General features: G+C 43.6%; 1 protein-coding gene across 2 annotated transcripts; it reads right to left on the minus strand.

The window, feature by feature from the left end:
- Positions 1 to 6,282: 6,282 nt before the first annotated feature.
- Positions 6,283 to 52,938, minus strand: LOC126101097 (protein AF-9-like). 2 transcript variants are annotated; one of them, XM_049911774.1, is made up of 8 exons: positions 52,871 to 52,938; positions 50,423 to 50,511; positions 20,567 to 20,842; positions 13,859 to 13,986; positions 10,376 to 10,465; positions 9,269 to 9,388; positions 8,218 to 8,343; positions 6,283 to 6,634 (listed from the first exon to the last, which is right to left on the minus strand). In XM_049911774.1, the coding sequence occupies exons 2-8, from the start codon at positions 50,505 to 50,507 to the stop codon at positions 6,416 to 6,418; spliced, it is 1,044 nt and encodes a 347-aa protein (XP_049767731.1). In that variant the 5' UTR covers positions 50,508 to 50,511; positions 52,871 to 52,938; the 3' UTR covers positions 6,283 to 6,415. The 2 variants fall into 2 exon arrangements, with proteins under 2 accessions (XP_049767731.1, XP_049767730.1); XM_049911773.1 differs by having other exon boundaries at positions 6,283 to 6,637.
- Between the last annotated feature and the right edge of the window lie 19,151 nt (positions 52,939 to 72,089).

The raw sequence follows: 72,089 nt of genomic DNA on the forward strand, positions 1-72,089 counted from the left end.
GGTCCAAGCACAGGGAAGAGCTTTCACGTCCCGCAATTTATTATGGGGAAGTGTCGACCAATGTGCATGCCATAAAAGAAAAACACGACGACATAAAACACTCGGTAGATCGTCGAAGGGAATCGTGCGAATAGCTGGCCGAAGAAGAGAGACTGCAGCCTTGGCCGCTATATCGGCCGCCTCATTTCCACAGATACCAACGTGTCCTGGGATCCAGAGGAACGTTACCGAGACGCCCCCCCCCCCCCCAAGTAGAGCAAGTGGAGGCAGTCCTGAATCCGATGGACCAGTGGGTGGACAGGGTAGAGAGCTTGGAGACTGAGGAGAGAGCTGAGAGAATCTGAGCAGATAAACTGTATCCACTGATGGCGACGGATCTATTGGACAGCCTGGAGAACAGCGTAAAGCTCCGCAGTATAAACCGAACACTGGTCGGGAAGCCGAAATCGATTTGGGGTTTCGCCAACAATATAGGTACTCCCTACACCAAACGATGTTTTTGAGCCACCAGTGTAAATAAATATGGCTTCCTTCATTTGTGCACATAGAGCAGCAAATGCCCAACGATAAACATGTGAAGGGGTACCATCCTTGGGAAACACAAAGGTCACGGAGCAGGCAGGTCCGGGGACGGAGCCAAGGCGGTGCTGTACCCCAAGTTGTCAAAGTTATAGGAAAGCGGAAGGAAAGAGAATGGAGCAGTTGACGGAAGCGGACTCCTGGTGGTAGTATGGAGGAGGGGCGGCCTGCATACACTAAATCCAAGGAGGCGTCGAAACAAATGCAGGCATGGAAGACAAATGGCAAGCATAACGACATAGGACAGCTCGAGGATTGGACAACGGAGGTTCAGCAGTCTCAGCATAAAGGCTTTCCACAGGGCTGGTGTAAAAAGCTCCAGACACTAAAAGTAATCCACGGTGGTGGATAGAGTCGAGACGCCGAAGAATAGACGGCCGAGCAGAGGAGTGAACTTTGCCTCCATAGTCCAATTTAGAGCGCACTAAGGCGCGATAGAGGCAGAGAAGGAACACTCGGTCCTCTCCACAGGAGGTACCATTCAGGACACGGAGGGTGTTGAGGGATCGCAGATAGCGAGCCGAACGATAGGAAACGTGGGAGGACCAGCACAGTTTTCTGTCAAACATAAGACCCAACAATTTAGCGACGTCTGAAAACGGAAGGTTGACAGGTCCTAGATGTAAGGAGGGTGGAATAAACTCCTTACGTCGCCAAAAATTAACACAAACGGTCTTACTGGGAGAAAAACGGAAGCCGGTTTCGATGCTCCAAGAGTGGAGGCGATCGAGACATCCTTGAAGACGTCGTTCAAGAAGGCTGGTCCGTTGAGAGCTGTAGTAGATCGCAAAATCGTCCACAAAGACGGAGCCCGAGACATCAGGAAGCAGACAATCCATAATCGGATTTATGGCAATGGCAAACAGTGCAACACTCAGCACGGAGCCCTGCGGTACCCCGTTTTCTTGGGAGAAAGTACGGGAGAGAGTAGTGTTTACCCGCACCCTAAATGTGCGCTCTGCCATAAATCCGCGAAGAAAAAGGGGCAGCCGACCTCGAAAGCCCCAAGGGAACAGTGTGCGGAGGATGCCTGTCCTCCAACAGGTATCGTATGCTCTCTCCAGATCAAAAAACATTGCTACTGTTTGGCGTTTCCGGAGATAATTGTTCATGATATAAGTGGAGAGAGCAACAAGATGATCAACTGCAGAACGATGCTTTCGGAATCCGCATTGGGCAGGTGTTAAAAAGACTGCGGGATTCCAGCCACCAAGCTAAACGGTAATTCACCATACGCTCCAAAACCTTACAGACACTACTCGTGAGAGAAATGGGGCGATAGCTAGAGGGGAGATGTTTGTCCTTTCCAAGTTTCGGAACAGGAAAGACGATAGCTTCCGCAATCGTCTGGGAAAAGTGCTGTCGGTCCAAATTCGATTATAAAGACGAAGGAGGTAACGCAGACTATGGTATGACAAATGCAGCAACATTTGGATGTGGATACCATCCGGTCCTGGGGCGGAGGAGCGAGAAGGAGAGAGTGCATGTTGGAGTTCCCGCATGGAAAAAACAGTATTGTAGATTTCGCGATTTTGAGAGGAGAAAGCAAGAGGTCGCACATCCGCTGTACGTTTCTTCGTGAGAAACGCTGGCGGGTAATTTTAAGAGCTCAAAATCTCAGCAAAGTGTTGACCCAATGAGTTAGAAATTGCGACGGGGTCCACTAATGTATCATGCGCGACAGTGAGCCCAGAGAAACTAGGCGCGCCTGATAACCGTCGAATGCGACTCCAACCTTCCGAGGAGGGAGTGAAAGTGTTAAATGAGCTAGTAAAGAAGTTCCAGCTTGCCTTCTTGCTATCGCGGATGACGCGACGACACCGCGCACGGAACTGCTTATAGCGGATACAGCTGGCCAATGTGAGATGGTGTCTGAAAACGCGAAGAGCACGTTGCCGCTCACGTATTGCGTCACGGCATGCCTCGTTCCATCAAGGAACTGGGGGGGGGGGGGGGGGGGGGGGGCGCCGGGGCAATTCGGAGGTGCTTGGTATTGAACGTTCCGCAGCTGTAAGAATAACGTCTGTAATATGAGTGACCTCATCGTCGACGCTAGGAAAGTGACGGTCATCGAATGTCACTAGAGACGAAAAAAAGTGTCCAATCGGCTTGGGCAAACTTCCAGCGTCTCGGGCGCATATATGGCATTTGTTGCTGCAATCTAAGGACACATGGAAAGTGGTCACTCGAGTGTATCATCAAGGGCGAACCATTCGAAACGCCGAGCTAGCGGAACAGTACCGACCGAGAGATCCAAAAGAGAAATTTGTCGTGAAGGCAGACAAAAATGTAGGGTCCCCAGTGTTGAGGCAAATAAGATCCGCTTGGTGGAACACGTCTAGCAATAATGAGCCACGCGGACAAGGATGTGGAGATCCCAAAAGCGGGTGGTGGGCATTTAAGTCCCCAACCAGCAAATAGGGGGTGGAAGCTGACGAAGGAGATCAGCTCGTACCATTGATGTGGACGATGGAATGGATACAGTACAAAGAGAGAAGGTGTATCCAAAAAGAAAAAGACGGACAGCGACTGCTTGGAAGGAAGTGTTTAAGTGAATTGGGTGATAATGGAGAGTATTATGGAGAAGAATCATGAGTCCTCCATGTGCTGGACTGCCTTCAACAGAGGGGGGATCAAATCTGACGGACTGAAACCGGGGAGAACAAAATGGTCATGGGGACGCAGCTTTGTTTCCTGAAGACAGAAGATGACCGGCAAGTAGGATCGTAAGAGGATCGTCAATTCATCCCGATTGGCTCGAATGCCGCGGATATTCCAATGGATAATGGACATAGGGTGGACAGAAAATGGAAGAATGTCAGCAAGGTTGCCGTCAACTCAATGACTGCTCAGAGCTTGCGACCGACAGCGTGGAACGGCACTCAGCCGAAGGCAGAAGATCCTTTTCCATAGGTTGTTCAGGAGCAGCTCCTGCCACCAGCGATCGGCCGGTTGATCGGCCGCCAGCAGTGCGCCTCGGCGACACAGAAGACGAATAAGGACGGTTACCGCCAGGTGGTGCTGTAGATGACACGCCGTGGCGGAGAAGGAGAGGAACTGGGTTTCTTATTAGTCATCTTGGAAACATGATGTTTAGATGAAGGAGGAACAGATGGTTGTGAAGTTGGGGTACGTAAAAAATCTTCACGAGTATGCTCTTTTTTCGAAGTAAGGGTGTCTGACTTTTGGGATCGAGATTTAGCAGAACCCAATGAAAAGTGAGCCATAGATTGAGCAGGCGAAAGTGGGGAAGTTGAACGGGCGATCTTTGCACTGGTCGATCTGACAACCCTGTCACTAAAGGTGAGATCACAAGTCTGCGTGGTCGCTCCCTTTGTTGGCCGAGGAGATGCAAGGACAGTGCTGTATTTTCCTGTCGGAGACACAGTGGGCTTTCGACTGGCGAATAATTTTCGAGCTGCAAAGGTCGACACCTTTTCCTTCACTCTGATTCCCTGAATGAGCTTTTCGTCTTTAAAAGTGGGGCAATCTCGAGAGGAAGTAGAGTGGTCACCCATACAGTTGGTGCAACGAGGGGATGGAGGTGGACAAGCACCCTCATGGGCATCCTTGCCACACGTAACTCGGGTTGGAACAGGACTGGCTGGTATGATTGAACCGCTGCCACCGATATCAACGCGTAGGGTTTGGGACTTATGGGCGAACTGAAATTACCTCATAGCCCGCTTTTACTTTCGATGGGAGTTGAACTTTGTCAAATATCATGAAGACAGTACGAGTTGGAATGTTGTTCGTGTCAACCCTTTTCATAACTCTATGAACAGCCGTTACACCCTGGTCAGACAGGGAGTGCTGAATTTCTTCGTCAGACAATCCATCAAGGGAGCGTGTATAAACGACTCCATGCGAGGAATTTAAAGTGCGGTGCACTTCAACCCGGACAGAGAAGGTGTGGAGCAGTGAAGTACGTAGCAATTTTTGTGCCTGGAGGGCACTGACTGTTTGTAACAACAAGGTACCATCCCGTAATGTGGAACGAGACTTTACAGGACCTGGAACTGCGTCGACACTTTTCTGAATAATGAAAGGGTTGTCCGTGGAGAAGTCGTGACCTTCGTCAGACCGAGAAACAAGGAACTGTGGCAACTATGGAAGAACTGTGTGGCTGAGACTCAGTGAACTTACGCTTGTGAGCAGACATAGTGGAAGATGAGGAAACCATTGCGGAAGATTCCCCATGATTACTGGCGTCTCCGATGGCGCGCTCCTCCCTTGTGTGGGCCCTCTCTGAGGGCACTCCCGCCTTTGGTGATAGGTCACACCTCAGGTCACACCTCAGGTCACACCTCAGGTCACACCTCAGGTCACACCTCAGGTCACACCTCAGGTCACACCTCAGGTCACACCTCAGGTCACACCTCAGGTCACACCTCAGGTCACACCTCAGGTCACACCTCAGGTCACACCTCAGGTCACACCTCCCGAGAAACAGACGGAGGGACCAATCGGCACTTACGGAAGGTATGAGCTCGGGTAATCACCCCTCCCTGGACCTCACCATTACCAGGGGGTACGTACGTGTCCAACCCGTCTACCCAGAGCGGGGAATTACGCGTTACCCAGTCACCGGCTACACATGAAAATGCGTGGGTCGGCCTTCAGACATGCACAGGGAGGAAGGAAGAGAAAGGGAAAAACAAAGAAAGGGAAAGGAAACGTCTCAAACGCCGCAGCAGAGAAAAGGGTAAAGAGAAGAGGTAAGGAAATGAGGACAAAGGAAGGATGAAGACATGCAAGCAGAGAGGGTGAAGAATGTGTTACATTTACGAGCATCCGTCTCCGGACATAGGCACAAACCATACCCCCAGAGGGGGAGAAAGAGAAGGAAAGAGCTAGAGGTGAAGGGAGGGGGGGGGGCGAAGATGGGGGTTAGGGAAGGATGTGGAAAAGGAAGGTATGCAGCCGGGAAAGGAAGGAGGGTCACATTAGTTCGGTGTCCCGTGCTCGCTACGCACGTATCCACATATCCACAACGGAGTTTTGGACCCCCAGGGGGGGGGGGGGGGTTGTGGAGATTGTGAACTACGTTGGTGGAGGAAGGGAAAGCTGTACCCCAGTAACTCCTTACCTTCCTTGTGGCCAGCACGGGAATACGTTGCACGGGATACATTGCCATTTGCTGCTCTCTCACTGTGAAGAACCATCCTCTGGCGTTTTTTTAAATTCATTTCCTGGGCGCCATCATACACCGCTGTGACCTCAGTGATTATAGCCTTTGACCGTGTTATTTCTGCTCATCTCTGCTCATTTCTATGGGGTACGTTTTTTACTGTGCATATAGTTCTATGTATGGCCCAAGTTTGATTGAGCTGTGTTATTTGATAGTGACGTATCATGGAAAGTGACTGTTTTGCGTATCCATGTTGGTAGCAAGTAGACTCAGTGAAAATACTGTAGCTCGCTCTCAAGTCTTAATTTAAGCTTTTTATCTCTCAAGCATCTGAGGATTAAGATGATAGGAACAAGTTTGTCGAATTATAAAAAAAATGAATTTCACATGGATGTGAGAGGCTCTTCATAAATATGGCATACTATTTAAATTTTGGCCACTGCGACTTAGGTCAGGTATATGTATTGCATATTGTTCAAGTTGTCAGAGATATCCACAAATCATTTTTAAAAAGCGCTTTATTGGAAGTATGGTACATGCAACACAACACTTAAAACAATTTTGCCTCATATCTCCGAAGGCCAAGCTTAAGACTAATATATATTTTAAGATATTAAAAGCAGGAAGGTACTGAAGGAAACAAGTTTTAATTAATTGACTTTGCTAGCGAATTATTGTAAGTGCGTAAGCGAGGATGCTGATAATTCAGGCTATCTTTACACCCAATAAATTCATGAACAGCGAAGGTTTTGGGAATTTTGTGGACGGCCTCCGAGCGCCGCTAGCCTCTGGCTGAGGACCACCTTCGTCATTAGCCAATGACGATTCTGAAGGTGGTGATGACGATGACGTAGACGGCTGACCGACGCTTAGGACTTCCCCCTCCGCTTTCTCTGCCGTCGTCGCCTGCCGCTGAGGGTCATCCTGCTAGAACAATTACCAGCCGTCAGTCTCTGCAGCAGTACACATTACTACATGCCGACATTTTGATGAACTACCGGAACTGCTGAGCGCGTATTTTTTTCAACTTCAGTTCGAAGATTAAAATTTGATGTAGTGTATTTGTGTGTACATGCAGGAAAGGTAGTTGCCCAGTCGGTAGAAAGAAGGAGATGGTCACCCTTTAACACTGCTAAATAGATCTGCACCGACTACGCTTTCTTATGATCGCGTACTCTATTACAGCCATGCTTTGTTTAGTACTTGTCAGAAACGAACTTGCAAAGTCTTAGTAGGAAGAAACAGAGCTCTAGCAGTGGGAGCAGGAAGTGTTCTATTTCAGTCCATACAATCGGTATGGAGCTGACGGTAATTCTTAGGGTAGACAGACTAATAAGGTAATTCGAAACGTTTTAGCCGCGAATTTCTCTTCAGACCCTCGTCCTCCTGTGAAAAAAGCTCCGTGAACGAGATATTCAACTGCATCTTTGGCTCCGGAACGCGGGACAGCGGGTGGCTATGAAATTTAATTTTACTGTACTAACAACCGTCGTTTTGGTGTTTTGTCAAGCAACCAATTTAGACGTTCCAAACGTTATTTTCAGGCTCTCGTGTGAAAATGTACCACTCGTGTATCTGTAAGGTAAGGCACCAATATTTGTATCTGGATTCTTAGATATCCGAACTTTGATCACGTGTGCTGTTCAGGGTGGGAAGTGAGAGCATACATTCTCATTATGCTCATCTCTGCGGAGCAACATACTAATATTGGTGCCTTGTCTCAGACAGGCATGCGTGGTAGTTTGTGTCATTCATGTGAAATACCTGAAGATATATGGAACGTCTATATTGGTTTCTTAATAATATCAAAATAAGGGCTGTTGGTACAGTATTATTACATTTCAGTACATGAGGTCCGTTTCCTGATGCGTTCAGAACGAATGCTGATATTTGAGATGCAGAAATTTTTGCTACAGAATTCCACTATGATAGAGAAATCCTACATTAAGATCCCCACGAATCTCTAGGAAACACGCTCCATACGAGACAAAGTACGTGGCAAAAATAAAGCTTACTGCTTCGAAATGTAAAATGGACATTTTCGAATCTAAATATTTCTCTGAATGACATGTTGCATCACCGAAAACCACGCGTATCTTATTTGCTCTGTATGGACGTGGTAGCCAACAAATGGCGTAAATGGATCAGTTTGTACGTTTCTCATTTCCCCCAAAACCAAACCTAATAACTTTATAGGCTTAGACCTCACATCTTTCTTTAATTACTACTATTTGGTTTTAACCTGTCACAAACTACTTAAGTAACTCGCTGAGCTCGTTTACGATTACTTTATTTCTAGATGGTCAAGACTGAATAGGTGTTTCAGTGTATAGTTCTGTCAAATACTGTATGCCGTGATGAGAATTAACAACTAGATCTAAAGGAATATTTACGTATTATGTTTAAATACGATGGTAACTATCACTACGATGCGGAAAATGATAGCTTCACCGAGCTGGTTATGGTACTTTATAGCATAATGGTTGCAACTAGTAGCCTAATATTACCTGTGTTTCACTGTCTTTCCGTTCGTCGTCCTTCAGATGTTTTTCCTCCTCTCCGTCGCCCTTTTCTTTCTCTCTCTTTGTCGAAACTGTACTGAAGTGAGGCGGGCTGAAGTATCGTTGAACCATCTGTATTCAAAATTGTCTGTTAAACATTTTCACCATTAATTGTCCTACATTTAGTGCGATATAGTTACAACTTTAAGTACATCAATTGTTCACTTACTACTTGTCTGTGCTTTCAACATTCGCCTTTCTTTGCGGGCAACGAGAGAGATTCCGATTTATTTAAAGTATGAAGCCATGTCCAGCTTTGACGTCAGACACGCTTTGAGAAAATTCTTTCCCGATTGTCAACGGTGAAAAAATATCTCGGTCTATTACTTTCAAATATACAAATATTTGATTAGTTACCAATTATGAAAGACGTCTTCACTTTATTTGTTAACTTACGCTTCGCAACTGGAGGCTATTATTCAATGGCCTGGACGGAGTGCATAGGAATTTTAAACATACATCTATGCTTGATCTTTAGGCGATTTTTCTTTTGCCAACGTCTCGTCGTTCAGTATGGAGGACTCTACCTGAAGCTAAATCGAGTTCTCTCTTCACGTCTTCGTATGAGATGTTTATTGTTACGAGTGGTACGTAAATGCTACAGTAAATGAAATTTAAGTATAGCCTTCAATAATTAGAACTGAACAACATACTTTAAAATCACACTGCTGCAACATAGTCCCATTACCAAATGTTTAGGCCTGGACGTTTGCTCATCAGAATGTTTAATCCTTAAATTCCTATTACAGATGAAACTAGCTGTCCCATCGAAGAAGCTGTGAATGTGATGGCAATTCTAAATTTCATATTTTCTCGTTCAATACTTATTGTTTGACAGTAAAATGGAGGGTAAACTTCCAGTGTATGACCGAAACATGTGGGGCTCAAGAGGATTTGTTTTCTCGTAGATATAATTGTCAATTATTGAGCTAGTATGAGACTAAGTCCCTCTTTAGGAACCTCTACTTCCTTGCTCTGCCGGGTGAGGCGTACTTACCTCTTCCGTGATAGGTGCTGTACTTCCTGAGCTAGAGCTCGTTGAAGAGGACTCTGATGGTGTGGCAGTTCTGGGCTGTGGTATAGCGGAAGAGTTTGATCCAGCCAGTGCAGTGGATCTCTGAAACAAAAGTGAAGGACACTCCATAAAAGTCTTATCACACTTATTTGTGCAGACGCTTTCTGTACGTTACTGATATCTTGTCAGAGTGAAGGAACAGTCTGCTGTGTAACTCAAAAGATTGACGTCAAAGAGAAAGGATCCTAATAAAACATTTCAATGACAGTTACTATTACGCTCGATTACATCATTTTCGGATCTTATGCTCTACAAATTCGTACATGGAGTGGATTGCGTGACCTTTTAGAGCACATATACCAAGGTACGACTTGTTATCGAAATAAATGCTTTCTAGTGATCTTTGCTTTATAAGCAGTTTCTGAGTTTTTTAAATGTTTTCGTGACATTCAGAAAATCTGATATATATGTGCGCGTGATTTTTTTTTTTGGGGGGGGGGGGGGAGAGGAGCAGTCTTTTCTGCCTGTTGCGCCAAGGTCACTGTTCAATGGCTGTTCATCTGGTGTTGCTTTCAACAGCATCACGAAATTTCTTAGCAGATTAAAACACACTACCTGATCGTAACTCCTAGACAACAGTTACCATTCGCTGCCGATTGCTCTACCGATAGGTGAGCACGAGTCACTACCCACCCTTACAACTTTACTTCAGTCTTACTTTTGCCACTTTTGGCGTAAGCAGACATGCGAGGGCAGAGCGAGCTTAGGTAGCTGTCGGTGCAATCGCCTAAGGAAAGCAGAGGTTCCAGGTTGGAATCCCTATCCAGCACAGTTTCAACCTGTACGGAAGTCTCGGAAGAAAATACAATACCATTCACCGTAGAGTGAAATTCACTGTAGGAATACTCTTTCTCGAAAAGGCTTGAGAAATTCATTATGCTGAAGCAGCATTCATGCGAGAACCGTTTTTACAATCAGTATCTGTTACCCGTTTGATGCAACTTCTGTTAGATTAATAATACTCTAAACACATTTGCACAACAAACAGGATGTTAGTTCAGCTAAATAAGTCTAAATATGGAGACTCACCTGCACCTCAGGAGACTGGGCGCGAGGGGGCCTGCCCGGAACCATTCGAAGCTCCTCCAGTTCGCGTCGGTAACTCATCAGCTGGCCCATCTGTGGACAACGGGATATGTTTTAAGCTGCCATGTCAAGCATGTGGTACTGCTTATGCGCAGAACATCTAGCCTAGGGGACTTCGCGACTATTCACTTCCTGAAAATTAAAGTCACAAATAGCGATTTACGGACCCATGATCATTTTTATACCTCTAGCAGCATCCCTGAACGTAGCTATCTGCTCGGTAGGAACTTCAAAAGAATAAACATCGCAATAGGCAGTAAGATAGGAGCGACCCTTATGTTGCGAGCAAGTCCTTTAGCAGAGAAAATTTGCAGTTATGACTATCAGACTTCCGCAAAAAGTGCGGCAATTGAACAGGTGGCTTTCAGTCTTAAGATGCTTATATTCCGCCAAACGATTAAGACGACGATGGGAGTTTTCAATGGTAGATAGCCCACGGTACATCAAACAGGCCGGTACATCCCAGTGAACGTCGGCTATCCAAAAATCCGCGCCATTGTAACCGCGCCACAGTAGTGCTTACCCAATTACGTGGCAAAAACAGCTGACACTGAAAAGGCCAGGGGGTGTTGCAGCTAGCTTAGCCCCGTGTAGAGGCGGCGACTGTAGTGTTTTAGGGAACAGCAAACATAGCGCGACACTCATCAGCGTTACGTGGAAGACGACTGGCGGCGTAGTGGGAGGACTATCGCCAAGACAATCGACTGGTTTTAACGACTCATTCGCCAGTCTATAGTTTTTTTTTACACAGCCAGCTCTAACAAGTCTTTGCAATCGTGTCAGCTGCATTGTTTTCACTCAGTGTAGGGGTTTGAGTAATCTCATTTAGTTAGTGAATTCAAAGCGGTCAACCAGTTGCAACAAAAGATTTTACTCGATCTTTCACAATAGTTTCGACTGAATGACGGCTACACTGATAAATCAATAACTACTGCCATTGCCCACCCCCAAGGTTGACTGCTCCATGATGGGGTTGTGGGCACGTGGCGCAGTAAGGAAACAATGTTTGCAGGAGACGACGTGCAAGTGTCGTCAGCACCTACGGGAAGTCGAAGGATGGCGAAATAAGTAGACTGTATGGTATTGGACGACACGTCTCACAAAACGCCAAGGTCGGAGGAGGCCCCTTGTGTAAACTAATATAGGCAGCGATGTTTGTCAGACGTGAAGATAGTGCAATGCTGGTGCAGTGTGTTTCGGAGCAACCGTTCGAAAAGCCATTGTTTAACATGTAACTCCGTATCACACGACCCCTACGAGTTCCTGTGTTGACCCAACGATATCGTCAGTTATGATTGCAGCAGGCACAGCATCACTAAGTTTTCACTATGGATCAATAGCATCGTGTCGCCAGTCTAGTGAGTCGCTTTTCTTAATACGCCAGGCCGATGGGCGGGTTCTTACATGCGTTCATCCAGGCTGCAAGAAACACGCACCGCGCTACATATGCGGGCCAGTTGGAGCAGAATTACCTATGCTATGGGGTGCATTGGACTGGGCTTTGATGGGATCTGCGGTGGTAATCTAAGACGGCATGACGGCAGCCAACTAAGTGAATATTATTGGCGATCACGTGCATCGCTTCGTGCAGGAAGTCTCCCCTTACAGAGATGTCAACTAGCAGGAAAACTGACCCCGTTGGGTCAGAATCTTGCTACAGTGGTTTCAGGGGTATTATGGTGGACTCACATTGACATTTTGGCCAGCAAACACACATGGGACACCAGCTGAGCTGCATGTCCGTGGAACACCATCCCGTAATTTGCGGGAACTGCCTGATCTGTGTGCAGACATCTGGTGCCACATATTCTCGCAATCCTGTCTAGGACTTTTAGAATGTTTCGCAAGCACAATTTCTTTTTACTCTGAAAAATGGAACAGCGCTATTGAATACTTGGTCAATGTTTTTGGCTGATCATTGTAAACCCGTCCTGAGAGAGATGTAACAAAATTTCACATTGTAAACACACATACTGAAGCGATGCAACATTTGTCCAATGAGAATATGCTCTCAACGCGTATCATTGTATTCATTTTAAAACATGCTTGGTCCTATGATCATGGCAAGTTAAAATCCACCTTCACAAAAATAGAAATTTTATAACATTTAATTTTCTTGAAGAGGACGTAGTGCAGAGCTGACCTGTGTGTCCATGTTCTGCAATTGTCTGCTGTTTTACACGGGAACCTATGTAAGGCAAATTCCTTGCACCACCATGTTGACTATTTTATGACCAAGTTCTTTGTCTTACGTGCAAAAGACAAATACTGATTATGTTACAAGGCTGTTTTAACGATTGTTCGTAAAATAACTTTTGCATAAATGAACACAAAACTGATTTGACAACATTCAGACTATTGCATCGCATCTGCCTCCAATGAAGCCTTACGGAAACATTCAGTTGTTTTTATTTATCTGACTGTACATTGCGTTCTGACAACTGTATAGTTGAAGACGCCGTATCTACAATTCCAATCGAGAACATGGACTTCTATTAGACCGATCCCACACGAGCAACACTATGTTCATCGACAAGCGTGGAAGAATTCTATGTTGATTGTGCTAGCAGTCTATAGAAACGTTACTTAACTCGTGGCAAATTATGAACCCTGCGACACTGTTAGATTGTTATTTAGAGCCACTGAATGATTCATCGAAGAGAATTGACATTTCTAAACGTCATCTGGCCTTCAGCGGGAAAATTGAACAAATCGCTTGTTACTTTGTGTATTCCATTGTACACATTCACAGGCGAATTGACTCTTGCAGATTGCATGTAGGACAATCAACATGAGTATCTGGAGAAACGAGAAACTGACTGTATTGTTCCTTCATTCTGGTCGATGTTTCTAACGTGACGCCATTCAGAAGTATTCCGACTAGTATTTATACGGAAAGATACGAATGTAAGTAATACCCATACTAGCAAAAATACTGCAATTATAGATAAGCAAAAATGAAATCTGCAAAGAAATTCGGTAGAATAAGGTAGAACTGTAAATCCACTAGGGCTCGGTGAAAACTTCACACACACACACACACACACACACACACACACACACACACACACACCTGCTCAGGGTACCTCAATGGTAACATCTCCAGACATTCAACGAGAATGTTTGGGTGAACATTATTAAGAAGGTGGTATTTGATATGTATGTAGTAGTCTTAACGTACCCTGTCATTACGGTCGAGTGACTTTCCTTTTCATCGTTTTTCATTTAGAGGGCGGTACTACAATGGAAGTAGAACAGTTGTCTTCTTACTCTTGTTTCACGACCACCTCTAAAAAATAACTGAACACTAAAAACACTGAATTGCTGAAAATGAGCACATGATAGGAAGAGGTGGAAAGAACCTAAGTTACACAGAGTGCGAAAAAATATTCTTACATTTATAGAGTAAAATATTTTTCCTCTTACCAGTTCCTCATTTTCTGGAATATGGAGACGCAGAAACATCGCAGCCATGCGTACCGCCGACCCTATCATGTGCAGGAGAGTCTCAATCGGTTCACGGAGAGACAACCCGAGGGGTTCCGGTGGAAGCACTGGAACAAACGACTAGCCTCAGTTGGCGCGATAGGAAATTAATGAACTCACATTTGCAGCAATACGATAAACATGCTATGTTGGTACTGCACTGTAGTACCAGTTTAAATCTAGTCTTTGAAGTCCAATATTCTGTAGCCTACATTAGCAGCTCAGCTGGAAATCCAGTTTATTGATTTCTGCAATGGTCATTATATGAACTCACGTGATGCCCGTAAGAGTATACGTGGCCTGTAGTTACAACTCTCTTCGCGAAATAATGGCTTTCCTAATAAATATCCTACTCTATTGACACTTTACTAAGCACCTAGTCTGCTGTACTATGGGTGTCCCAGGAGGGCTGAACGGTCGCACTGTGTCATTTCCATCATCACATCCTCAAGCTCAACCATTAGTTATTTATATCATAAAGAAAGCGGAGCAGCATCTAGTAGTTTTCTTCTGTCCGAAAGAAGTATGTTAGCAAGAGGCCTTAGGTGCCTGTAATCAAGCACATTGTTCAGTTTTAGCTGGCAAATAAAAAACCTACTCCTGCGGGATTTATGGATGCTAATTACATAGTAAAAATGGAATTCTAAGTAATTTCCCCTGTAATTGGAAAACAAGTCTTCTCTGCTTTCGTGTCACAGTGCTATTGCGCGCTCGCACAACCCTGTCCCCTGCCGCCTCATCCAATAGAAACATTCCTACCCCCTCCCCCCCCACCCCCACTTAAACATCGACTGGTTAGTGTCTACCGCAAAAACTCTTGAGCCCACTTCGTCTTACTTCCAAACTACCTCCGTAAGTATTTGTTGGTTGTATTCTAATTTGTTTCCCCACAGTTTTTACCCTCCACAGGTCTTATTACGATGCAAGTTACTCCTTCGTTAGCGTTTTTCGTATGTCCTTTTCTCCGTCGATTCTGCAGAGAATAATCAAGTTTTTGTTTAATAGACCTAGTCATCAAAATCATTGTTTAGTACCACATGTCAAAGGCTTTCAGGAGTTTCCATTGTTCATGATTCGCTCCCATACAATGCTCTGGAAGTCTCACATTAGGGCCGATGTTTGATGGTAGTTGACTTTTAGAACATACGCTATTACAGGATGACTTTTTCGAAACCTACGAACAACTCGGCTGAAGCAAGAGTTACTCTTCGTGAAGCAGCTCGTCATACTGATTTGAAAACAGTTTTCACGTATCGTGCCTCATTTTGAAGACTGCAGTTTTATTCATACTCTAGTACTATACGATAGCTTGCGTCGTTTCTGGGACCTTTATGTTTAATCTCTAACTATCCTATAACTGCCTGTCTGCAATGAGATCTACGGTTTTTGCATGTATGACGCTTCTTGAAATGGGCTGATCTTTCACCCGCTAGATTGTGCTAAACATGAAATTTGCAATTGTTTCGACTCGGCCATTGCGTTCACAGCTGCCGTCGAAGTAACATACAAGTAACAGCGGTCAAACCTAGCATCAGGAATCAAACGTCTGTGATAAAATATTGGCGTATACCAGAAAAAGTGGAATCAGGTTTAGCAGGTCTTCCAAGTTGTGCACGACTAAGGCAATTATCCCTGTGAGCAAATGTTCCGTTGATTTGCAACATTTACGAAACGGGGAATCCATAGATTAACCACGCGTCTGACATTGTCTACTCGGGCGGATGAAGATGTGCAAAAAAGCCAAGGAAATTGTTACTGTTACTAGTAACACGAATTACTACTAGAATAACTGCAGGGAAGCTTGTATATATGGAAGCTGGCAGGTCCATTTTAGATTAAGTCTCACGAGATGAAAGATGTTTTTCCGGGTTTGTTGCCACATTGACTGAAAATATCAGGAAAAGATTGATAATCATGAGCCAGCTGTCAAATCCGATAAGGATCCGAATCTGTTTAAACTAATTTTAATTGAAAATGAAAGTCCTCTGTCAGACCGACAGGAGAACTTTGTATGTAATGGCGGCACGTCAGTGCTGGAATAAGCCCCGGTTGGAGAAATCTAGCGTTAGTACTTTTTCCTATACTTCTGGACTGAGCCATCGTGAATTTCTCTCCAACAACGCAACAGTGACTGGACTGTACCATTTACGAGTTAGGCAACGTCTCTGCTCGTTTACTTCGGATCAGGACGTGTATTCCAGAGCAATAGCTGTCATGACAACGCACCGGCTCATTGCGAACACCCGTGAAACAGTTTTTAGCATCAAAACTGACCCTGATTCTGTAACATCCACAGTATTCGCCTGATTTCTCACCTATAGCCTTTTTCGGAAAATTAAATGTGCTGTAAAAGATCAAAGTTTCAGTGCTCCTGATGTGATCAAACTTGCTGTGACAAGCTGGAAAAGGTAGACAATGAAAATTTCCAGTGTCTTTTCAACAAGGTTGTGCAGAAGTGCAATGGGAATTGAATCCACTTAAACAACGAAACTGAAATGAAAATTTTAGTCTGGATGAAATATGAATGAGCATGTTTTCGTTGTTCTAGAATGAGTGCTCTATTTCAAGATATCTACCGAAAATATTTAGGAGTCTAATTTTCAGGCGAATATTACTTTATTCTTTAGATAAATTCGTTAATCAACTTGTAAAATCGAGCTTCCTCCACAGTCGACGGAAGGAAAAGCAATCGCGCTAGTGTCTTATCCGCTGGTGTTAGCAATATGCGAATATTTACTAAGGCATTATGCGACATTCGCTCCAGAACTCGAATCAAGGACTGTCATTGGCTAGGCCTAAAGAGACTGGTGTTTCCGAAGATGAAATTTTGTTGTGGTTGGCCGGAGAACCAACACCGTGTTACTAGAGAAGGCCGAAATGTACGCGTTTTCGCTCACGCAGGCTGGCGCACAACTACAATGGTTATTAGCGCACAGACTAAATTAGGAATGCACCACGAGGCACAAGGTGCAAACAGCAACGATAAGGGACAGTACTATAAAAGACAGGCATAGGATTAAAAAAACAGCATAATCAAATGTCCTTAGACAGGTTTGTCAAGTTGATAAAACGAAGAACGCGAGCAGCTACTCCTGGGTCATCCGCTAAAATGGCATCCAGACTACATGGCAGGCCAAGATCAACGCGCAGTGTATTAAAATTCGGACAGGACGTTAAAATGTGGCGTACCGTCAGCAATTGCCTACATGGGCAGAACGGCGCCGGCGCAGCCGTCAGCAGATGGCGATGGCTGAACCGGCAGTGTCCAATTCGTAACCTGGCCAAAACGGCCTCCTCCCGCCGAGAAGGGCGTGAAGAGGTCGTTAAGCCGCGGGACGAGGTTTCAAGACCCGAAGCTTATTGTCCGTAAGTGCATCCCAATCGTCATGCAACAGCGATAAAATGAGCTGACAAATGACCTTGCTACAATCCGATGAAGGGGCACAAGAAGAAGCTGTCCGAGGCTGGAGGACCGCAGCCTTGGCCGCGGCATCTGCATCTTCGTTCCCAGGGATACCGACACGGCCAGGAACCCACAGAAAGGTAACCAGAGAACCGTCGTCCACCAGCTGCTGAAGAGAGCATTGGATCCGGTGCACTAAAGGGTGAACCAGATATGGATCACTGAGGCTCTGGATGGCGCTCAGGGAATCTGAGCAGATGACATAAGCAGAATGTCGATGGCGGCAGCCTGGTAGATGGCAAATAGCTTAGCTGTGAAGACCGAACAATGGGCATGGAGCCGGTATTTGAAACTGTGTGCCCCGACAATAAAAGAACACCCGACACCGTCATTGGTCAGAGCCATCTGTATAAATGAAGTTCATGTTAATGAACTTCGAAGTTCGACGAAACGGGAGCGGTATACCGAACCGGGGGTAACCTCCTTTGGGAGCGAGCAGAGGTCAAGGTGAACGCGAACCTGAGCCTGGAGCCAAGGTGGCGTTTGGATCTCGCCCACTCGAAAGGTTGCAGGGAGTGAAAAATCAAGGTGCTGAAGGAGGCGACGCAAGCGAACTCCAGGGGGTAGCAGGGCAGAGACATACAACCCGTATTTACGGTCGAGAGAGTCGTAAAAAAAAGGAACGATAAGACGGGTGGTCGGGCATTGACTACAGCCGACAGGCATACCGACAAAGCCGTATATCGCGCCGGTAGGTGGGACCATGTATTGGCGGAGTTGCCATTTGCAGTCGGGTGATTCACGTGGGAAGCTTTCCGACGTGATTACCGCAGCACGACAGGAACTAACAGACTGAACGCGGAATGGCACTTTGAGCTAGACGCATGGGACATTCCGTTTCGCGAATCTGTACGGAATGCAATGCGCCGAAATCCGCAATCTCTAGAGTGCCGAGAACACCATATTTCAGGTATTGCCTCTCACCACGGATTGCGCCATGGCCGACGGCCTCCACTCTACGGCCGAGAGCAGCGGCGTTTGCTTAAGAGTTTCCAGCAACACTGCGGGAAATAATCGCAGATATCCATGTGGGACGTATGGCGAATTTATCAAGTTGGGATAGTGCGGCGAAATATGGCATTAGTGGACCTCGGCAACAGACCATCGACACGAGTACCTCCAGGAAGAGTACGACACCGCTTCAGCTGGGGTCGTGACCCCATTGATTGAATCCTACAGGTCTGGAAAATAGTGGCATGGTCAGATGAGCGCCGATTTCAGTTAAGAGCCGATTGTAGGATCGAGTGTAGTGCAGACCCCACGAAGCCATAGACCTAAGTTATCAAGGCACTGTGCAAGCTGGTGGTGGTTCCACTATGTGGGCAGTATGTCGAATGGACCGGATGCTCTGATACAACTGAATGGATCATTGACTGGAAATGTTTATGTTCATCTGCTTTGAAACTATTTGCAGCCATTTATGAATTTTTCACCACTTTAAGGATATTCTTGACAATTCGAGCTAATTATTTGGTCTCCCACACCGCCTGTCATTAATCCTATTTAGCATGTATGGGACGTAATGTAGAGGTCATTTCTTGACTAACATCCTTCACCAGCAACACTTTTGAAATTATAGACGCCTACATCTACATACATACTATGCAATCCACCATACTGTGCGTGGCGGAGGGTACCTCGTACCACAACTAGCATCTCTACCTGTTCCACTCCGAAAAAGAACGAGGGAAAAATGGCAGCCTTTATGCCTCTGTACAAACCCTAATCAATTATCTTTGTGGTCTTTCCGCGAAATGTAAGTTGGCGGCAGATAAATTTTACTGCAGTCAGACTCAAATGCTGGTTCTCTAAATTTCCTCAGTAGCAATTCACGAAAAGAACGCTTCCTTTCCTCCAGAGACTCCCACCCGAAGTCCTGAAGCATTTCCGTAACACTCGCGTGATGATAAAAGCTACCAGTAACAAATCTAGCAGCCCGCCTCTTAATTCCTTCTATGTGCTCCCTCAATCCGACCTGACAGGGATCCCAAACGCTCGAGCAGTGCTCAAGAATAGGTCGTATTAGTGTTTTATAAGCGGTCTCCTTTTACAGATGACCCACATCTTCCCAAAATTCTACCAATGAACCGAAGACGACTATCTGCCTTCCCCAAAACTGCCATTACATGCTTGTCCCACTTTATATCGCTCTGCAAAGTTACGCCCAAATATTTAATCGACGTGACTCTGAAGCGCTACATTACTAATGGAGTATTCAAACATTACGGGATTCTTTTTCTTATTCATCTGCATTAATTTACATTTATCTATATTTAGAGTTAGCTGCCATTATTTTCACCAATCACAAATCCTGTCCAAGTCATCTTGTATCCTCCTACAGTCACTCAACGACTACACCTTCCCGTACAACACAGCATCAGCAAACAGCCGCATATTGCTATGCACCCTATCCAAAAGATCATTTATGTAGATAAAAAACAACAGCGGACCTACCACACTTCCCTGAGGCACTCCAGATGATACCCTCACCTTCGATCAACACTCACCATCGAGGACAACCTACTGTGTTCTATTACTTAAGAAGTCTTCGAGCCACTCACATATTTGGGAACCAATCCCATATCCTCGTACCTTAGTTAGGAGTCTGCAGTAGGGCACCGAGTGAAACGCTTTCCGGAAGTCAAGGAATATGGCATCCCGTCTGATACCCTTCATCCATGGTTCGCAAGATATCATGTGAGAAAAGGGCTTTTTGCGTTTCGCAGGAGCGATGCTTTCTAAAGCCATGCTGATGCATGGACAGCAACTTCTGTCTCAAGGAAATTCATTATATTCGAACTGAGAATATGTTCGAGAATCCTGCAACAAACCCATGTTAACGATATTGGCCTGTAATTTTGACGATCCGTCCTTCTACCCTTATTATATACAGTCGTCAACTGCGCTTTTTTCCGGTCGCTCGGGACTTAACGTTAGGCAAGAGATTCGCGATTAAGGCAGCATGGCTCAATATTTCCGCAGCGGACTTGCGGACTTCATGGCTCGTGGAATTGCCGCACCACACTATGCACGATTTTGGAAGGTGTCTCACGACTTTGATGACGTAGGCTTCAATTTCTACTTTGAGATAACATATTATCACAGGTGAAGTCGTGGAGGGTACATTCAACTAAGACCGATGGCAGAGGTAGGACAGCTCATAGTGAGAGGGAGGCGCAGCTTACCGACACCTTCGGTGATTGGGACGTTGACGGGAGGGACGCCGGCCCAGCGCAAGGCTTGGATGACGCAGCCGAGCGCCTTGTCTGCTACGACCAGCACGCGCTGCCCCAGGGGCAACTCCATGAGGCGGCGGCCCCTCTGCTGCAGGAACTGCCGCGAGAGCCGCAGCGCCCTAGACGTCAGAGAGGCCGTCGTGGGCGACGTGTCCCTTCGCGGCCGGGGCCCGCTCTGCCGCTCTCGAGGTCGCGACTGGCGCCCCTGCTCCAGCTCTGTGGTGCCTGCAAAGTAGTAGTAGTAGTAGTAGCAGCAGCAGCAGCAGCAGTGGTGGTAGAGCCCTGTGTCACTTACACAGCGGTGATGGACCGGAATTCTAACAAGGAGAAGCCACGACGCTGGGTTTACAGATTTACTTCGAATTTTGTACACCTTTAGTAGGCCATCAAAACAATGTTCAAGTTGCAAGCTGCACTACTCTGTCGACTCCAGAAAATCTCAACATGAGTCTTATGTAACTGATGCAACTGTGCATAGGTGCTGGACGTTTGAGATTATGGTGGTCAAGTGATTAGCGTTCGAGTTTGCTAAGACGAATGCGTCTGAGGCGATGGTTCGACTCTCGCTCGAACTATATTGTAATTATATTTTTTCCGTCACTTGCCATTTTATTTATGACATTTGAGTGTTAACATAATGAAAGAATGTATATTTACTTGTAGTAGATTTCCATGTCCGTATAACAAATATTACCCTACAATGTATGACGTCGAGAGCACATCCGACCAATAATTTTACATTACTCGTTCTCTGTAATATTGTGAGTAACGTCATTCGCATCATTATTTACCGAGGTTTGATTTGGGCGTTCCGAGTCTGCTCCTTGTCTTGGAAATTTAACTAACAGTAAATAATGTGGTTCATGGTGTGCGTTCCTGTTGTGTCCTAGTTCATGAACCATGGGCAACGTATGAGTGGCCAAGTAAGTAGTCCTATCAGTCGGGATACCAGTTACTTTGGAATAAGGCTGGGCATCTGTCATATTCTGAGGCGTTGTCACCTTTGTGCTCAGACGGCAGAGACTACCAAATCCACCGGTTAGTCCCTCAACCTTTAGGGGTAAAACTCAATGGGACCCGGGGCAAGTAAGGCTAGCAACCTGCTTCCCTCGTCCTTTAAATATGATGCTGGCAACAATCAGAGCAAAATGCCTCGAACCTTTGGAGGTGATGGAGTCCCATCTCTAATTGACAAACCAGGGACTCCTAAGATACGACTCGGCAAACGAATGGTAACGAGATGGGGCGCTATTAATATCAATGGGGGCTACTCTAGGGAAAAGGTAGAGCTGGCAGAGGCTGCTAGTAAGATGGGGCTGGACGTTTTAGCTGTTAATGACATTCGGCTAAGAGGCGAGAAAGAAGAGGAAGTGGGAGAATAGAAGGTCTACCTGTCAGGAGTCAAAGCAGGAAAAGCAGAATGGGGTGTAGGGCGTTACATCAAGAAAGAAATGGAACCCAGCGTAGTTGCAATAAGGTATGTAAACGAACGACTGATATGGATAGATTTGACAGTGTCTAGCAAGAAAATTAGGATTGTGTCAGTATATTCGCATTGTGAAGGGACAGATCAAGATAAGATGGATAGTTTTTATGAGGCACTCAGTGATGTAGTAGTTAGAGTAAAGGGACAGTGTTCTTCTCATGGGTGATTTTAATGCCAGGATTGGAAATCGAACAGAAGGGTATGAAAAGGTTATCGGTAAATTTGGAGAGAATATGGAGGCCAACAGGAACGGGAAACAACTCTTGGATTTCTCTGCTAGTATGGGCTTAGTAATCACCAACTCCTTTTTTAAACGTAAGAACATTCACCGGTATACTTGGGAAGGCAGGGGAACCAGAGCTGTCATTGACTATATAACAACAGACCAAGAATTCAGGAAGGCTGCGAGGGACAGTGTATTCAGGGGATTCTTTGATGACACTGATCACTAATCTGCAGTGAAATTGGTATTGTGAGGCCGAAAGTGTAGGAGGTCAGGTCCATATGTCTGAGGGTAAGAGTGGAGAAACTTCAGGATAAGGAAATCAGGCACAACTACATAACAGTGATCTCAGAAAGGTACCAGTTAGTTGAATGTAGTCAATTACAGTCATTGGAAAAGGAATGAACAAGGTGCAGGGCACAGTACTAGAAGTGGCTAAAGAATGTCTTGGAACAGTAGTGTGTAAAGGTAGGATGAAGCAGACATCTTTGTGGAATGACACAGTCAAGGCAGCCTGTAAAAGGAAAAACAAGGTGTATCAAAAATGGCTACATACTAGAATTCAGGTAGACAGAGAAAGTTACGTTGAAGAAAGAAACAAAGCCAAACAGGTAATTGCAGCATCCAAGAAGAAATCTTGAGAAGACTTTGGAAACAGGTTGGAGACTTTGGGTCAAGCTGCTGGAAAACCATTCTGGAGTGTAATTAGCAGTCTTCGAAAGGGAGGTAAGAAGGAAATGAGTATTTTGGACAGGTCAGGAAAACTGCTGGTGAATCCTGTTGACGCCTTGGGCAGATGAAGGGAAGATTTTGAAGAGTTGCTCAATGTGTGTGAAAATACGATCAGTAATGTTTCATATTCCGATGTACAATGGGATAGGAATTATGGAAACAGGATCACATTTGAGGAAGTAGAGAAAATGGTCAATAGATTGCAGTGCAATAAAGCGGATGGAGTGGATGAAATTAAGTCGGAACCCATCAAATACAGTGGAATATCAGGTCTTAAATGGCTACACAGGATAATTGAAATGGCGGGGACCGGTTCCATCAGACTGGACGAAAGCAGTAATCACACCGATCTGTAAACATGGAAACAGAAGATTGCAACAACTACGGAGGTATATCTTTAATCAGCGTTGTGGGTAGATTCTTCTCAGATATTGTTAAAAGGAAAGTACGAGTATTATTTGAGGACCAATTTGATGAAAATCAGTGTGGGTTTAGGCCTCTAAGAGGTTGCCAGGACCAGATCTTTAGCTTACGGCAAATAATGGAGAAGTGTTACGAGTGGAATAGGTAATTGTATCTATGCTTTATAGATCTAGAAAAGGCGTATGACCCGGTTACTAGGAGGAAGTAATTGTCTATTCTACGAGATTATGGTATAGGAGGCAAATTTTTCCAAGCAATTAAAGGTCTTTACATAGATAGTCAGGCAGCACTGATGACTTAGCCGTGATGGCAAATTCGATTGAAAGTTTGCAAAGTAATATTTCAGAGCTAGATCAGAAATGTAAGGACTATGGTATGAAGATTAGCATCTCCAAAACGAAAGTAATGTCAGTGGCAAAGAGATATAAACGAATTGAGTGCCAAATAGGGGGAACAAAGTTAGAACAGGTGGACGGTTTCAAGTACTTAGGATGCATATTCTCACTGGATGGCAACATAGTAAAAGAACTGGAAGAGAGGTGTAGCAAAGCTAATGCAGTGAGCTCTCAGCTACTATCTACTCTCTTCTGCAAGAAGGAAGTCAGTACCAAGACTGACTTATCTGTGCACTGTTCAATCTTTCGACCAACTTTGTTGTATGGGAGCGAAAGCTGGGTGGATTCAGGTTACCTTAATGATAAGGTTGAGGTTACAGATATGAAAGTAGCTAGAATGATTGCAGGTGCTAGTAGATGGGAACAATGGCAGGAGGGTGTCCACAATGAGGAAATAAAAAACCTGGGAATGAACTATATAGATGTAGCAGTCAGGGAGAGCAGGCTTAGATGGTGGGGTCATGTTACACGCATGGGAGGAGCAAGGTTACCCAAGAGACTCATGGGTACAGCAGAAGAGGGTAGGAGGAGTCGGGGGTAGACCAAGGAGAAGGTACCTGGATTCGGTTAAGAATGATTTTGAAGTAATAGGCTTAACATCAGAAGAGGCACCAATTTTAGCACTGAATAGGGGATCATGGGGGAATTGTATAAAGGGGACTATGCTCGAGACTGAACGCTGAAAGGCATAATTAGTCTTAAATGATGAGTAAATAATGAAAATATGGAATTAACTAAACTTCATATAAATGCACTTTGTTTTCTCATTATATTACCTCTCAAATGTAATAACGTGACCAACGATGAGGAAGTATAGATTAAAAAAGTAATAGCGAGATTCGAACAGTCACTTCATGCAGACGGTCTTAGAACGCGCCAAAGTTAACAGCTTATTTTATCTCGTTTTTGTTATTGTTCGTTGCATTTATTCGGCGCGGACGTCGCTCGACACCCGGTGAAGTTAATTGTCGATCCGTTCACTCAGTTTTTTTTATTACAGGAAGCAGGCAGCTCTGACCTAACACACTGAGCTCCTGTGCCGACATCCGCTAGACCACAGTAACTTTTAACTACCTAGAATGAGATTTTCACTCTGCAGCAGAGTGTGCGCTGATATGAAACTTCCTGGCAGATTAAAACTGCCCGCGAAAGGCAAAGGTCCCGAGTTAGAGTCTTGTTACTACCTGTCTCTCTACATAGACCCATCAGTTGCATAATAGACGTGTAAAATTTCTCTTGCGATTGTGTCGGAATTACCAAAATAGTGCTCCTTACTAATTGCACGTTGTCTTCTTTTAATGGCCTGCTAAAGTTGTATAAAGTGTTAAGTAAATCCGCGATCCCAACGTCGTGGTCTCCCAGTGTAAGTAACAATAGTTTACCTTCGAATGGGCGCGCTCAAGTATGAAGTGCACCAACCACAAACATTGTCGTCTTGAACCGTCCCATTGTTTTACAATCCCAAACCCGTGCTTATTTCTTCAGTTAACAGTGGTAAGCTCCGCTGCCTTACGATCCATGCAAGAAAACGACCGAGATTCAGAGCTAACAGCGTAATTCCACAACGAGGCAGTTGTCTACGATATGATTAGCAATCTAATAAGCGGTGGGCTGGGACCTGCTGCAACGGCACTGTTTCATGTGTGGAGTAGGTCATTACTGTGGGGCTGTATTTCTACATGGATACTCTGCAAATCACATTTAAGTGCCTGGCAGAGGGTTCATCAAACCACCTTCACAATTCTGTTCTTCCAATCTCATATAGCGCGCAGAAATAATGAACACCTGTATCTTTCCGTACGAACTGTGATTTTCGTAATTTTATCGTGGTGATCGTTCCTATGTAGGTCGGTGTCAACAAAATATTTTCGCATTCGGAAGAGAAAGTTTGTGATTGGAATTTCGTGAGGAGATTCCGTCACAACGATAAACGCCTTCCTTTTAATGATATCAAGCCCAAATCCTGTATCATTTCTGTGATACACACTCCCATACTTCGTGATGATAAAAAACGTGCTGCCTTACTTTGAACTTTTTCGATGTACTCCGTCAGTCCTATCTGGTAAGAATCCCACACCGCGCAGCAGTATTCTAGAAGAGGACGGACAAGCGTACTGTAGGCAGCCCCCCTAGTAGATGTTACATTTTTCAAGTGTCCTGCCAATAAAACGCAGTCTTTGGTTAGCCTTCCCCACAACATTTTCTGTGTGTTCCTTCCAATTTAAATTGTTCTTAATTGTAATACCTAGGTATTTAGTTGAATTTACGGCTCTTAGACTTGACTGATTTATCGTGTAACCGAAGTTCCTTTTAGCACTCATGTGGATGACCTCACACTTTCCGTTATTCAGGGTCAACTACCAATTTTCGCACCATTCAGATGTGTTTTGTGAATAGTTTTGCAGTTTGTTTTGATCTCCTGATGACTTAATTAGTCGATACACGACAGCGTCCTCTGCAAACAACCGAGGACGGCTGCTCAGATTGTCTCCCAAATCGTTTATATAGATAAGGAACAGCGAAGGACCTGTAACGCTACCTTGAGAAGACTGATATAATGAATGATTTTATTTTATTGTTTCATGAAATAGTAGTCTAGCTCTTATAATGTAGCTATTTTATCGTCGCTTAATGAAATTGATGAATGATTTTGCTCGTACGTGTTTACCTTAGTAACGGAAAGACAGCTGTTCTTTACAAGTAAGCCACGCGACCGCTCGTGTTACAGAAAAGCAGCGGTCCCCACTCTAAGGTTAAGAACCACAATTTGGAATTGCATATTCTCAGGGCAGCTGTGTTGCCGTGGCCTGTTTCAGGCCGTCGTCAAATTTTATGTTATTTGGATATTGAATTTGTCTACGAGACTTCATGTACTTCCGGTTCAGTTTTTATGCGTCGATTTTCCACGTGTATTCCACACTGATTACAGGAGTGGAGGCGTTGAATGTGACAATGTAGGTAATCCGCCCTTTAACGTTTCCTCCTTGTATTTTCCAATAAATGGATCTGGTCTTGAAGAGGGGGACTCCGTTTCACTGGGATGAGAACAAGAGCTTTCTTACGTTTTGGAAGAGCTGCCGGACATTTAGAGTGGAGGGTCACGCTAATGGGGTGGACAGACAGACAAGTCTTTACAGGGATTGTTGTCCTGGTTCAGCTCCAACGGACTGTGTCGCGGAACGGAAGTGGTATCCTCAGTAGCGAAACTGGTGGAAGGGGAGAGACTGAGACACGTTATGGGACCAAACTGCGAGGTAAGCTGGCCCGCGATTCCGAAGCTAGTCACAGAAGAGTTTCAGCTAAAAGTCTACGGATACAGTCTGGGGAGTCAAATTATAAAATAATGAACATTAAACACAGTGGGAGACAAAAGGGGGAAAAAGGGGGGCTGTCATGGAGTCACAGACCTTGAAGACCGGAAAAGAAGTCCCAACCACAAAAAACCTGCCCCTGCTCCAAGACTAAGGCAGAACCTTAAATCTGGAAACAACCACTTTCACGGAGGGAGCTGCGGAGCAGTTCAGCCATCCCTGAGTAGTCTGCTAGTAATAAATTTAAGGAATCGGGAAGAATATCCGTAGCACGAATGGCCGAAAGAATGGGACATTGCACCAATATGTGGAATACCATCAGTCTGGCTCCACAACCACATTGTGCGGGTGGGTCATTCGAAGTACTGGGCACTAAACTTTGACTAGTTTGCCTCGAGCCCCCACGTGCTATGGCACGAAAACATATGTTTGTTGCACTCAGCTTAACTGAGCGGCCCAGAGTTATAGCTGGTCTCAATGTTTGGCTACGGTTTCCGTCGTAGGGTGTCAGCCCATCTGTCGCAAACTCAATTTTTAAGCTAAAATAAAATATAAAAATGCAGGCAGGTATTGCGGTGGAATTTAAAATGTTGAGTCACGTTCAATTATAATTTGAATAAGTAGATATTTCTATTTTTCAATGTAATCACTAAACACTTCAAATGCAGTGTGAGGAGCTTTTACATAATGGCGTTCTTTAACAACTGATGCTACAACACTTCACTATAAAATTTGTATGTCAAGATCACGGCACTCTACAGTGTTAATTTACGAAAAAACACTTGTCTGCTGTCTTTCACCACTTTACTGCGCTCCACGTGATCGCTTTTGAACGTCAGTATATACGTACTTGCCCATGAACGTGGCTAACAGCCCGCTACTACCCCCACATGCGTAGCACGTCCGGCTCTTAGCGTTGCTCGTAAGTCCTCAAAGATGGCCGCCCTATCCATCCCCGAAACGACTGCCTAATTCAAAACAATGTTTGACAAAAATTAAGAATATTCGAAACAAAAACTTATGATGTATTGAAAAATATGGAAATTTTCCGGGAAATAATTTAAAGTCCAATTTTTTGTATCTGCCACCATTTTTCCACAAATGTTCTTATGGCGTGATTTTTCTTTTCGTGGATTTGTTTATACTGAACATAAGTAAATAAAAATACACTTATCTACTTCTTTAGAACACTGCCGCTAGTTTCGTCTCTAAATTTATTACAAAGAAAAAAATTGTCGAATCAGATATTCCGACCTCTCATTCAAAAAATTGTACACGCTATGCTAAATCTGCTACGATTACTCGATGCAGCTCTACTAGCCACAGATTTACAGAGTACTCGTGTAGATGTCTATGCGTATACTGTAGCACAACTTTAGTGCAGTGTTTGATCCCAACCACCGCTTAAATTTCGAATAAGAAACAGCAATGATGGCCGAAGATTTTCTGTATTAACAGTCTCTTTCTGGCAAAGACTTCAGAGGATCGAGGATAGAGGATCCGGTCACCAGCTTTCTATTGGATTGGTCCCCAGAAGTCAGAAAATTCAGTTGCTATCGACGGCATGATGTTTAGTGCAACGGAAACCACTAAATACAATGTGTATCCACAGGAAATCTGGCCTTTAGTAGCCAAGTGCGTGATCTCTACATTACCCTAAAATTTCGGATTTGTAGCCAAGGCTGATCTCCGGAAGGGAATTGCAAATTGCGAGGTAATCGTATGGGAAAAAAGATGGAATAATGAAAGGGTAACGTACGAGTCGTAGCGTCTATTGTGAAGTTTGAATGCGCTTGGGAAGCAAGAAAAAAAAAATTGAAGACTGGCGACAGAAGGCAGCCATTCCTCAGTATTAAACCTTCGTTTCCAGTTTAAATGTGTGCAGTCATATTTTAATTGCGTGTCAGGATTGCAGGGCAAAGTTCCCTGACTATGGGCAGGAAACTATCAGAAATTTTTTTTAAATTTATTATTTCAGATTAGTACTGATAGTTAAAAGATAATTTAACACACAAGGTAAAGCTCGCACTACAACAGACCAGAACAGTTTTAAGTGTTCTGATATTTATATTGTAATGTCATTGAGTTAAGCACAAATTCACAATGGGTAAACATTTCTTTGCAAAAACAGAAAATTTCTATTCGAGAGGACGACGGTTCAATCCCGCGTCCGGCCATCCTGATTTAGGTTTTCCGTGATTTCCCTAAATCACTCCAGGCGAATGGCGGGATGGTTCCTCTGACAGGGCACGGCCGACTTCCTTCCCCATCCTTCCCTAATCCGATGAGACCGATGACCACGCTGTCTGGTCTCCTTCCCCAAAACAACCAACCAACAGAAAATGTCTGATAGGATAGCAGCAATCGGTGATTTTACAATGTTACTTATAATCCATCTTGAATGCAAAATTTATTGATATGACGGGTTTCGGTTCATCCAGAACCATCTTCAGATCTGCTATTTCTGTTACAGGAGTAACCCGTCCAAATCCACCAACTTGCAAATGCTAAGTCACATCACGTGTGACGTAGCGTGTGAAAGTCGCTGGATTTGGATGGGTTACTCCTGCAACAGAAATATCAGATCTGAAGATGGTTCTGGATGAACCGAAACCGGTCACATCAATAAAAATTTTTGCAATCAAGATGGATTATAAGTAACATTGTATAAAATTGCTTTATCTCAAGACTATACTAGGAGTGTGAATTAAAATACAGGAGAAGCTGCACGGTGCGCAGTCTTATACAGGCGTACTTTACTTTTCACAGTTTAAGCGGTGGTTTAATGTATCGCTCCAGCTTTTTCAACGGAAATGAGCTATTGTATACGCACCTTTTCAGATAGCCTTTATGAGCTACACTGAAACCATCTCAGGTTGCGCCCGCAGTTACTATTCTGGAGAAAAGTGTGTAGACCAGCATAATTTTAAAGTCAATAAGTTAAAAATGTGACATGCTAAATGCTTGCCATACCAGGACTCAAACCGATGACTGTCTTTGACGGTCTTTCGCTGCCTCGTGTTCTACCACCAGATCCAGTACTGAACTATAATGATCTGCAATGTTGTACAATACAAAAGCTGATGCGAAACGTTACTATAAACATTGAATTGTTACATTAAGCAAGAAATTTAAAATGGAGACAATGCCAGAGTACATTTACAATAATCTCTTGCAGAAGATTCTCTGAGCCATGTTTGTTATATAAACTATTTTTATGTTGATATTAAAAACGGCCACATTACTATTCCTAAAATAATTGCAGGTATATTATGTATGTTGAAATTTGTTTTGGATTAAAGTTATTTGACCAAATTTTTGTTTAACCGCACCTAATAACATTACACGTTAAGCTTAATTCATATCCAAGCACGACTACCAATCAACTACCAATCTTAGTACCTCTCCTACAACCAAACTTGCAAAGTTTGGCGTACCTTGTGTCACGAACACCATTGGAAAAAATGCTGCGGATAAATTGCTTAGCCACATTCAGCTGACTGCAAATGAATTTTCTCTCCGAGTCCCGGCCAGTCACCAATTTTCTGCTGTCCATTACATACTGACGATTTAAAAGTAACGCACCGGGATATCCCAGCGCAGTTTCACGTAATGTGAAAAGAGCTGTACACCAGGATAAGGAACTAACATCTGTAATGACACATTCCGACGCAGAGACATACAATACCTTAGAGGCTGCGCCAAAGATTAAATTGAGAGGCATGTAGATTATAAACTTTGTAATGTTCACATTGGATTCTCTTTTGTTTCATACCCCGAGGAGCTAAGGGACACTTTCGATTGTTGCCTTGTGGAGAATGGACGTGATTTTTGGAGTGTGCGGGAAGGCCGCCATATAGTTAGTAATTATGGTTTGTGAAACGAGCAGCTTATTGTGTTGTGAATGAAAAATACTGAGAAGTATCGAAGTGTTACGAAAATTATTTAAAGCGACATAGCATTGCATTGCATTCCTTGATTTCCACCATCTTCGTGAAGTGAACCGATGCCGACTCAGGAAGATACACACGGTCAACAAAGAGAAGAACACCGATGGCGACTAATGAATTAATACTATGGCAGAAAGATCAATTTTACGTCCAAGGTGAGAACTCTGAATAAATCAACAATGACATAGAATTCAAAATCGGAATGGTAAATTATATTACAGGCATATTTCACGCAGCACTGAATTTGTCCGCATTCAAGCCGGTCAATACAGTCCGTAAAAAAGCCCTTCAAAAATTCTGATGTTACAGTTCCATGTCCGTAATTTTTCATCTTTTCAAAAAAACCAATAAATTTAATTTTTTTATTTATTTCGCCACACTGGCGACCGCTGACAGGGACAGTGCTGGTGGAACAAAAAGTACTTGATTGTTGTGCTACAAATGTACTAATTACTGTTTGTTACATGACGCACATGGAAAATGACTAATAAGGTGAAACAATGTTAACTGCATAAACGGATGGCACAATAACCAGAAGGAAGAAGGACAAGGATTTACAAAACTAACGTAATCGTGAGTGACGCAGCTCTGCCGGTATTAAGGTAGGAAAGCGCAAACGCATCCAGCGGCTGCACCTTGGCTCAGCTCCACTTAAAGCAGAACCTTTTCCTTTCCATATTAAAATCCTGGTAGTGTTTGTGGCAACACACAATTACACTTCGATAATTATTTTTTTTATGTTCAACAATTGCAGAATTAGAAGACTTAGTGCGCCATCTTTTAAATTTCCGACGCGCAACAAATAACAATCGTGAGATATTTTTATTAATTCAACTGCGAGAGAATTTAAAGATTTAGATTAACAGTAAAGTACAGATAAAAATAATATCTCCACAATGCAATCGGAGAATTTTAATTTGACAAATGTTCATGGACGCGTCACTGATTCTGACAAGTGACGTAAATGATGACGCAATTAGTTTTTCGGCACAACATAATGTAGAAGTAAATACAATTCAATTGCACTCGACAGGGATTAACAATAACGAACCACTTGCAAATGAAACCTTGTACACAGTCGATGAGGCATCGATTACCAGATCAGATGAAAATATTTCGCGTGAGATCAGTTTTTTTTTTTTTTTTTTTTTGTGGTTTTAGGGCGCACAACTTCAATGGTCATTAGCGCCCTGACTACTCTACAAATGCACCGCGAGGCACAAGTTGACAACAACAACTAAAAGGGAAAACACAATAAAAGACAGACGGACAGGCAGAGGATTAAAAAACATCATCAAATGTCCTTAGCGAGGTTTGTCAAATTGATAAAACAAAGAACACGAGCAGCTGCTCGTGGGTCATCCGCTAAAATGGCATCGAAAGTATTAGGCAGGTTAAGATCGAGGCGCAGTGTGGTAAGATCTGGACAGGACATTAAAATGTGCCTAACCGTCAGCAAGTGCCCACATGGGCAGAACGGCGCCGGCGCAGCCGTCAGCAGATGGCGATGGCTGAACCGGCAGTGTCCAATTCTTAACCTTGCTAAAACGACCTCCTCCCGCCGAGAAGTGCGTGAGGAGGACGTCCAAGCCACGGGAAGAGGTTTTAAGGCCCGAAGCTTGTTGTCGGTAAGTGCAGCCCAATCGGCATGCCACAGCGACAACACGCGCCGACAAATGACCCTGCTAAAATCGGACGAAGGGACACAACAAGAAGCTGTCCGAGGCTGGAGGACCGCAGCCTTGGCCGCGGCATCTGCAGCTTCGTTCCCAGGGATACCGACATGGCCAGGAACCTACATAAAGCTAACCGGCGTACCGACGTCCACCAGCTGCTGGAGAGAGCGTTGGATCCGGTGTACGAAAGGGTGAACCGGGTACGGATCACTGAGGCTCTGGATGGCGCTCAGGGAATCTGAGCATATGACATAAGCAGAATGTCGGTGGCGGCAGATGTAAAGAACAGCCTGGTAGAGGGCAAAGAGCTCAGCTGTGAAGACTGAACAATGGCCATGGAGCCGGTATTGGAAACTTTGTGCCCCGACAATAAAGGAACACCCGACCCCGTCATTGGTCTTATAGCCATCTGTATAAATGCAAGTCATGTTGATGAACTTCGAACGAAGTTCCAAAAAACGGGAGTGGTAGACCGAACCGGGGGTGACCTCTTTTGGGAGCGAGCTGAGGTCGAGGTGAACGCGGACCTGAGCCTGGAGCCAAGGTGGCGTGCGGCTCTCGCCCACTCGAAAGGTTGCAGGGAGTGAAAAATTAAGGTGTAGAAGGAGGCGACGAAAGCGAACTCCAGGGGGTAGCAAGGCAGAGACATACAACCCGTATTGAAGGTCAAGAGAGTCGTCAAAAAAGGAACGATAAGACGGATGGTCGGGCATTGACAGTAGCCGACAGGCATACCGACAAAGCAGTATATCGCGCCGGTAAGTGAGTGGCAATTCGCCAGCGTCAGCATGAAGACTCTCTACGGGACTGGTATAAAATGCTCCGATCGCAAGTCGTAAACCCCGATGTTGTATGGAGTTGAGGCGGCGTAAGATGGATGGCCGTGCAGAGGAGTATACGAAGCTCCCATAATCCAGCTTGGAGCGGACGATCGACCGATATAGACGAAGTAGGACGGTTCGATCCGCTCCCCACGACATACCACTGAGAACACGGAGGACATTTAAAGAACGGGTACAACGGGCGGCCAAATATGACATGTGGAGACCAGCTAAGTTTCCCGTCAAAGGTAAGGCCTAAAAATTTGGTTGTCTCCACGATTGGGAGAGCAACGGGACCGAGTCGTAAGGACGGTGGGAGAAACTCTTTGTAGCGCCAGAAGTTAATACAGACCGTCTTCTCGGCAGAAAAACGGAAGCCATTGGCGACACTCCAGGAGTAAAGACGGTCAAGAGAACGCTGAAGACAGCGCTCCAGGACACGTGTACACTGCGCGCTGCAATAGATGGTAAAATCGTCCACGAAAAGGGAGCCTGATACATCAGCTGGGAGGCAATCCATTATTGGATTGATCGCGATGGCGAAGAGAGCGACGCTCAAAACTGAGCCCTGTGGCACCCCATTCTCCTGGCGAAAGGTATCTGACAGGACAGAACCCACACGTACCCTGAACTGTCGATCCAATAAGAAGGAACAAATAAAAAGAGGGAGGCGACCGCGAAAGCCCCATGTATGCATGGTGCGGAGAATGCCCGCCCTCCAACAGGTGTCGTAAGCCTTCTCCAAATCAAAGAACACAGCCGCGGTCGGGCGCTTCCGCAAGAAGTTATTCATAATGAAGGTCGACAAGGTAACCAGATGGTCAACAGCAGAGCGGCGCCTTCGAGATCCACATTGTACATTGGTAAGTAGGCGTCGAGACTCGAGCAGCCAAACCAATCGAGAGTTAACCATTCGCTCCATCACTTTACAGACACAGCTGGTAAGCGAGATAGGTCGATAAGTGGAAGGCAAGTGCTTGTCCTTCCCCGGCTTAGGAATCGGGACAACAATAGACTCGCGCCAGCAAGCGGGAACATGTCCCTCAATCCAGATGCGATTGTATGTACGAAGAAGAAAACCTTTACCCGCAGGAGAAAGGTTCTTCAACATCTGAATATGAATAGAATCAGGCCCTGGAGCGGAGGACCGTGATCGGCCAAGTGCGGTTTCGAGTTCCCGCATGGTGAATGGTGCATTATAACTTTCACAATTCGAGGAGCGGAAGTCAGGTGGCCTAGCCTCCTCTGCCTGTTTGGGGGGGAGGAAGGCAGGGTGGTAATGAGCGGAGCTCGAAACCTCGGCGAAAAAGCGGCCAAAGGCATTGGAGACAGCCTCAGGGGCCACAAGGACTTCATTCGCGACCTTCAAGCCAGAAACTGGGGAGTGGACCTTAGTGCCAGATAGCCGGCGCAGGCTACCCCAGACAACAGAAGAAGGAGTAAAACTGTTGAAAGTGCTTGTGAAAGCAGCCCAGCTGGCTTCCTTGCTTTCTTTAATAATACGACGACACTGAGCACGTAATCGTTTATAATTAATACAATTCGCCACTGTAGGGTGGCGTTTAAAGGTGCGTAAAGCACGTCGACGAGCACGTAAAGCGTCTCTACATGCTGCGGTCCACCAGGGGACCGGTACGCGACGTGGAGAAGAAGTAGGGTGAGGGATGGAATATTCAGCAGCAGCGAGAATGACTTCCGTGAGGTGTGCGACCTGACGATCGCAGCTTGTGAAGGTTTGATCCTGAAAGGTCGCCCTGGAAGAGAAGAGCCCCCAGTCTGCCTTGGAGATGGTCCAACTAGAGGAGCACGGAGAGGGAGTATGCTGCAGGAGATGGATAACACACGGGAAGTGGTCGCTCGAATATGTATCAGCAAGTGCATACCACTCAAACCGGCGTGCAAGTTGGGGAGTACAGATAGAGAGGTCTAAATGGGAATAGGTATGAGATGTGTCCGAAAGAAAAGTAGGGGCGCCAGTATTGAGGCAGACAAGATTGAGCTGGTTGAAAAGGTCTGCTAACAAGGAGCCCCTCGGGCAGGATGCTGGAGAGCCCCAAAGGGGATGGTGGGCATTGAAGTCTCCAGTTAACAAAAATGGTGCAGGTAGCTGAGCAGTAAGTTGCATCATGTCAGCCCTGGTAACGGCAGATGACGATGGAGTGTAAACGGTACAAAAGGAAAACGTAAAGGTGGGGAGAGTAATGCGGATGGCAACTGCCTGCAGGCCGGTGTGCAACGTGATGGGATCGTAGTAAATATCATCCCGGACCAGCAACATAACCCCTCCATGAGCTGGGATACCTACCACAGGGGGTAGGTCAAAACGCACAGAGGTGTAGTGTGCCAAGGCAATTTGATCGCATGGGCGTAGCTTCGTTTCCTGGAGGGCTATGACGAGCGGACGGTGCAAGCGGAGCAGCAACTTCAAGTCCTCTCGGTTGGAGCGAATGCTGCGAATATTCCAGTTAATAAGTGCCATCGTAAGAAAAGGAAGATGAGAGAAGAGGTCACCTCGAAGGCCGCTTAGGGCCTGGCTTCGAGCGAGCACTGCCGCCGCTATCAGTAGGCGGACAGTCATCGTCCATGGGGTCTATAGGGTCATCGGCCATCTCGGGAGGATGGCCGGGAGGGGGAGCTTCCTCCGCCGGTGAACGGCCAGATGTTCGGCTACCAGCGGTGCGGCCAGGCGAAACGGATGACGGCCTGGGGGCGGCAACCGCTGGGTGGCGCAGGAGAAGAAAGGCGCCGTGGCGGAGAAGGAGAACTGTGCTTCCTATGCGCCTTTTTAGAAGGACGTTTGGTGGAAGTACCGGTCGAAGGCTGGGAGGTCGAGGGACGGAGGAAGTCTGCACGGGATGGTTCCTTCTTGAAGGCCCGTACATCTGACTTCGGGGTCTTCGACTTAGCAGAAGCTGAGGAAGTGGCTGGTGTCTGTGGGGTGATGGGAGGAAGAGGAGACGTCGACCGCGCGATCTTAGCACTGGCCGAACGGACGACCGTGGTGCTGAAGGTCAGATCGCATGTCTGGGTTGCTACCTCCCGGGTAGTCCGAGGAGAGGCGAGGACAGTGCTGTATTTCCCCGCTGGGAGCAGCGTGGGCTTCCTACTAGCCAATAGCTTGCGAGCAGCCGAGGTGGACACTTTCTCTTTGACCCGAATTTCTTGGATACAGCGTTCTTCCTTATAGACAGGACAGTCGCGGGAGGAGGCGGCATGGTCACCCTGACAGTTCACACAACGAGGAGACGGAGGTGGACAGTCACCCTCATGGGCATCCCTGCCACAAGTGACACATTTAGCCGCATTGGAGCAAGACTGTCGAGTGTGATTGAAACGCTGACACTGGTAGCAGCGCGTAGGTGTCGGGACATAGGGGCGAACAGAAATAACCTCGTAGCCCGCCTTGATGCGCGATGGCAGCTTAACACTATCGAAGGTCAAGAAAAGTGTCCGGGTCGGTACAAGGTTATTGTTGACCTTCTTCATGACCCTATGGACAGCCGTCACGCCCTGCTCAGCGAGGAAAGATTGAAGCTCCTCGTCAGTCAATCCGTCGAGGGAGCTACTATAGACTACACCACGAGACGAATTCAAAGTTCGGTGGGCCTCCACCCGGACAGGGAACGTGTACAAGAGTGTGGCCCGAAGCAGTTTTTGTGCCTGAAAGGCATTCTCAGTTTCTAGTAATAAGGTACCGTTACGCAACCTGGTACAAGATTTGACAGATCCGGCTATGGCATCTACGCCCTTCTGAATAACGAAAGGGTTGACAGAGGAAAAATCCTTTCCGTCCTCAGATCGAGAAACTACGAGGAACTGTGGGGCAGGCGGTAGTACTTTTGTCACTGTTGGCTGGTCACGTTTCCGTTTTTGGGTCGAAGTCGAAAGCGATGGAGTAGAATCCATTGCGGAGGAATCCCCCATGATTGCCAGCGTCTCCGATGGCGCGCTCCTTCCTTGTGGGGACCCTCTCAGAGGGCACTCCCGCCTTAGGTGAATGTTTACACCTCAGGTCACACCTCCCGAGAAACATACGGAGGGACCAATCGGCATGGTCAGAAGGTATCAGCTCAGGCAATCACCCCTCCCCGGGCCTGGCCTTTACCAGGGGGTACGCGTGTGCCTTACATGTCTACCCAGGGCGGGGACTTACGCGTTACCCCGTCACCGGCTACGCGTGCGAACGCGTGGGTCGGCCTTCAGACACGCACAGGGAGGAAGGAAGAAGAGGAAAAAGAGGAGAGAGAGGGAGAAAGAGGACAGACTGTCTCAAACGCCGAGGCGGAGACCAGAGAAGGCAAGGAGAAGAAGGCAATGAGGAAGCAAGGAGAAGAAGGCAATGAGAAGGCAAGGAGAAAAAGGCAATGAGAAGGCAAGGAGAAAAAGGCAATGAGAAGGCAAGGAGAAAAAGGCAATGAGAAGGCAAGGAGAAAAAGGCAATGAGAAGGCAAGGAGAAAAAGGCAATGAGAAGGCAAGGAGAAAAAGGCAATGAGAAGGCAAGGAGAAGTCAAGGGAAAGAGTAAGGAAGACAGTGAGGTGGAGAAGAGCAAAGAAAGGAACCAACAAAAGGAAGGAAGAAACGAGAAGTGAAAAACCAAAAAGTCCACGATTATAGGTCGTGAAACCGTCCGTCTCCGGACGCAGGCGCTAACTATCCCCGTGAGGGGGATGGACTCCTTTTAGTCGCCTCTTACGACAGGCAGGAATACCTCGGGCCTATTCTAATCCCCGGACCCGCAGGGGGAGCGTGAGATCAGTGAACATAGCTCGGTTTCGATTCAATCAGACCGTGGTAGAGAAACAATGGCTACAAATAATGGCATAAATACAAACACACAAGCTTCGTCAGTTACGCTTGAGGCATTATATAGTCTGATGCCAAACGTGAGCGAGCAATTATCTGATTTAATGATCAGTCACAATACAACGAACACAAAACTGGCGAATCTAGAAATCAGCCACAACATGACAAACACAAAATTGTCAAACGTGGAAATTGGGTTCCAACAGCAGTTTTCAAGTGTAAACACACAATTTGAAAATATGCACAAACATTTTGTTCAACACTTAAACTCACCAATGAAATCGATCAAAAGATCGAAGACAAAGTCATCAAAACAGTCAATAGTGTATACAATGTATTGGCAAATGATTTAGAAAAGAAATTGTCAGATCTTACAAACAAACAGGAACAGGAACTGTCAGAAATCGTAAAAACACACAATCAAACACAAACGGTACAAAAAGAAATACATGAAAACATACTGACTATTCAATTAAATTTAACTAGAGTACAGTCCGCATGTGAAGAAATACCCGACCAAGTTAATAGAGTTGAAGAAGTCGGTCTTCTGAAACAGGAGACTGGACGTATCAAGGCGGACATTATCAAAATAAATGAAACTTTAGAAACCGGTAATGTAAATGAATCAATAACTGACCGGGAAACAAAACTTTTTGAAAAATTAGGTAATGAAATCAAAGTAGCCGAAGACAGAATACGCAAGGAAATTACTGGTAAACTAAATGTTTCAAATGATTTGCCTACGTCAAGCAACAGGCAGCCTGACACTTATTCACCTGTGCCAGATTACGATGTCAATAACGCAGAACATCACGCGCCCAGTCCGGCGTATGTGCACGCACCTGCGCAGGCAAACAATGGATATTCGCCAAACGCGGTGCTGCAACAGGCAGTAGGCGAGTCGCCTTCCGTCTCGACGATCCTAGTCGATGAGAGCCTGCTGAAACATAGTTTCCAGTTTTCTCCACAGAATCCAGAAAAACTCATCCAGTCGTACTCGGTAAGACATTTTTAAATGCTCTTACAAGAAACTGGACTGAGGCACAGAAGATTAGATATGTAGTAGGCTTCACACAAGGCGACGCACTTCTGTGGCCCACAGACATGGCTGAACAGTGCGTCACCTACGAACAATTTGAACGAGCTTTCTTGGTGAAATATTGGTCTGCTGGGGTCCAAGAAAGACTGCGACGTGAGGTATTCAACCCACAACTGTTCAACCTCAAAAACGGCGGGTTGAGAAAGTATTTCGAAAAGTATTTCAATAAGACGCGCTATTGGAACATTCCAATACCGCACGTATATGTTCTCAAAATTCTGAAAAACAGACTACCCGTGAACTTACGCGAGAAATTGGTAACCATACCGAAGAAGGACCTTGAATACTTTCTTTCCGTGCTTGACTCAATTGTTCTAATATACGAAGAAGAGCCGAGCACAAGTAATCGGAATGAACATTCCGGAACCAATCAAGACAACGTAAACGGATATTTTAATGGCAGTGGACAAAATCCACACAGTTGGCATCCTTATGCGACAAGGCCAAATAATGGAAACTGGAATTACGGAAATCTGAGGAATTCGGCGCCACAGAGACGTGAAGACCGAAGATATAATACAGATTACGGTCCACGCCGGTATGGAAATGATAGAAATCACGCGAACGATTGGTCAGGCCCGCGTCATGAAAGGCGGCACACAAATGAAAATTACGATAGTTACAGTAATAGAAATGACAGACCAATGAGGAATAGCGACGGCCGGTCGCAAGAAAATGTTGCACGCAGCGGTCCGGAAACTAATTGGCGACAGAATAACCACTCAGTACTCTTCGTAGAGGTAACGGACAGTAATGAAGCAACGCCGTTGTCTCCCCCGATAAACAACAATCTGTCGCAATGAGCCCCCACCGGCCGACCGATTTGACAACAGGGGGCACAAACAAGCACACATTACATCTTAAACAATTATTTTTAAGATATGATCAGGATGCTACCGTAGAAGATGATCTATGTGAAGAGGAGATGAAAGCACCGGACAAGGTAAGTGACCTCGTGCAGGCTGTAATAAAAGCAAAGATAGGAACTATAATTACCAGCGTAATTTTAGATACAGGCGCATCTACGAATATTATTTCTAATTGTTTATTTAAAGAAGTTTCGAAAGCATTAAAAGTACCAGTGTTGCCAACGGAAAATCGTAAAATCTTGACAGCTGTAGGTAACAAGTCAAAAAGTATTTCGCAAATGCAAATACCTGTTACCATTAGCGATGTCACGATAAACTGTACATTCTTAACCTTTGCAAATTAACCGTCAATTGTATTTTAGGTATGGAAGTTTTCCGGCAGTATAAAGTAAACATCGACATAGGCAGTGGACTTTGCTATTTCCGAGTGGGCAGTCGTAGTGTGAAGGTCAATCTTGTAAAGTCAACAATAGAGCGTAATGGCCAATTACAGAAACAAGCTGAAGTAAAGTTAGTTTTCCCACAAGTATTATTGATAGATATTCCTTTCCCCGAACAATTAGACACGGAAATAATTAACGAACAGGCCGCCCACGAGAAGATAGGAAAATCCACTTGTCTTTCAAAAACTCAACAAAACAAACTTGCAGATCTTATTTATGAATACCGAAACATTTTTAGAAAATAGCTGACAATAATCAAAAATTATGAATACAAAATGGAAGTCTAACCACATAAAACTTACAGCCATAAATCATATGTGATACCATGGGCAAAGAAGTACATTGAAAAAGACAAACAGTTAGTGAAAAACATGCATTAAACTAGGAAACATAACTGAAGTTTCAATTAAAAATCGAAACTAGTAACTAACTGGGGGCATATGCCAGCTAAAAAACGCATAGTTAACCACGCCTTATGAAACATGTGTTACTGCGAGTCTTAACACTATAAAATAAACCATACGGTACTTTTGTAGTCTAACTCAGTTATTTAAGAGAGGAACAATGACAAATTAGCGCGTAGGTCCGAGTTTGTTCGCTTGAGACGAGCAACAAACCACGTGGCGAAATGGCAATCCAACGCTCAGCTGATGAGCACACGATAGCTGCATGGCAAGACGAGGTCACTGGCCGCACTCACTGTTGCCAACTTTAAAATACCCGAGTCACTAGATTCAATATCAAAAGTCTGATTTTACTAGGAGTGTACTGAAAATTTCGTGCTGTGAATGGTGCAATAAGCTACTGGGGGGGGGGGGTAATAAAATATTAATAAAAATTGTCTCATATGTAATTGCTATATTGTCTTAATTAAATTACGTATCGCTTGCAACAACATACATATAAAATACGCTAACGTTATTTAAACATGTCATCGTAATTGACGCAACACACAAAATTTTGTTTCAATCACGGTAGTCAAATATACTAGACATATACAACTATATTAGTCAGAAAAAAAAGCAAGAACTCAAATTAGGTTACAAAATGTATACATACCGGTATGTGAGCTATTCATCGTCGTCACTCAGAAGATCGAGTAACTCTTCTGTTTCATGCTCTGACAGAACTGTAGTTGATTGTAGTTCAAGAGATGATGTTGCAGTTCGACTGGTTTTGTCGCAAAAGAATAACTTTGTTCGTTACAATAAGCTCCAATACATCTGACGGTATGTCAAAAGATGCACAATCTTTATTTTCTTTCTTCAGCTGGTGTCTCAATATGATCAAAGCATTAATTGTCTTTAACGATAATTTCTTACGTTGTTTACTTTTTATAATGTTCATAGAACTGATTATTCTTTCGACTTCTGGATTTGAATGCAGTAGGCATAGAACAGTCATTGCAAGCTGTGAAATCAAAGAAAAAGGATTCTTCCCTGCGGCATTTTTATACCGCAAAACGTCACTCCAAAATCGAACAGTGTTAGCAGTGTTATTCCACCTAATGAAGTTGATATTATGCCATTGTTGCAGCATACCGTCTATGAAATCGCCACTAAAACCCAATTCTTTGGCTACATCCGCTACAGCATTATTTTTATTCACTTTTAGTGTTTCAACATTTAGCATTGACATTTTTTTTCAGTAATGTAACGTTACTTGTCAGTGTTTGTTGAGTTTCTTTTATGAGTTTCAGATTGAACTCAATGCATCTCTTCTTCAAATAAACTTTTTCTTCAGACAAACTTGACTCAGACAATTTCTGTTCAAACAAAGCCAAGTTCGGATTTGTGTACATGCATTTGCTTGGAATTGGTGTTGTCAACAAATCAACAGTTGGAAAAACTATGTTTTGTCCGAGTGACTGCATGAGAAATACAAGTGTATCCAGTAATTTAGTGGGGTCATTTTCTTCTTCTTCAAAAGCTTTTATTGCTATTTGTACGTCTTTTAAAGCATGTTTAAGGTAAAACATGTAAAGACGATTTGAGTCGTCACAATACATCTTGTACAAAAGATCGGCAGTGTAACAATTGATTTGAACCATGACAAGTGAAAAATGTAGCTTTAGTTCTTCCCACTGCTTCAGAATTCTTCGTATTGCTGGTTCAATTGAAAGCCATCGTGTTGCACAGACCTTCAAAATTTGTAGTGGCTGTTTTCCACAATTTATTGTCTCATAACCCTTCTTATATTCCTCTTGTCTGGGTGAAATTGAGAACCAATTGCAGGTTTCCCGTACAACAAACTATGTTTCTAGGTATGGTATTCACTGAGGCGTGCGAAACTGCAAGCTGAAGTGAATGATAAATGCAATGGATCAATACCAAATGCTTCAAACCATATTCTTTCTTGAGTTGTTCGAAAAGCCTATTGTTTATTCCAACCATTGCAGAAGCCGTATCTGTGCCAATTCCTACCATATTAGCGACTGGAAGTTTGAGCTCTTTCAAAGAATTCACAAGAACAGCAGCCAGATTTCTTGCATCTGCAGTTTCTACTACAGCGAGTTTGAGAAATGCTTATCTAATGGTTTGGTTGTTTACACTATAGTACCATATAACGATACCTAGCATTTTAGATATTGATTCATCTCTGGATTCATCTATTAGTACACTGTATTTTTGGTACCTATATCTTCAACCAATGATTATGTAAAATATGGGTCAAAACTTCAGTTATAATGTTAGTGCACTTTGTACGATGTAATTGCATGTTTTTAGCGCCCTCATCACCGGAAAACACCTTCTTGCACAGTATTTCTAAATTATCTACAGCTAAAATAGAACATTGTTCAGCAATAAATAAAGAAAGGGTGCCTTCCACTCTGCTTGCTATTCTAACTGTAGTTTTCTGAACAATTTTCACAGGTATGGTGGTTTGTGTGTTTTTTTAATCAGTTTTTTGTTTATGCTTAATAGTTTTCGAATACTTTCTAATATCACACAATTTAGCATAAAACAGTTTCACATACTTGACATCTTGCCTTGGATAAGTCTCCAACGACTGGTATCAGCCACCCATTGACTTCAGGTTCTGCTTCCCACGCATCGCGATATTTTTGAGCGTACTGCTTCTTCTGCGGTAAATCCATTATGTACGCCACCACAACATAAGTTTCACCAATTTACAATCACTGAAAATACATTAAAACTCAGGCGAACTAGAGGTCACGAAACAATCTACTCATTCGGTAACTCGATATCAGTCCTATTGTTCATTGTTCAAAACGTAATAATGTCCGAGATAGCCCCACCGAATTGTTCTTGCGTTACCACTGTGCATGTGGTAATAACTTGACTGCGAGTTAACATTTCGAAAAATTAGAGGTTGCTGGACAGGAATACTTAATATTACGTATGTTTTTTGTCAATTCGAAAAATAAAAGGAGTTCAAATGTTGAAGAATTATAGATGGATACGCTATCGGCGATAACAGGCTAGTGGGTAATGAATAATGAATTGTTCTACAGTCAAGGTTTTCTTACTCTGTAGGCAATTCCCACATTCAGGTTTACTAAATGCTGAACAATGCTACATGATATGCTAAGAAATTAATCATCTTAGTAAATCTAGAAAAAAGTCAATGTAGTAACCATTCTGTAGTTAAAATCTTAGTTTGTTAAGGAAAATACTGGCCCAAAATAGTTTTGATTTGTGCTTCAAAAGTCATCAGTACTCCAAAAGTCGCCAGATAAGTCGCTAAATAATTTTTGTCGCTAAAAAGTTTTTTTGTCACTAAGGCGAAGGCAAAAGTCGCCATTTCTAGCGACAAAGTCGCTAAATTGGCAACACTGGCCGCACTGTAGGCAGCGAGCCGGGGAGAAATTTTCCCCCTTCCCTGTCCGATCAGCTGAGTGTAAACAAAGCGCGAAGGCGCATGCGCGGTCGAGTCCAGACGACACGTGACTCGTATAACATGATGGCGGCTATCACGAATAATGTTCACCAACAATGCAGTTTTCCCAGCGCCTACAGTCCAGTCGTGATACGTAAGCGCGGATGCGCGGAACGTTTAGAAGTTTTGAGACCATGATTACTATGAGACACAATGACGAAAGTCATTCAAAAACAAGAAAGAAAAGGGTACACAAGTCTTGTAAATAGTTGCTTAGAAAGTTTAATTATAAGCTGGTATTACGTAATAAATGTGAACATCCAAGTACATACTGGTCATGGACGGTAATATAATATTATACAGGGTGATTCAAAAAGAATACAACAACTTTAAAAATGTATATTTAATGAAAGAAACATATAACCTGTTATACATCATTACAAAGAGTATTTAAAAAGGTTTTTTTTTCACTCAAAAACAAGTTTAGAGATGTTCAATATGGCCCCCTCCAGACACTCTAGCAATATCAACCCGATACTCCAACTCGTTCCACACTCTCTGTAGCTTATCAGGCGTAACAGTTTGGATAGCTGCTGTTATTTCTCGTTTCAAATCATCAATGGTGGCTGGGAGAGGTGGCCGAAACACCATATCCTTAACATACCCCCATAAGAAAAAATCGCAGGGGGCAAGATCAGGGCTACTTGGAGGCCAGTGATGAAGTGCCCTGTCACGGGCTGCCTGGCGGCCGATCCATCGCCTCGGGTAGTTGACGTTCAGGTAGCTACGGACAGATAAGTGCCAATGTGGTGGCGCTCCATTCTGCTGAAATATGAATTGTTGTGCTTCTTGTTCGAGCTGAGGGAACAACCAATTCTCTAACATCTCCAGATACTGTAGTCCAGTTACAGTAGCACCTTCGAAGAAAGAACTGACGCTGACGCCTAGTCAACAGCGCCTGAAGCGAACAAATGTACAACTAAATGAAACTTTATAGCTCCCTTAATTCGCCGACAGATAGTGCTTAGCTCTGCCTTTTGTCGTTGCAGAGTTTTAAACTCCTAAAGTTGTGGTATTCTTTTTGAATCACCCTGTATTATATGGAGTAAAATCTTAGCTTTTACGGAAGGACAAAGAAAATAGATCAATAGAAAAAAATAAATAATGCAGATATATAACCGGAAGAAAGGCTATGTACACGAGAACAACACACTATTACATATAGGGAAAAAGCAGCAAAGAGGAAAGAAAAGAGATAACGCATACATTTACATTACACAGTAGCGAGCGATTTTCAGAATGAACAAGGCAAACGCGTTAATTTTTGTGACTAAGGAAGAGAATGACACAAGCTTTAAAATAGGAAAATAATAAACAGATCTATGCAACGTGAGTAACGAACTGAATCGCCCTCAAAACAAATAGCTAGGCTTTTTAGAGGGAGAAACACATTAACGTTAGGAAACACCTAAAGCACTCAGCAAACAACTTCGTAGAATATGTAAGCTATACACGAGGGTACATGTACGAAAGCTAAAGTGTAAAGGAGGAAAATAGGGAATGTTGCGCATTAGTAGACCGTAAGGCAGTTACGTATGTAAGAAGAAATATTTAGTTGTAAGTATTATTAGTGTAAGGGACGATGCTCAGCACACCCCGAATTATTTTGGAATATTGAAGGAATGGTGCAAGGTACCGAAAAAGGGCCCCACCAGTAATGTGTATATTAAGTGGTAGATATTTTTTGTGTGTATAAACGTATGTATGAATGTGAGAAAGGCGAAAGAAGCTCTGTACATGTACGGAACTTAAACAACGTAGAAGTGTATAAGGAAAATTAAACTAAGACAACCTCATAAACAGGTATACCTAACGTCAAGAAACAACTTAATTAAACCCATAAGACTCTACGAGTTTACGAGGAAATGCGAAAAACCTGATACAAAGTGCAACATGAGCGATGCTTCACTCATGTATGCAGAAGGAAAGTATGAATTACCTTACCCACTTGAAACATGAAATCATGTCAAAATTATAACTTTCATACATATCACGATTTACGGTCACAAAGAATGGAAATGATATCGCCGCTATACGAGAAACAGGTAAGTAGTGTGATTGACGACCTGTAAGCAAACGAATCGTCTATAAAATGAATTATGAACAAAAACGTCATACAGAATTTTATGCTGCACTGAAGCTATGAAAGTCGGATTATTCGTGTACATAGATTTTCATGACAACCGATGCATTAAAATGTCTAATTTTTCTCCCATGATAACACAAGACGCCTATAAGCGCACTTTAATTGAAGATGATACACGCACACAAGGGCGTGCCGCTATTATGAAACACTGTACATATTAATAGTAGCTACACCCTGAACTTCAAGATTTTATGTTTATATGTCTATGTTAATGTAGGAAATTTTATTAGATGTAAAGATTTACAAGCACACCAGAACGTGCTTAAGCACAAAACTGTACATATTAGGGTTATGCTACATACAAATTGTTATTTCGTGCATTTTCAGATTGTATACGTAAAAACCGTAGCATACGCGTAGTCGTTGCCATTACCCTAAGTAGAAGGTAGAAAATTCCCTTTCCAAGGTTCATTGGAGCGGCTACGGGTGTATTCTCTGCATGCCGAGTCATGTTGTTGCGTATGAAGAATACGTAACGAACGTAAACCTTAACTTATACTAGAGTTCAAGAAGGAAAACAAAGGACTTGTTCCTTCTAACAGATTAATGGAAAAAGGTGTGTCAGTAAATTTTTTTTTCAATTTTCGTCGATAGTTTTTTCCTGTAATTAATGTAACCAATGTATTGTATGTGTTATATGTTATTCCATTGTATGTGATGTATTTTGTATTTCATGTCAAGTCCCGTGACTTACAAATTTGTGAATACTTATGTACATTGACCAGAAGTATTGAGGGGAATTAATCTAGGTACAATAGGTGAAAGGGGTTAATGCGAAGATAAAAGTGTAGTGAAAAAGGAAGTTTCGATCGCAATACTAGCGGTTAAAGTGGTGTGTGTAGAAATTAAAATTGTGCAAAGTAGTGCTACGTTGCAAGTCTCAGCGACCCTAAACAAGTGACATTGAAAATTGAAGCTGGTATCGTCAAACGACCCATGGCGTCACAATAAGAAAAGACAATGCCAAATAAGTGACGCGGTACGCTTCTTACCTGGAGCTGCAACGACGGGATCGTCCTCCGCCTCGCACATAGTGTGGTGTGTTCTTCGGGGCACATATTCCAATGTACCACGTCGTATCCAGTCTAAGTACTGGAAGGAACTACAAAAAACACACGCATACTGAGGTTCGGAAGTCTCGACGGTACCCGCACGTCGGTGTATATTCAGTGCACTTGCGCGCGCAGTCAACCAACGTCGCTCGCTAACGGACGACCAAACAATAAGGCGCGCGTATCACCCGCCCATATTCAACACGGGCTAGCGAACAAAGCTCGTCGCCCCAGAATAAATATAGAAAGCAATACAAGGACTTAATTTTACCTCTGATGAGGAAGGAAACATTTGTAAATAACGTATTCATTGTATATTTTATTGTACAAACTTTACCACATGATGTTTTCTCAGTATTAACCAAAACTTTGTATATTAGGATTAAGGTTTGTAAATATTAGCGTAAGTATACCAAAAAACTGACACACTCATTAATGCCAAAGAATTCACAGAGCCATGAAAGTGAGACAATAAAAATGAAGTTTGTAAATAAAAGATCCCAAACCTATCAATTGCAAGGTCGACTACTGTATCCTGTCAACCAAAATAAATTTTCTAGTGACAATATCCAGTAGGGGGCAGTTGTAATGACACATTCCGACGCAGAGACATACAATACCTTAAAGGCTGCGCCAAAGATTAAATTGAGAGGGATGTAGATTATAATCTTTGTTATGTTCACATTAGATTCTCTTTTGTTTCATACTCCGAGGAGCTAAGGGACACTTTCGATTGTTGCCTTGTGAAGAATGGACGTGATTTTTGGACGGTGCGGGAAGGCCGCCATATAGTTAGTAATTATGGTTTGTGAAACGAGCAGAGCAAGTCTTATTGTGTTGTGAATAAAAAAATAGTGAGAAATATCGAAGTGTTACGAAAATTATTTAAAGCGACGTAGCATTGTATTCCTTGGTTTCCACCGTCTTCGTGAAGTGAACCGATGCCGACTTAGGAAGATACACACGGTCAACAAAGAGAAGAACACCGATGGCGACTAATGAATTAATACTATGGCAGAAAGACGTATTTTACGTCCAAGGTGAGAACTCTGAATAAAGCAACAATGACGTAGAATTCAAAAATTTAATTAATCGGAATGGTAAATTATATTACAGGCATATTTCACGCAGCACTGAATTTGTCCGCATTCAAGCCGGTCAATACAGTCCGTGAAAAAGCCCTTCAAAAATTCTGAAGTTACAGTTCCATGTCCGTAATTTTTCCTCTTTTCAAAAAACCAATAAATTTAATTTTTTTATTTATTTCGCCACACATCCCACTGCAAACGCTTATGTAGAGTGTTCGAGTTAATATCTAGTTTATAAAACGTGTTCCTATGCCTGACCGCAGAAACTCTAGTGACTAATCTTCATTGAAACGTTTACAACTTGTAGGAGAAACCAGAGTGCAGTTTTAATAGTTAGGCCATGAAGAGGTAATCTTATTTGACAAGCGAGTCTGATAGGTTTGTATACTATCCTCCATGTTATTTCATATGTACACTGAGCAAACTGAGGAAAGTGAATTGAAGTTCAGGAATAAGAAAATTAGATTAGCCGATGACAATGTAAGGACTTGACCGGAATGGATAGCGTCTCGAAAACATGTAACTAAAGTAAAAGAGCAATGGAGTGCAATATAAATAAGGCGATACTGAGGCATCACGAAATTGGCAACTAAATGAATCAGCGAAATAACTGATGGCTGAATTAGAAAGTAGAATTAAAACGCAATAGCAAGAAGAAAGTTTCAGGGGAAAAAAGGAATTAGTATCTGATACCGATTTAAGAGGAAGTCTTTTTTGAAGCTATTTTCTATAGCGTAGCTCTAAACGGAAGTAAAACGTGGGCAATATGCTGTTCAGGGAACAGCTTCTAAAATGTGGCGCTACAGAAGAATAGTGAAGATCTAGAGAAAATGGTTCAAATGGCTCTAAGCACTATGGGACTTAACATCTGGAGTCATTAGTCTCCTACACTTAGAACTACTTAAACCTAACTAACCTACGGACATTACACACATCCATGCCCGGGGCCAGATTCGAACCTACGACCGTAGCACGCGCTTTTCCGGGCTGATACGCTTAGAACCGCTCGGTCACAGTGGGCGGCGAAGGTATAAAGAGATCGCTTGATTATTGAGGTACTGAATCTCATTAGGGACAAAAATTTATGTTACAATTTGAAAGAAGGAATCTATTGATGGGGCAAATTCTGGCGTAATTACGAATCGTCGATTTGGTATTTGAGGGATAAACGTAGGGATAAATATTATAAAGGGAGAGACTGGCGCAAGAAGCAGATGCGAATGAATGTAGGTTGCAGTAATTCACAGAAACAGGCTTACAGCGTAGTGACTAGCAACTGGATTTGCATCAAACCAATCTTCGCACCGAGCAGCACGACAACAATAAAGCTTTTCTTCTAGCTTTAACGTTTACTTAAAACCGAGTATGAATCATGTCGCAGCGTACCTGATGCTGAAGGCCGGATTGGCTTCTCATCTTTCCCGTTTTCTTCCTGGCACGGTTTGCCGTTTTTGTCTGATTGATGCGCCATGAATCTGCAAAACAATAGTTTCATTTCTAGCGCTTGTCACATTTTTTACACATGGGAAAAATCTTACATAAATTTTACTTTTCATCTAGCTGACTAACGTAAGGACTAGAGGAAATGGGCCCCCAAATTCTAGCCACTAAATGTAGAGATTGTCTTAGTGCCACAAGCTCCAACAACTGAGTTACATTTCTATACTTGCTAAATAACGAAAGTTGTTCGTGGTGTAGGGCAGATTTCTCCGTGTTATATGGATGAATTTATCGTCCTGTGGGTATCTTCACATTCCAATTTTGTCACATATTGACACTTTATATTTCCAAGTTTTGTTTACATTTTATTGACAATCCTATATCCTGCTTTTGCTATGTACAGGCATTACTGTTATTGACAAAGCACTTCCGTACTTATTGTGCGACTATTACTGCTTTTGTTTTCAAGATTTCAGTAGCAAAGGGATCTGTAGCGTACTTAGCTTGAACTCTAGTAATTTCATCTTCCATCATGTAACTACAAATTTAGTATTTGTTTTACATAGTAATACTGAACACTCATCACTCGACTTTCGGAAACTGCTTTCAGGTTTATTCTTCCAGCACTTCCCACGGATCGCAGCTTATGTTACAGGTACTCTTTGTCTACGTAAACTAAGCACTCTAGCGATAGTTATTACCCAAGTACATGAACTAAGATTCACAAAATATTTATGAAACATTTCAGGATTAGTGTAAACCTAGGAATATGAAAACGGGATGTAATGTATTGCGAATACATAGAAAGAAGGATCCTTTATTGTATGATTATATGATAGCGGAACAAACACTGGTAGCAGTTACTTCTGTAAAATATCTGGGAGTATGCGTGCGGAACGATTTGAAGTGGAATGATCATATAAAATTAATTGTTGGTAAGGCGGGTACCAGGTTGAGATTCATTGGGAGAGTCCTTAGAAAATGTAGTCCATCAACAAAGGAGGTGGCTTACAAAACACTCGTTCGACCTATACTTGAGTATTGCTCATCAGTGTGGGATCCGTACCAGATCGGGTTGACGGAGGAGATAGAGAAGATCCAAAGAAGAGCGGCGCGTTTCGTCACAGGGTTATTTGGTAACCGTGATAGCGTTACGGAGATGTTTAACAAACTCAAGTGGCAGACTCTGCAAGAGAGGCGCTCTGCATCGCGGTGTAGCTTGCTCGCCAGGTTTCGAGAGGGTGCGTTTCTGGATGAGGTATCGAATATATTGCTTCCCCCTACTTATACCTCCCGAGGAGATCACGAATGTAAAATTAGAGAGATTAGAGCGCGCACAGAGGCTTTCAGACAGTCGTTCTTCCCGCGAACCATACGCGACTGGAACAGGAAAGGGAGATAATGACAGTGGCACGTAAAGTGCCCTCCGCCACACACCGTTGGGTGGCTTGCGGAGTATAAATGTAGATGTAGATGTAGACACTTTTCCCTACATTACTCCATTTCCAGTGCGTTTCCTCAGTAGTGGTCCCTGGTTATATTCTTAAAGGAGTATGTTAAAATCAGGGAGACTACATTTACGAATATCAAAGGTAGAATGTGCTAGCCGAGTATCGACACTACCACTATAATAATGGAGATTTGCGTGGATATGTTACACAGATTATAGGATTTATTCTTGGGGACCTAAGTACCATGGAGTATGGAAAGTAAAATAGTCACGAGATTTGTTGGTTTTGCGAATTAAACTATCACCTTCCAACAACCTAGACTGCGTGCTACGCTGACCAATTTGTCAGCACAAACTACGAGTACATTCCATAACTTGACATCCAAGACTTATTTCTTTTCGCGCTCCTACGACATAAGATCGCACTGTTACGTCCGGGTCAAACCGGACATCTATATCGGTAGGTTTAACTGACCCACTACTTAATCACATAGATTCAAACCATGATTACTCTCAGCTCTTAGACTAGGGGATACTTTGGACTTTGTAGTTTGTTGGCATCATTCGCAATGAGACTCGATGCTTAAGTACTTTGCCGTTATGCATAACATTTTAGAAGCTTAAGTGTCTGAAAAACATCATAGCGTCTATGCAACTTCGGAGATTTCACATCGGTGTTCTAACTATTCTAGCCCACGGAACGGTTTATTTAAATTCAACTTGCGGAAACTATAGATATCAAAGTTTACAGATTCTCTCTCCCTCTTTTTGAGCACCCTCTCGGTTGATGACCACACTAGTTTCAACAGATTTCTTACTTTAATTTTAACTGCGCACGAAATACTTCAGATTACAGTTTCCCAAGAAGTAATCGTAAGGTTTTAGTATGATCAGTAAGTATTTATGTCTAATATTCACACTCTCCAAGCTACTAGAGAGCTCACCTGTTTACCCGCGATCAACTGTCACTGACAACTTTGGCAGTGGAAGGCAGAAGGATGATAACAGAACGCCACTGTCGCTGCAGTCCACCGCGAACCATAATATAACTTCCCTGCCAGCAGACACGTGATGGGCACACGTGGCGACCTCTAGAGCACTCCATCCAACCCCGCACAGCTTTTCACCGACTCAACACGTTCGCTGCAGCGATCCAGTGGACGAAAGCCTCTCCAAGATCACAGTCTTCTGCAATACATGTTTGTATCGTGACAAAACGTCAATTCATGAATATCGTAAAAATTGTCGCTAAAGTTCTATCGTCCAAATAGTTCCATGAGCTACATAGAACAACGCACGTGTTTTGTAACCGTGTGAACTAGGACAAAGATACCAGCTTAATTTAATCACAATGACCTATTGTTATTCTGCTGCGTTGTAGTTGCTACAGGAATGGTAATTGAAGTTTTTTTCGTTTGATAAGTTATGGCGTACGAGCCTAAGAGTTTCCTGTCCTTGGGGCTGTTCAAATCGTGCATAATCAAGGTGTTCAGCCACTCTTAACAAAAAAATGCGTCGTTGATTGCTAGAATCTATTTGTGGCAAAGATTTTGTACCACAGATATTCTCAAAAGTCCTAAAATGTTAGGATGTTGATGATGATACACCATGTTGCCATAAATAGAAAGCACTAGTTAGACAACCATTTTTTTTCTCCAACGGCGGTTGAACAACAGATTATATATATCTCGCTATCTTAGCGCCCTCTCCTTCGCTCGTGTAGACTGCATGGCCTGCAGAGATTTTTTATTTTATTTTTATTTAGTCGAATTCTTATGTTGTTCACTAATTGCAACATCATCTAATGTACTTCTGCCCGAAAAGCGATCAAGATAGCTGGCGTCCAAAGACTTTTTTTTATCACGCCTTTTGCGTTCTTGTGGAGATTTACACAGCAACTTCCATTCCATAACAACCGAGAAGTGAATACCAAATATCATAAATTTAGCTTCAAAATTGTTTTAATGTGGCTAAACATTGTTTCAAAATTTTCATCCTCTGTTGCACTCCCTTAGGGATTAAATTTCCAGAAATACTGAAACACCGCCTTTTTTATTTTTTAGTGAAACAGAAGTTGACACAGATGTAGCTTTAAAAATCCTTTACAGGTTATTTAGCATTTAATTTTTAAAAAAAGTTTCACCCATTATTTTATCCCCTTAGTGGTTGAATTTCCAAAAATACTGAAATATGTGTTTTTTAATTGCAGACTGAGAAACCAAACACCATTTTCCGTAGCTCTAGCTTCACAATTCCCTTAATGACGTATTTTCAAAAAGCCTGTCATCCCCTATTTTCACTTCCTTAGGAGTGGAATTTTTAAAATCCCATCTTAAATTGCGCCAGCATAAGATCTCCAAATTTCAAGTTTCTATCCTCAGCGGTCTGGGCTAGGCGATGATAAGTCAGTTCGTTGCCTATTATATACAGAGATTATTTATACAGCAGTCAATTAAAATTTATAGTGAACTATTACGCATCACGCGTCGCTTTAACTATAAGGTCTTAGTAACATTACCTCTCATTAACGTGTTAACAGTATGGCTCTGACTGTGTCCGGCAGACCATAAGTCAAATAAGGTCCGAGTTGTCACCAGTTCTAGAATTGTTTTATCACTTAGGAATACTATCATTTAGGAATACTGCTATTAGAGCGGTGCGATTTTTGTCATTAATGAGCACAAGGCACAGAATTCGTTTTAAAAAAAGCAAAGCTCCGCTTCATCTGGACGCCATGTCATTCCCATGCAGTGACGTCATTCGGATGAGGTACGAAGGGGCCATTGCCGTCTTTGCAGACCTTTCAAACACTATTTTTATTCAAAAAGAGCCTCGACTGACATCACGAGACAGAGTTGACCTCGTAACAAACTTTCCACCACGGAGAAATCCCTGGCAGTATCAGGAATCGAACAAGGGTGGAGTGTCTCGAAATCTGGCAGAAAACCCAGAAATACTGAAAGTATGTAAAGTACACCAGTGGTACGAAGCGATCAATACCTTCACTGCCTGACAACAGTGGTGATCATTCCATGTAGGCTTTCACGGCCGGCGTCTTCATCAATAAACACTTCCGGGCTAAGTTGCCGTGGTCGATCTGTAGAACTTCTTCTCCCTGACGTTTCGTTCTCAACTACAGAGAACATCTTCCGAGGTGAGTCAACGACGTCGTTGACTCACCTAGGAAGATGTTCTCCGTAGTTGAGAACGAAACGTCAGGGAGAAGAAGTTCTACAGATCGACCACGGCAACTTAGCCCGGAAGTGTTTACTGATGAACAGTGGTGATGTCATTGATGACAGTGCCATTAACACTTTCGCTGCGGCTGACGGTGATAAGCGTCAAAACAAGCCACGAGCCAGTGCGGCTGACGCTTAAAAGCGTCCACGCTCACTGTCGGATTACTCAGTCTAGTTGCAGCGTCTAACCTAGCATGAAAGCGTGTAAACTTTTGTTTTGTGTGGTCAGATATCGAACGTATATTGTTCGTAATGGCGGCTAATGAAAAGACACCTGGACCTTCCAATGTGAAAAGGAAAAGGAACAGTGTTAAACTGACAGAGGAACAGTTTCTTAGTGTACTAGAGGACAGCGATTTTCTGTGTAGTGCGGACGAGGCATACCGCGGAGATTGTCATTTAGAGGCTGCAGAAGAATTGCAGAGTGATGATAGCGTGGAAGCACAGCTTTCGAATCTGTTTCGTGACGGTTCCGAATCTGACGATACGTATCACGACGATTGTGTGGAAATCGACGACGAAAAAGAGCCCGACCTGCCACACGGGGATAATCCAGGTGATTCCTGGCATAAAGAACCACATAATATGCAAGCGCACTGATACACGATACGAGTGTACAACCTGCGCAGACAAACCTGGATACTGCTTGAACTGCTGTATAATTTTCCATAAGTAGCAAAAACACGATAATATCTGGGAAATTCCGATTATCAAAGACAACTTCTTATATTTCTTTTGACATTGCATGGTTTCTTTTTATGACGTGAAAGTTTTTTACGCGAGTACTCAGAAAATGCGTTGTAAAGCGTTCACTTTAGTTTTTTTGCGAAAGAATTTGTTGTACTAAATTTGTTTTAATAACACGGCAATTGAAGTGATGGGGGACACGAGAGAAGACTCCACGTAGGGTGTGTTTCACTTACTAATTTGTACACATCATCGTCACCTGGGCGTCTATGATAAATGTAGGCAGCTAATTCTCTCATACCAGGAGCAGACATGCTACTAAATTGACGACCTCTATGAGAGTCAAACTTAAAAATGCGCATTTGAAGTAAATATAATTTCAAATGCATCCAGTTTCCTTTTTCCATTTTTTCCTTCTTAAGAATTTCCGTTTTGGAATCCAAATTTTTCCTGAATGCAGTGGATTTGTTGCTTGTTTGAATTGTATTTATTGGTACATTATCAACAAATCACGAACATTTGAATGACGCCTGTGCCGTTTCATAGCGTTACCGGCCCGCACTCGCACGTTCACGGGCCGCACTGGAGAGTTGCGCGCCTGCAGCGAAGCCGCAGCGAGAGTGTTAAAGCAGAATTACTAAATACGGTATTAGAAATTCCTTCACAAAAGACGATGAAGTACATATTCCAGATTTCGAATCAAGAACAACTGTCAACACGAGTATATTAGACGTAGGTATTCTAGCTGTAGCGAATCAACTTAAAACACTTAAGAAAGGCAAGGCTTCCGGTTCAGACTGCATACCAGTCATGTTCGTTTCAGTGTATGCCAGTACAATAGCTCCATATTTGACAATCATATACAGCCGCTCGCGCATGGAAAGATCCATATACAAAGACTGCGAATTTGCACAAGTCACACCAATACTCAATAAAGAAACTAGAAGTAATCCTCTGACTTACAGAAACATATCACTAACGTTGAGTTGCAGTAGGATTCTGGAACGTATACTGTGCTCGAACTTTGACAAATAGCCAACACGGATTCACAAAATATCGTTCTTGTGAAACAGACACACTTCTTAATTGTCACGAATTAACTAGTGCTATCAACGGTGACGTCAAATTGATACCAACATTCTTAAATTTCCAGAAGGATTTTGACACCATTCTCACAAGCGATTTCTAATTAAATTGTATGCCAATGCAGTATCAGTAGGGTGACCAGATTCTTGATATCCTGTCATAAAGGTCGTAATTTGTAATAAGTCATCGATTAACAGAGTAGTGGTATCTGGAGATCCCCAAGGACGTGTTATAGACCTTCTGTTGTTCCTGATCTGCATAAACGATTCGGGTGGCAATCTAAGCAGTCCTCTTCGATTGTTTGCAGATGGTGCTGTCATTTACTGTCTCGTAGAGTCATCAGTTGATAAAACGAATTGCAAAATGATTTAGACATGAATCTGTGTGGTGAAAAATGTGGCAATTGACTCTAAATAATGAAAAGAGAGAGATGATCCACAGCAGTACCAGAAATAATCAGCTAAATTTCGGTGACACGGTAAATCAGACAAGTCTAAAGACTGTAAACTGAACTAAAAACTTCGGGCTTACAGTTACGAGTAACTTAAATTGTAACAATCACACAAAAGGTGTTGTGGGGAAAGCAAACCAAAGACTGTGATTTATTGGCAAAATTCCTAAAATGGTTCAAATGGCTCTGAGCACTATGGGACTTAACTGTTGTGGTCATCAGTCCCCTACAACTTAGAACTACTTAAACCTAACTAACCTAAGGACATCACACACATCCATGCCAGAGACAAGATCCGAACCTGCGACCGTAGCGGGCACGCGATTCCAGACTGTAGCGCCTAGAACCGCACGGTCACTCAGGCCGGCCAAAATACCTAGAAAATGTAACAAGTCTACTAGAAAGACTGCTTACATTGCTAATAGGGTTGACGGAGGACATCAAAAAAAGTTCACAGAAGAGCAGCTCGTTTCGTATTGCGAAATAAGGTAGAGTGTTACACGTATATGACACACAAGCTGGGGTGGCAGTCATTAAAACAAATGCATTGTTCCCTGCGGCAGGCCCTTCTCATGAAATTTCAGTAACGGAATATCTTCTCTGAATGTGAAAATATATTTTTGGTGTCCACATGCATAGGGGGAAATGACGATGAAATAAGAGAAATCAGAGCTTACACGGAAAGGTTTGAGTACATTTTTCCCACGCGCCTTTCTAGACTGGAACGGTAGAGAAGGTGTTTTGATGAATCCTTTGTCAGGCACTTAATTGTGAAATGTAGTTATGTGGATGAACTCGGGTCCAATTCGCGACACTGCCAGCGATTTTTCCTTAATGGGAGGACTGGAACTGGGTCCATTCGGCCTCCTGATAGCTGAACCACCACTTGAATAAGCAGTCAGCCGTAGTAACCACTCACTTACTGGATCCGATGGAATTTTTTTAGTGATTAGAAAAATTGACTTACTTTAAGACGGGCTATGCCAGTTTCTGTAGTGGCGCAGTATATTCATTTGTGTGCATGTCTTCTTCTTGTGCGGACTAAGGTTGCCCCTGTTTGTGTGACTCATTCCGTGGATGTACTGCAACTGCTGCTGTCCCCATCGCTTGGGTGGGCTTCCAGGTAATCGTTTCCCTTGCGGTCGTCCATGTTTGCAAATTTTATATCGTTATGTGGGATCCATCCTTCCCACATGAACCTTCCAATTTCTTTTTGTCTTTTTTTGTCTTCATCCATTTATTTATATTTTGTAGTCCATACTGTTCCCTACGGACAAATTTGTTCTTTAGTCCCACATAGTTACTCCTTGGATCTGCCGTAAACTATTATTTTATCTCTTTCGCTTCTGCTCTAGTTTCGGCTGAATATGTGAAATCAGGACGCACCGTTGCTTTATTTATGTCTATTTTCACCTAAGTTGTCATAAATTTAGTTTCTCCATTCAGCATTTTGCAGGCTTCTGGCTACCGTTACTGCCTTTGTCATTTGATTTCTCACCTCTGTGGTTGTCCTTATAGCTGGTGGTAACAGTCCCCAGATAATTAAAGCTCATCACTTGTCTAGATGACACACTAGCTACTCCTAATTCACATCGAATAAGTGCTTTTGATATTATGATAATCTTTGTTTGTTTGTTTTTTAGATGACATATCCAAAATACATTGTTTAGCTGTTTTATTAAATTGGTGAAGTAACCTTTGTAAATTATCCTCATTATTTGCTACCGTTACATCATCATCTGCATAAAATACAGTATTTACCAATTTATTTCCTATTTGTAACCTGGTTTGCCGGCCGCGGTGGCCGTGCAGTTCTAGGCACTTCAGTCCGGTACCGCGTGACTGCTACGGTCGCATGCTCGAATCCTGCCCCGGGCATGGATATGTGTGACGTCCTTAGGTTAGTTAGGTTTAAGTAGTTCTAAGTTCTGGGGGACTGATGACCTCAGATGTTGAGTCCCATAGTGCTCAGAGCCATTTGAACCATTAACCTCGTTTCTTTCTTACATCATCAATGACGTGATGGTGATAAGTTCCTATTGGACCAAACTGCTGAGGCCATCGATCCCTAGTCCTACATACTACTTAATCTAACGCCACGCCCGAGGGAGGAGTCGAACCGCCGACATGAAGAGCCTCGCGAACCATGGCAAGGCGGCCCTGACCACTCGGGTACGCTTCGCGGCTAATAATGTGGTCCCTTATTAAGTTGGAGTGGTCTTAATAAGTCTCATTGTCTAATCCCTTCATGTAGTATAACTTCTTCTATGAATCCTTCATGTGCTACGTGTGTATGTATCTTTTACGATTTTCATCCAGCTCATTGGTACTCTCTTGTCTAGTAGGGTTGGAATTCTATCTTTTTTTCTTATCCCATCAAAGGCTTTTGACAGATCAACGAAGTACAGGTACATCTACATCTACATACATACTCCGCAATCCACCATACGGTGCGTGGCGGAGGGTACCTCGTACCACAACTAGCATCTTCTCTCCCCGTTCCACCCCCAAACAGAACGAGGGAAAAATGACCGCCTATATGCCTCCGTACGAGCTCTAATCTCTCTTACCTTATCTTGGTGGTCTTTCCGTGAAATGTGAGTTGGCGGCCGTAAAATAGTACTACAGTCAGCCTCAAATGCTGCTCCTCTAAATTTCCTCAGTAGCGATTCACGAAAAGAACATTCCTTTCCTTTAGAGACTCCCACCCGAGTTCCTGAAGCATTTCCGTAACACTCGCGTGATGATCAAACCTACCAGTAACAAATCTAGCTGCCCGCCTCTGCTTCGATGTCCTCTCTCAATCCGACCTGATAGGGATCCCAAACGTTCGAGCAGTACTCAAGAATAGGTTGTATTAGTGTTTTACAAGCGGTCTCCTTTACAGATGAACAACATATTCCCAAAATTCTACCAATGAACCGAAGACGACCATCCGCCTTCCCCACAACTACCATTACATGCTTGTCCCACTTCATATCGCTCTGCAATGTTACGCCCAAATATTTAATCGACGTGACTGTGTCAAGCGCTGCACTACTAATGGAGTATTCAAACATTACAGGATTCTTTTTCCTATTCATCTGCATTAATTTACATTTATCTATACTTACAGTCAGCTGCCATTCTTTACACCAATCACAAATACTGTCAAAGTCATCTTGTATCATACTACAGTCACTCAACGACGACACCTTCCCGTTCCCGTACACCACAGCATCATCAGCAAACAGCCGCACATTGCTATCCACCTTATCCAAAAGATCATTTATGTAGATAGAAAACAACAGCGGACGTACCACACTTCCCTGGGGCACTCCAGATGATACCCTCACCTCCGATCAACGCTCACCATCGAGGACAACCTACTGGGTTCTATTACTTAAGAAGTCTTCGAGCCACTGACATACTTGGGAACCAATCCCATATGCTCGTACCTTAGTTAGGAATCTGCAGTGGGGCACCGAGTCAAACGCTTTCCGGAAGTCAAGGAATATGGCATCCGTCTGATACCCATCATCCATGGTTCGCAAGATATTTACGTGAAAAAAGGGCGAGTTGCGTTTCGCAGGATCGATGCTTTCTAAAGCCGTGCTGATGCATGGAGAGCAACTTCTCTGTCTCAAGGAAATTCATTATATTCGAACTGAGAATGTGTTCGAGAATCCTGCAACAAACCGATGTTAAGGATATTGGTCTGTAATTTTGAGGATCCGTCCTTCTATCCCTCTTATATACAGGCGTCACTTGCGCTTTTTTCCAGTCGCTCGGGACTTTGCGTTGGGCAAGAGATTCGTGATACATGCAAGCTACAGGGTGTTTCAAAAATGACCGGTATATTTGAAACGGCAATAAAAACTAAACGAGCAGCGATAGAAATACACCGTTTGTTGCAATATGCTTGGGACAACAGTAAATTTTCAGGCAGACAAACTTTCGAAATTACAGTAGTTACAATTTTCAACAACAGATGGCGCTGCGGTCTGGGAAACTCTATAGTACGATATTTTCCACATATCCACCATGCGTAGCAATAATATGGCGTAGTCTCTGAATGAAATTACCCGGAACCTTTGACAACGTGTCTGGCGGAATGGCTTCACATGCAGATGAGATGTACTGCTTCAGCTGTTCAATTGTTTCTGGATTCTGGCGGTACACCTGGTCTTTCAAGTGTCCCCACAGAAAGAAATCACAGGGGTTCATGTCTGGCGAATAGGGAGGCCAATCCACGCCGCCTCCTGTATGTTTCGGATAGCCCAAAGCAATCACACGATCATCGAAATATTCATTCAGGAAATTAAAGACGTCGGTCGTGCGATGTGGCCGGGCACCATCTTGCATAAACCACGAGGTGTTCGCAGTGTCGTCTAAGGCAGTTTGTACCGCCACAAATTCACGAACAATGTCCAGATAGCGTGATGCAGTAATCGTTTCGGATCTGAAAAATGGGCCAATGATTCCTTTGGAAGAAATGGCGGCCCAGACCAGTACTTTTTGAGGATGCAGGGACGATGGGACTGCAACATGGGGCTTTTCGGTTCCCCATATGCGCCAGTTCTGTTTATTGACGAAGCCGTCCAGGTAAAAATAAGCTTCGTCAGTAAACCAAATGCTGCCCACATGCATATCGCCGTCATCAATCCTGTGCACTATATCGTTAGCGAATGTCTCTCGTGCAGCGATGGTAGCGGCGCTGAGGGGTTGCCGCGTTTGAATTTTGTATGGATAGAGGTGTAAACTCTGGCGCATGAGACGATACGTGGACGTTGGCGTCATTTGGACCGCAGCTGCAACACGGCGAACGGAAACCCGAGGCCGCTGTTGGATCACCTGCTGCACTAGCTGCGCATTGCCCTCTGTGGTCGCCGTACGCGGTCGCCCTACCTTTCCAGCACGTTCATCCGTCACGTTCCCAGTCCACTGAAATTTTTCAAACAGATCCTTTATTGTATCGCTTTTCGGTCCTTTGGTTACATTAAACCTCCGTTGAAAACTTCGTCTTGTTGCAACAACACTGTGTTCTAGGCGGTGGAATTCCAACACCAGAAAAATCCTCTGTTCTAAGGAATAAACCATGTTGTCTACAGCACACTTGCACGTTGTGAACAGCACACGCTTACTGCAGAAAGACGACGTACAGAATGGCGCACCCACAGACTGCGTTGTCTTCTATATCTTTCACATCACTTGCAGCGCCATCTGTTGTTGAAAATTGTAACTACTGTAATTTCGAAAGTTTGTCCGCCTGAAAATGTACTGTCGTCCCAAGCATATTGCAACAAATGGTGTATTTCTATCGCTGCTCGTTTAGTTTTTATTGCCGTTTCAAATATACCGGTCATTTTTGAAACACCCTGTAAGTAAGGAGCCAATGCAGTAGAGTACTCTCTGTAAAACCGAATTGGAATCCCATCAGGACCTGGCGATTTATTTATTTTCAACCCATTCAGCTGCTTCACAACCCCAGGGATGTCTATCACTATGTCCTCCATACGGGAATCTGTACGAGACTCAAACGGCGGTATGTTTCTACGATCCTCCTGCGTGAAAGATTTCTCAAATGCTAAATTTAAAATTTCAGCTTTCGTTTTGCTGTCTTCCGTTGCCAGGCCAGACTGACCAGCCTGGATGGAAGCCTTCGACCCGCTTATCGATTTTACGTAAGACCAGAATTTTCTTGGGTTTTCAGCAAGATCTTTTGTTAAGGTATGACGGTAGTAGTGGTTGAATGCTTCGCGCATCGCTCTTTTTAAGCGGCACGAATCTCCACTAACTTTTTCCTGTCCTCCTTCTCCCGATCTTTCTTGTACCGCAAGTGCAAGTGCCTTTGCTTCCTGAGCATTCTCCGAATTACGCTGTTAAACCACGGTGGGTCTTTTCCGTTCGTAACCCACTTTTTCGGCACATACTTGTCCAATGCGCGATTTACAATGTGTTAAAGGTAGACTGGTTTATTAAACTCTATGGATTTTTCCACAATCTATCTTAAAGCGAAAATGGCATGTAAACTCCTTAAGTGGAAACTGCGCTCCTACCAGCAGAAAGTTTAACAGAAACCAATTCAAATTATTTTTTTCTACTAGTATATAAAGAAAGCTTCAGACGAGTAGCTTTCATTGCCTTGATCACTTGCAGGTCCAGTTGATTATTGGTTTCGGCACTGCTAAGCTGCCATCTTCAGAGCGTCATTGTACAGGCTATAAAATCATGCTGTGCAGTCGACTACATGTCTGTTTCTGTGCCATCGACACGGACTCATTTTGAAAAGAGAGTAAAACATTAAAAAATATAACTGTACCTTCATGGCACAACAGTCATACAGGTATGGCACATCAAGAAATGCCGCAAGTGTCTGAGTTGACTGCAGTATCTTCACATCTGAAGCTTCCTTTACATTGAATTCATAATAGCTTGCAGCTGACAATGTCAGGTATTTACAATATTGTTTTTTTTCTATTTAAATCAGCTACCACATTTGTTTACGTTGAGGTGGTGAATATTTCAGCACCGAACGGGTTCACCGATCAGCGAAAAATATTTACTGAATAAAAATCAGTCCGCAGTCGAACAGTCACTGAACTTCTGGTAGTACTTTTAGAACGATGGTTTTTGCATGTTACTTTTGAGTAACGCGGTTCAGTTCTGCATCCGTAGTCAGGCGATTGATTAGTGTTTATTAATGGTCGATTCCCGGTCAGGTGGAATTTTCAGATGAGAAAATTCAGATTGGCGATGTACTCAGTAATGCAACATGAGCTGCTTTAGCAAATAAGCAGTGAAAGTGACACACGAGACTCCAATTTACAGGCCTGCTTTAGAAGCAGAGTCATAACTTCCATTAACTAAAAACGTATGAGGTCCATCTTATGCTTTAAATGTCTCGCATTAGGTAAACGCTATGCTGTATAACAACATCTCAGAATTCACGGTATCATACATCCGTAAATAATGAAATTACAGCTACATTACATGTTATCCATAGCTATTATAAAAATGGGTATATGTATGTATATATGTATGTTCAACATTTCCTCCTAAAACACTGGACTGAGTTCAGCAAAACTTGTTATACGTACATATCACTTATTGTCAGACAAAATTGCTATGTGGATGAGAACCACCACAGGAGATATGGCGTCATGAACAGCGAGATGCGTGGAAAACTGCCGCATTGTGCCTGACGTTTAATTTTACTACCGCACCAGAGGCTACCCGGTAACAGTCGTTTAACCTGAACAACCATTCACCTCATCGACACACAGCTCACTTTAAGATTTAGTTTCTTATATATATTCGCAAAAGTTTCTTCCACTGTCCTGATCCGAGTAGTTAAGATTCTCATTCTGTAAATCCTTTCCACCATAATTCGTGAGGGCGGTCGTGAAAGCTGTTCACTGCCTTTGGTAGTAGTTGATTCGCTTCGTTCACTAGGAAACCCGGAGCCGCAAACCCGTACCTATTCAGGTTTGCAGCACGGAAAGATAAATAGTACTGCAAAGCATCAGGAGTCGTGACTTTTCCAGTCATGTGTCCCGGGGGAGTATTCGATGTGTCTTACCCGCGTGATAATTACCTGCCAGTACTAAGTCCTCATATGTGCATCAGGTTTGACTGAAATTGCTCCGGACGTTAGAGAGATAGACGCAAGCGTGAGGTTCTCTCTCTCTCTCTCTCTCTCTCTCTCACACACACACACACACACACACACACACTATTAACACAGATTGTCGAGGACAATGGACGACAAGGGGTAACGACGCCAGCTGCGGGGAGTCAGTCTATTGTGCATCCATGTATTTGCCTTAATCCATTTAAAGAAACACAACGGAAGCTGCTAAGGTAACAAAAATGAGCGTTCTGATTCTGTTTCTCTTTTACTTTGCCCTGAGGTGAAGGAAGTTGTGGGATACCTCCTAATATCGTGTCGGATCTCTTTCTGCCAGGTTCCGTTTCTCTCGACACGGTATGGACTCAACAAGTCTCTGGACGTCCTCTGCATAAATATTGAGACATGGCGCCTATGTAACCCTCCATAATTACGAAAGTGCTGCTGGTGCACGATTTTCTACACGTGCTGAACTCTCAATTATATCCCATAGAAGTTCCATGAGATTCATGTCGTGCGATCTGAGTGGCTACGTCATTGTCTCAAAATGTCCAGAATGTCCTTCAAATCAATAGCGAACAGTCGTGGCCCGGCGACAAGGCGTACTGTCATCCATAAAAATTCCATCTTTGTTTGGGAACGCGATGTCCCTGAATAGCAAGAAATGGACTCCCAAGTAACAGAAGTCCCAGTCCATTCCCTATAAACAAACCCCATACAATTATGGAGCCAACACCATGTAGCACAGTGCCTTGTTGACAACTTGGGTCCATGCTTCGTAGGGTGTACGCTACACTCTAAGCCTACCATAAGCTCTTTCCAACTGAAATTCGGACTCATCTGACGAAGCTACGGTTTTCCGGTCGTTTAGGGTCCAACTGATGCGGTCATCCCAGGAGAGGTACCAGAGGCGATGTCGTGCTGTTAGCAAAGGCATTCGTGTCGGTCGTCTGCTGCCGTTTCCCATTAACGCCGAAGTTCATCGCATTGTCCGAACGGATACGTTCGTCGTAAGTCATTGCGGTTATTTCTCACAGTGTTGCTTGTCTGTGAGCACTGACAACTCTACGCAAACGCCGCTGCTCTCGGTCGTGAAGTGCAGCCCGTCGACCACTGACTTGTCCTGGTTAGAGGTAATGCCTGAAATTTGGTATTCGCGGCACACTCTTGACATTGTGGACATCGAAATATTGAATTCCCTAACGATTTACGAAATGGAATGTCCCATGCTGCTAGCCCCCACTACCATTCTGCTTTCAAAGTATGTTAATTCCCGTCATGTGGCCATAATCCAGTCGGAAACCTTTCCACATGAATCACCTGAGTACAAATGACAGCTCCGCCAGAGCACCGTCCTTATATAGTGCACGCGATACTTCTGCCACGTGTATATGTTCATATCGCTGGCTCTTGACTTTTGTCACCGCAGCGTAACAAGGAGCTTACACGTGTTGCAAGTAACGGTATTTCACTGGTAAGACCAGTGACTGCATATTGGGTCTAACTCTTCTCTGGTGGTAACAAACGACCGCCTTTCCGGGTGTTATTTAAATTTTCAGAGTCGTCATACTGAGAGTAGTTGTTACCCGACATGGTCAAAATGGACATACGCGATCTGTAATTTTTTACATTTATTGGACTCACAAAATCCTTTGCGTGTCGAAATATCAGTTTATTATTTTATTTGGCTACTAGATTCCGCTAAAGTTGTTAGCCATCTCCAGATCAGAGGATCAAAAAATTTTCTGTATGCGATCACCAACAGGTAAAGCACACAGACAAATTTTGTGCAAGATAGATAACTCAGTCTTATTGTTCAGCTCAAAAAAAAAATGGTTCAAATGGCTCTGAGCACTATGGGATTTAACATCTGAGGTCATCAATCCCCTAGAATTTAGAACTACTTAAACTTAGCTAACCTAAGGACATCACACACATCCATGTCCGGGGCAGGATTCGAACCTGCTACCGTAGCGGTCACGCGGTTCCAGACTGAAGCGCCTAGAACCGCTCGGCTACAACGGCCAGCTATTATTCAGCTCTGTGAAACATTAATGTAAAATCACAATTTACTGAGAGATCTTCGCATTCACTGCATAATAACATTATACCAAATAATGACCATATGTACAGAGCGAGATCATAGTTATCACAGCCGGCCGCGGTGGTCGAGCGGTTCTAGGCGCTTCAGTCCGGAACCACGCGGCTGCTACGGTTCCAGGTTCGAATCCTGCCTCGGGCATGGATGTGTGTGATGTCCTTAGGTTAGTTAGGTTTAAGTAGTTCTAAGTTCTAGGGGATTGATGACCTCAGATGTTAAGTCCCATAGTGCTTAGAGCCATTTGAACCATTTCTTGGACAGTTACCACATTATGTTACTCTAGAGTCATAGCATCAGAAAAATATACATAATTTTCACCTCCACAGTGCGTACGGCGTCCCTATATAACTGTGTGAAAATTATGTATTGTTTTCCGATGCTACCTCTCTACATTAACATACTGCGTTAATTATTATCTCACTCTGCACATGTGGAGGTTATTTTATTTAATGTTATTACACAGTGGGTGCGACGATCTTTTAGTATTGAGTGATTTTAATGTTTCATCGATGTGTATAATAAGACTGAGTTACGCAGTTTAAATAAAATTTATGACGATGTATTCTACTGGTTGGTTATTCTAAATAGAAATGCGATCATCTGAAGACGACTAACAACTTTATCCGAAACTGGTAATCAATGGAAATAATAAACTGCGATCTTGACCGACCAATAAATAATTTTTTCCTGAAACCAATAATATTAATGTAGACTTAGAGCAGCCATGGCACGTTTGTAAATATGTTTTACACTAGCTCCACACTAGAGTGGCAACCAGTGGAAATGAAATCACCAGACCAATGAGAACTGAGGTTTTAGAATCAGTTACGTTTCATCCACGATAAGGTCATTAGAAATGGAGGTCAGACTCGTGTTGGACAGGGAAATGGAGAAAATCGCTCGTGTCTTTCTCAAAGGGACCCTTGAGATTTTTATCTTAAGCAGTTTACGGAAAACACAGAGAAACATAAATCTGGATGGTTCACAGGTATTTAACCCCTTTTACTCCTGGATACGAATACAGTAACGGAGACAACGCCCCACCTCACTCGTGTAATTATTTCCAGTTGCCAAAAAAGTAATACAGTATTTATTTTATGAGGTCATGATGCAGAATTCTAGCCAGTAGTAAAAGTTCAGGAAAAGTACAGTGAAGTCAAGAAGTCCACTGCAAGAAGGCCCCTCTGAAGGCAACGAAACGTTCAGTCGGAGACGTGATATGACTCTCTATAACATTTTAAACTACACGGCTGTTTGTATTCAGCGTCCCGTCGATAAACAACAAGCAGCGTTCTCGTTTGTGCTGGTCGTCTGTTGGGGAACATTATATAAATCTTCACGTTTAGAAGGGTAACCGCAGTGTCGTAAACAAGAAGGATGTCTGTGGACACCGACCACGTAAGAGCAGTCAAGTTTTAACGGTGAGAGACATGTGCGCATTCCAGAAAGCGGTCAAGTAACCGCAGTATGGAGAAAGACAAGTGTGAGGTGTAAAATACGTGACATGCGTTATACAAGGGGCAGTCAAATGAAAACGAGACAGACTGAAAGAAAGTAAGTAAGCAGTAATCGCCACAACTCTTAATACAGTTATCCCACTATGGGACAAGACGGTAGATGCCTTCATGGAAAAACGTTTGCGGCTGCCTACGGAACTATGACTGTACCCAGGTATACACCTCTTCGTCAGAAACAAATCGACAGCAACGTAGTTCTTTCTTCGGGGCTCAGAAAATGTGGAAAATGGCATGGGGAGACATCGGGACTGTGTAGAGGAGGTGTAAGGGCTTCCCAGCGAAACTTCCACAGCGTACTGAAAGCAACTTCTGCAACATCCTGGCGGGCCCGGACGAGGAGATGTACGCCAGGGTAGTCATGGTTCCGTAGGAAACGCAAACATCTTTCTATGAAGGCGTCGACCGTCTTGTCTCACAGTGTATTAATATAGTAACACATTCTAGAATAATAAACAGAGTTTACTCACTTTTTTCCATCTGTCTCGTTTCCAGTTGACTGCGCTTTACACCTGAACTGCGAACAAAAGTGGATTCAGAATAAAACAAACAGTGTAAATCGTTACAGAATGAGATTTTTCACTCCGCAGCGGAGTGTGCGCTGATATGAAACTCCCTGACAGACTCCCTGAAATTCCCTGTGTCCGGACCGAAGTTTAAGTGTTAATCGTTTCTTTCCTCGCTTATTGGAAGACGTATCTCGTACTTAAGGGCGAAAAGAAAATAATTTAATTACCTCCACTGTTATTTATCACTAACAGGTTTTCAGTTAATTAGGTCTTCATCAGAGAACAAACGACTAGCATCAATGAAGATATTAATTTGTAAGAAACCAATACTTGAGAACTCCCACATTAACAGCCGTACAGGACCTTTGGTCCTAACATTTTGTAGGATATGCCGCAACCGTGTGTATATAACTCGAACTATGTATCAAATATGTTAGCGAATTTTACTTGCTGTTAAGTAATACAGAAGCGTGGGGGAAAAAAGAGTGAACAAATTATAATATAATCAATGGCCATTGTAAGAGGGTCACATTTGCATAAGGACATCACATAGGTTCCAATTTATCATAGAAAGCACCCACTGAAACAAAAGCGTAATTATTAATTGCAGACGGCCGCGGTGGTCTCGCGGTTCTAGTCGCTCAGTCCGGAACTGCGCGACTGCTACGGTCGCAGGTTCGAATCCTGCCTCGGGCATGGATGTGTGTGATGTCCTTAGGTTAGTTAGGTTTAAGTAGTTCTAAGTTCTAGGGGACTGATGGCCACAGATGTTAACTCCCATAGTGCTCAGAGCCATTTGAACCATTAATTAATTGCACCAGGGACACACTAATGGGCCGGCCGCTGTGACCGGGCGGTTCTAGACGCTTCAGTCCGGAACCGATCTGCAGCTACGGTCGTAGGTTCAAATCCTGCCTCGGGCATGGATGTGTGTGATGATGTCCTTAGGCTAGTTACGTTTAAATAGTTCTATGTCTAGGGGACTGATGACCTCAGATGTTAAGTCTCATAGTGCTTAGAGCCATTTTGAACACACTGATGGTTGTATTATATTGTGTAGAATCACTAATCCGCCAGTAATTGGTCTCCAAGCAAAATGCCTCAAAAGGGCCGAATATGATGACTGCACTACATGGAAACAAGAAAACAGACAGGTTATAATGTAAGGAATGACCCCGTATACGACGGACACATTTCAATATGAACATCACATAGGATTTAATTTCTCATAAAAAGTACGCACTGACACTAAATTATGATTATTATTTGTTATTATTCTTTTTTTTTACTAGGGTGGTAGCTGTAATGGCAGCCATTACGACCTGCGAGCACACGATTCGATATTTCGTGCCTAATTCATGAATGATGGTTGTATACCGTTGTTAATATCAATAATTTTCAAGTTTTGTCTTCTCTCACACTAGACTGATTCTGAGTCTGTTATTAACTGATGATGGCCTAATGACAAACAAATGGTAGTGGAATAGAATGCACTTTGCTTTCTGTCTACACCCATATTCCAATAACTTCACAGAGAGGTTTAAATTATGGTAACTGTTCCCAATGCACTTCCTTAGCAATTGACTGCAAGTGTCTGTAAAAATGTGCATCTCGCTCGGAGATTTTGTCAACTGGCGTCGACGCAATGCGTTTTTCGATGTGAAGATACTCTCGTGAACTCTCCCTAAGAACTCACCTCAAAACTTGGATTGTAGACTTGACTGTTGTAATTCTGTAAACTACGTGACAGAGTATATTATATGGTTGAATATACCCAAGTCGCTTTCTCCAAACAAGCGTCTATACTACGATGTACAATTGGCGCATCAACATCACAGCAACACACCCTAGAGAGAAGCGTACAGAGAGATTTGTCTCAAAGCCACGTGGCTCCACGAACAGCTTCCGTCGCAAAGTTTCGCTGTTGGCTCAGTCCCGTCAGTGCTTGGACGCCTTGCCAAATAATAACTCACACATTCTACCCACAGATGCACCGAGCGAGGTGGCGCAGTCGTTAGCACACTGGACTCGCATTCGGGAGGACGACGGTTCAATCCCGTCTCCGGCCATCCTGATTTAGGTTTTCCGTGATTTCCCTCAATCGCTTCAGGCAAATGCCGGGATGGATCCTTTGAAAGGGCACGGCCGATTTCCTTCCCCATCCTTCCCTAACCCGAGCTTGCGCTCCGTCTGTAATGACCTCGTTCTCGACGGGACGTTAAACACTAAATCTCCTCCTCCTCCCACAGATGCACTACTCCACAGACGAACAAGCGACTACAGATCCTTTGAGACAGTCCATTGTCTATCGATGCCCGCAAGAATACGGTCTGACAACAGGCACATTTCTTAATGAAATAAGGAAGCATTGTGCATCAAGTAAAGCTCTTGCTTTTTGAATCCCTGTGCGAGATGAAGAAAGTCTTTCGTCACATCCCAACGAAGGCTGTGAAACCACACACAGTAATCTGCACTAGTGCATACGGGATTAAACGCGGCGGTAGTGTGATGCACGTATCATTGCTGAAACTGATCCTCAGTACTTCACTACGAAACGGTTCCATGTGATATGCTGGTGCGTTTTCTTTCTTTTTGCCATGACTAATGCAGTCACAGAATTTTTGAAATTGAGTTCCAGCGTGGAATTAAAACGTTTGCCGACACATGTTGTTGTTGTGGTCTTCAGTCCCGAGACTGGTTTGATGCAGCTCTCCATGCTACTCTATCCTGTGCAAGCTTCTTCATCTCCCAGTACCTACTGCAACCTACATCATTCTGAATCTGCTTAGTATATTCATCTCTTGGTCTCCCCCTACGATTTTTACCCTCCACGCTGCCCTCCAATACTAAATTGGTGATCCCTTGATGCCTCAGAACATGGCCTACCAACCGATCCCTTCTTCTGGTCAAGTTGTGCCACAAACTTCTCTTCTCCCCAATCCTATTCAACACCTCCTCATTACTTAC

The sequence above is a fragment of the Schistocerca cancellata genome, chromosome 9, assembly GCF_023864275.1.
Source record: "Schistocerca cancellata isolate TAMUIC-IGC-003103 chromosome 9, iqSchCanc2.1, whole genome shotgun sequence".
NCBI lineage: Eukaryota > Metazoa > Arthropoda > Insecta > Orthoptera > Acrididae > Schistocerca > Schistocerca cancellata.

Excerpts from the sequence above, each read along its gene's own strand:
- LOC126101097 (XM_049911773.1), bottom strand. The coding sequence starts at position 50,507 with ATGGCGCATCAATCAGACAAAAACGGCAAACCGTGCCAGGAAGAAAAC. Across the intron at positions 13,987-20,566 it reads CCCAATCACCGAAGGTGTCG|TGCTTCCACCGGAACCCCTC; the intron begins GTAAGCTGCGCC and ends CGTTTGTTCCAG. Across the intron at positions 9,389-10,375 it reads CCCAGTCTCCTGAGGTGCAG|AGATCCACTGCACTGGCTGG; the intron begins GTGAGTCTCCAT and ends CTTTTGTTTCAG.